The 71,596-nt window shown below is 47.0% G+C and overlaps 1 protein-coding gene across 1 annotated transcript; it reads right to left on the bottom strand.

Annotated features, from left to right (window-relative positions):
- Positions 1 to 21,963: 21,963 nt before the first annotated feature.
- Positions 21,964 to 69,434, bottom strand: GALNT15 (polypeptide N-acetylgalactosaminyltransferase 15). The gene is made up of 10 exons (XM_049629850.1): positions 67,051 to 69,434; positions 48,663 to 48,829; positions 45,853 to 46,057; positions 38,417 to 38,584; positions 36,530 to 36,647; positions 34,652 to 34,846; positions 32,016 to 32,147; positions 31,527 to 31,631; positions 26,473 to 26,616; positions 21,964 to 24,016 (listed from the first exon to the last, which is right to left on the bottom strand). Exons 1-10 carry the CDS (start codon positions 67,593 to 67,595, stop codon positions 23,870 to 23,872), a joined length of 1,926 nt encoding a protein of 641 aa, XP_049485807.1. The 5' UTR covers positions 67,596 to 69,434; the 3' UTR covers positions 21,964 to 23,869.
- Positions 69,435 to 71,596: the final 2,162 nt, after the last annotated feature.

Raw genomic sequence — 71,596 nt, 5'->3', positions numbered from 1 at the left:
CAGAAGTGCACGTTTTTAAGTCTGGATCTATGGATGGAGGACCCGAGGAGGAGATGGAGGTGGGAGACTTTGCTTCCTCCTTCTCTAGGTCCTGCTTTGGGCACAGCCAAAGGGCCCTTGATTGTCTCCCCTCCTGATTGCTGGAGCTTGGAAAGGGCTGCCAATAAGCCAGGGTCGACCTTGCGTTGCATACACATGTCCTGATTTTCTCTTAAAGCCCAAAAACATTGAACAGGGGGACTTCTCCCCATTTCCCCTCACATTTACAAAACAAGTCCTATTGTAGGATAGTATTATAATTGATACTTCCCTCTGGCGGCCAGGTTACCTCCTCCAATTTGTATTGAGGCCAAGCCTCGGTGCAAAAGAAAATGAGTTGCTTTTTCTTCAGGGTTTGTGGATCAAAATCATCCCAGTTTTTCAGAATGTATCCCAAAGGAGTATTGGCCTTGGTTGGGAAATTGCCCATCTATAGGAAAAAGGAGGAAAAGGCGTCCCTTATCTCAATTTCCTATAGCTGGCCAGGAGATACCTTACCTCTTGATCCTGATTGTTGGCCAGGAGAAGCCTCATCTCCTGGCCCCGAGTTTTGACTGGCTATGCGACTGGCAGCCAAAAGCCCTGCCAGTCTCATGAGGTGTTGGGAGTAGTTCTCTTACTCAGGCTTGACCCTACCTCTGAGAGCTGATCTTGTCTTCCCCGATTTCTCCTACCCCTCCATTTCCCCTCCGTGGGATTTTGGGGGGATGGACTGTGACCAAGCAAGACTGCCCTGGTTGTAGAAAGATGCACTAATTTTATTTTGGCCCAACAGTAATTTATATATCGATCGTTGGCCATTGAGGGGGGTGCTAAAAGGGCCAAAGTCAAGGTCTATTCCCCTGCCTTGTTCAGCAATGCCCACATAAATATCTTCCAGCCATGTGGACGTCCATTTTAGAGTATCTAGTTTGTTCCAAATCAGCATACACTGGGCTAAGTGTAGCAAAATGGCTCCCATGTAAAAGCCCTTCCAATATTATCCATCCTTTACATGGTACAGGCATCTATTCCTAAAGAGAAACAACACAAGTGTGGAACATTTGGAGGCTACTAGCAAGGTCATCGCCATCGTTTTCTCAGCCTTTGGATCAAAGGAGGGGCAATTTTAACCAGGCCTCGAGCAAAACAACTCAAAAGGTCATGCTGTCCTGATCTTTTGGGTAAAAATCACAGTTCTTTCCATCTTTCTTTCCAAACACCATTAAGTACAAGGAGTACTGTATGTTCTCTCCTGTATATATCTCTCAGACATATAGTAAATCTAGCATCCTGCAGTTGAAGTTAAAACACAAATTAGAGACAGAAAGAGGAGAATTCGCCAGACACCCAAACAGGCAGTCAGCGATCAGGTTCTACCGACAGCCTTCAGGCATTCACCAAAGAGTAGCCTTTGTCAGGACCCTTCACAATTGCTGTTCGGCCTCCCCTGAATCCAGCGCCATCTGGGGGTTCTTCTCGAAAGGCAGTTGGGGCTCCGTCACACCGACAGTGCCCACTATGTTGGGGGATCAGATGGGAGGAGACCCAGCTCTGCTATTTATTCTTAACTGGCTAACGGGTGCCCATTATTTGGGTTTGAGAGTTTTATTTAGGATAGAAAGGAAAGGCTGGGTGCCGGCTGCTCTTTACTTACAGTTAGAGGACATTGATATCCCGGGATGAGCCCCTAAAGAAAAGTTGCAGGATTTTTTTTTACCTCAATACCCGGCGAGTTCGTTGTCTCGCCGCTTTGAAGAACGAAGAGGTGGACACGGAACGAGCAGCAGGCAGAAGTTTGTCAGAGTATAAGCTCAGAAAGGAAGAATGGTAGGAAAGCTCTCTTTACAGAGAGGGGGCATTCGAAGGTGAATACCCCTGACTGTAGGCAAGGAACTTTGTTTTACTGGCTTTTGGTCAGCCCTCCTCCCTTCCCCCTCGTTCCTTCTCAGGTTCTGCCCTTACTGGCCGGCCAACTCTAGGCGCTGCGTTGTCCACTCCTCATTGGCCCAACTCCATCGTGTGAGGAGTCAGACTGGTCGTACTGTCCCTCCGTTAACATAAGATTTATGGTTTAGTTATTTTAGTCAGGTATTTTGATTGTCAAATTCCTGAGGGGAAGCCAAGGGGGAGCAGGTGCTGTCTTACATTCTTAAGAGGGACCTTACACCTGAGGGACCTTACACCAGAGGGGGTCAGAGGCTCTGGCATTGTTCCAAAATACGTGTTTTTTCCCCCGCGCAGGGACCTCTCTGCCTATTTTAGCCTATCTTTCCCTATTATACTAGAGCTTACGCTGGGGTCCAAAAGGAAGGCAGCTGGAAATTTCAAAGAAGAATTTGGTCAAAACCATTATATACATACATTCCAGTCAAAATTCTTTCAAGGATTCCTAACTTTGTGACAGTATAGAATATTTGGCAACTGCTTTGCACATGTACACACTTTTGGAGAACTTTCCCCTCACTCTGTCTCGTCACATAAGCATTTTGTCATCTCACGTTATCACAAAAAGGAGAGTGAGTACAATACAGTAAAATATTTTGAATGAGAGAGACTACATTCACATAACCTTTATTACAGTGTATTGTTGTAATTGCCCTATTTTATTACTAGTTATTGTTGTTAATCTCTTACTGCGCTTAATTTATAAATGAAAGTTGATCACAGGTGATGAGGGAGTTTAAGGCAAGCTGACATCCCACAAACCGCCCCCTCTTCTAAGTGGGATATATATGACATCCCTCAGGCACTCCTGGCTGCCCAGGAACAAAGGAAAGGGGAAAACTGTGATAAAGATCACAGTCCTGCAGGACGTGAGTCTCCATCAGTTTACAAATGTTTTAGTAAATTACAAGAAAAAGGCAATCTTATCAATAGCCTAATCTCCAGAAACCTATAGACTCAGTTTCCTGGAGAACTAACGTCACCCTCCCCTCCATAGTGACCTGGAGAACAAAGGCAAGAAGGATACGGTAGGTAAAATTTAAAAAAAAAATTTTTTTTTTGAGAGGGAGAGAGAGACAGAGCACAAGCAAGGGAGAGCAGAGAGAGAGAGAGAGAGAGAGAGAGAGGGAGACACAGAATCCAAAGCACGCTCCAGGCTCTGAGCTGCCAGTAGAGAGCCTGACGCAGGTCTTGAACTCACAAACGATGAGCTCATGACCTGGGCTGAAACCAAGAGTTGTTGCCTAACTGACTAAGCCACCCAGGCACCCCTCTTCTGAGTCCTGTTTAGAATATGAAAGTCCTTTTGGAAACCTCCCTTTTGCCTTTACCTTCCCCAGCTCCACAGTATATAACCTTTCACTCATCACGACCCCAGTGCAGCTCTTTCTGCCCATGGGTCCTGTCCCTTGGCACTGTAATAAAAATCACCTTTTTTTTTTTTAACCAAAAGCATCCCAAGAATTCTTTCTTGGCTGTCAGCTCCGGACCCCCTCCATTCCAAAACCTCATCAATAGCTGTGTATGCATGGAGAAAAACAATATATGTAGGGTTCAGTACTATTCGCAGGGTCAGGCATCCACTGGGGGTGTTGGAATGTATCCCCCATGGTTAAGGGGGTCTATTGTCATGAAAACAGGAAAGATAGTGATGTGACATTGGCCAGGAGTAAACAGTCAAGAAAGAATACTTGAGACATTTTTGGTGCAAAAAAGTTTTTTTATTGAAGCAGGGAGACAGGACCTGTGGGCAATGTGATTGTGGGGAGCGATTGACTGTATACTTTTCTTTAGGGTGAGGGGCTGGGTAGAAATAAAGGAAGTTTCCAAAAGGATTTGCATATGTTAAAGAAGACATACAGGATCCTGGAGGTCTGGCTATTGTCAAACTAAGGTTGTTTTTTGCCTCTAGCGAAACATTAACCTGAAGATAGTAGTGGGTTCTTTGACGAACCTCACACTAGTCCTGTCTCAGGTATTTCTCAATGGGCTGCAAAATAAGGACGTTTAATTTTATCTACATTTCTTTTGCCTTTGTTCTCCTCATCAATAGGACTACAGCAGGGTGGGGAATGGAGCAGTGGGTGGGCAGATAGTTAATGACTGGGTTGGAGAGTTATAATTACCCAAATAACCCCCCACCCCTATCCCCCGCTGCTCACAGATGAGCTGGAGGCCTCACTGCTACACACACAGGCCACATGGTTCCCAGGAGCACCCCCCCGTACTGTGGGAGGTGTCCCCCCTCTAGCTGGATCTTGCAGGCACAAGGTACATCTTCAGTATTAAAACAGTGCTTGTTCAGGATGGGGACGGGGGCAGCAGATTCGGGTCAAGGGAAGCCTTGGAAATTTGGAGGGGCCAGGGAGATGGTTAGGGGCTTCTATATTCCTGGTGTAGAGAAAACATTTTATTTCAATAGAAAACTGCTTTGTCTAGAGGCCACCCTTACAGGTCTCCTGAGTCTAGCCTCTCATTGTCTTTGAGCTATTTTGCAACTCTGAACTACAGCCACCAGATCGCTCTTGCCTGCAGGCATGCAGGTTCTGTGCTGCCCAGTAAAGTTTCAATTGTCTGACCTCCCACCATATAAAAAAACAGGTTTTCCCCTCATTTACATACTCATTGAAATACTCCTCATCTATAAACATGCCTCTTCCTTGGATTCTCTTCTGAACTGGCTATAACGTCTCCTAGTCTCCCATTAGTTAAATAAAATAGTTCCCTATTAGTTAAATAAAATCTTTAACATATTCATTTTTTACATCTGTATGAGGGTCATGATTTTACCCTTTTGTCTTTTGACAGTTTCGGCAGGACTGAGGAGAGGGCAGCTGGAAGGTGAAAGAGGCTATGAGCTACCTGGACACCCCTGGGGGTATAGGGAAGTCGGCGATGGGACCAGAGTGATGCAGTTTTGGAGTGATGGTGGGATTCTGAGCTGACGGCCAAAAAGAATGCTTGAAGACGTCTTTGGTGCAAAAAGGTGATTTTATTAAAGCACGGGGACAGAACCCGTGGGCAGAAAGAGCTGCACTGGGGTTGTGCAGAGTGAATGCTTACATTCGGTGGGGTGGGGGGGGGGGGTAAAGTCAAGAGGAAGTTTCTTAAAGGGATTTCCATATGCTAAAGAGAATTTACAGCTTACTGGAGGCATAACTGTTGTCAAGCTGAGGTTGTTTCGCCTTCTAGCAAAGCATTAATCCTTAAGAGAGTAAAGAGTTCTGGAGATGAGTCTATTGAGGAGATATTTGTAAACTGATGGAGACTATCGTTTACCCATTTGTTTTCTGTCCTTTCCTTTGTTCTTGGGCAGCCTGGAGTGCCTGAGGAATATCACACAGATCCTCCCCCTCCCCTGGTGGAGGGAGGGGTGTCCTCATTTGTGCTTGACCCTCAGCTTGCCTTATGGCCCCTTATCAGAGGCACCAGGTGTGTGTGGAGGGGCAGAGAATGAGGGAGGGCAGGTTAGGGTTGTCAAATGACATTGAGGGGACATTTCTGGAAGTCTGCAAGGGTTGGATATCTGGGAGCCCCAGGGAACCCACAGCCCTGTGTGAGGAAGATGGGCTCTAGACTGGACTCCCCTAGCACGGCACCAGTTCTCTGGCGACAAATCTTCTTATCCTCAAATTCCTCATCTACAAAATTGAAGGTGTTAGGTGCTTTCTGAGAATCCCTGCAGCATGAGGATTCCACATTGTTCTGGAAACATCTCAGGACTAGTCCAACAGTTCTGCTGAGAGATCATCTAAAACCTGTAAATAAGGCAAAAGGATGGCTGTATGTCCTTCCAGTATCACCCTGGGGCATTATCCAACAAGACCTACTCAAGAATAATCTAAATATCTATAGAAACGTGCCTCTGGCTTACTATTTATTATTGATTAGGGCTCAGAGTCCATGAGATTGGATGTTAATTTGTGAAAGAGTGGTCACTTCTAAATGGTTTTTTTTTCCTCGTACAGATGCAAAATAAATTCTATCCACCAGAAAATAGAACTCCCAAAGGTTTCATTGTCCTGTAAGACTTAATCTAATTTAGCGTTTCGTTTCGATATCCTTTCTTCCTCTGATTATGCCAGCCTCTGCTATTCTTTGACCCAAGTTTATCATTCTGCTGATTCCCTTATTAATGAGTTAAATAAACCTTTGGCACATGCTTACTCTAATTTGAATGAGGGTCATATTTTTTTTTTTTTAACTTTTTGAAACTTACACATTGACAGTATGGTTGCCAGCCTGTGGTAGAGTCTGCATGATCCTGCCCCAAGGTCTCCTCACAGAATAGTGTGATCTGCACTTTCTCATTATTCAACATGCTAGGCGCTGAAGTTGGTTGTGACGGGAGAGGGGGGGAGCTTGGGGGTGGACAGGGGTGGGGATAGAATTCACACTTGTGGCCAAAGAAAAGTTGTTTATTTGTTTCTCAAATCTGCAATTACAATGAAATGTGCTAAGTCCCATAATAGAGGTTTCCAAATTAAAGATTAGATACTTACAGCAACCCTTGGCTGATGCTTGTGTTCATGTCATCTTTCCCATAATGTACACTTAAAAATGGATGTTTAAAATGGTAGCTGGATGTAAAAGAAGAATGAAATCTATGGAGCACCCGGGTGGCTCCGTCGGTTAAGTGTCCAACTCTTGATTTCGACCCACGTCATGATCTCACAGTTCATGGGTTCGAGCACTGTGTTGGGCTCTGTGTTGACAGCGTGGAACCTGCTTGGGATTCTCTCTCTCCCTCTCTCTCTCTGCCCCTCCCCTGCTCATGTTCTCTCTCTCAAAATAATTAAACTTTTTTTTTTTAAAGAGAATGAAATCTTACCATTTGCAACAACATGGATAGATCTAAAGGGTATAATGGTAAGTGAAATTGGTCAGAGAAAGACAAATACCGTATGATTCCACTCATATGTGGAATTTAAGAAACAAATGAACAAAGAAAAAGAGAGACAAATCAAGAAACAGATTCTTAACTAAAGAGAACAAACATGGTTACTAGAGGGGAGGTGGGTGGGGAAATGGGTGAAATAGATGATGAAGAATAAGAGTATCCCAAAAAAAGAAAAGGAAAATAAATAAAATGGTAGCTGGAATCTTCAGTGGGTGAACGACTTTTGAGCTACTCAAAAGTGTGGTGATGCTTAAAAGGAAATAGGAGTTTCCTCTCTCTGAATCACTTCACCCCATCAGGGCACGCTCAGCAGCCCAGGGGTTTTTAACTTTCCTGAAATCTCCTGGCACTATTTGTTCTTTTTTGGTATTAAGCTGGATTGGATTTTGCTGACTTTTTTTTTTGGCCATGAGGTTGGGGTGAGGGTGGGACACAGATGAACCTGTTTGCTTCACCAGGTTTCACAAACTGTTTTAGGGACAGGTAGCTTGCAGCTTCAATAGCTTGATGTCCACTGACCTGGTGCCTATTCTAATCCTGCCACCAGATGGCGCAAGTTCCCTTGTCAGGACTGCCACAGCCCAACCCAGAAGAAAGCGAGGGCATTGAGATCTGGTGTTTCTGGATTTGAATCCTTTGTTAGTTTTGTGATCTTGGGCAAGCCAGTTTCTCCCTCTGTAAACTTGGAATGATGAAAATCACCAGCCAGTGCTGCTGGCTCAGGACAACTCCCTCAGGATGGGGTTTGTAGGCCAGTGTGCCCTGAGTGGAGGGTGTGTGAGAGAGAGGTGGTTAGGGCTGGGCTGTGGGCAAATAGCATGGAATATTAAGCAGGTCAGTTTTTTGTCATAGGCAATGGGGAGCCAGAGCAGCCTTCTGAGCGGAGTTCCGCTGGGACAATATCACTAGTCATGACCCCTGGAAAGAGCAGGGACTGTCCAAAGCTGGGAACTAGGTAATTTCATCCTCATTTCTTCCCAAACCTCCTTCCTTCATCTCTACCTCCTCTCTTTCCCACCTTCTCTTCATTCATTCATTCATTCACTCACTCATCCATTCAATAAATACCTAGTAACCACATACCATATTGAAGATATGTTTTGGTACTTGAATTAATCAGTGAACAACTTTTTCCTGAAGCTTACAGGAACCCATTCACATTATGATATTTGTATATGCGTTTGTCTTCTTTAATATGGGCCTTCTGAGTTTTGGGGGGCCATCTTCTCCAGCCAGGTAAAGAAGCCAGGGTCATGGGGAGCCTGAGTGCCTCAGTCAGTTAAGCATTCGACTCCTGATTTTGGCTCAGGTCATGATCTCACAGTTTGTGAGCTCGGGCCCCGTGCCGGGCTCTGTGCTGACAGTGCGGAGGCTGCTTGGGATTCTGCCACTCTCCTGTGCTCACCCTCCACCTTGCTCACCGTCTGGGCATGCTCTCTCTCTCCCTCCCTTTCTCTCTCCCTCTCTCTCTCTCTCTCAAAATAAATAAACAAACAAACAAAAAAAGAAGCCAGTGTCATGCTCCCCTGTGTTATCCAGCCCTTCCTTCAATTACATGAGATACTTCAATATTCTCCTACTAATCTCCCTGCCTCTGTAGGACTAAGCTCATTTAAGTGCATTTATGTCACTTGCCATTAAAGGTTCCTGCTAGAAAGGCTGACCCATCCAAAAAAAAAAAAAAAAAAAGGAAAAGAATTTCTTGATTACGTTAGGATGTAGGACCAGCCCTATAGTGGGGCCTAGGGCCCTGAGGTAGGATTCTCAGAGGCATCTGGATGTCTGGGCTCTGTTCTAATTCTGCAGCCCTGAGTTGGAGAACAAATGTACTTGGCACCAGCTGTGTTTGTCTGGAAAACCCCTGTAATAAAGGAAGACTGTGTTTGTGCATGGTTTTGTGAGGATTCTTCTGAAAGCAGAGCCTGGCACAAGGATTGGGTGCAGTTGGTTGATGTGGGAGATGAAACTGGGAAGTAGGCCTGGGGAAATGAGGAAGTGAGACGGGAAAGAAGGAAAAGCCAATATAAGGGCATGTTCTCAAAGTTGCAGGTTGATTCTGCTAGGCCCTTCTGAGAAGTATACAGAATGCCTCCTAGAATTATCTGCTGAAAAAGTAGAGACTGGAGCTTCTACCCACTGGTTCCTATCCCTGCAATGACTAAGCATTGCCTTGGGAGTGTTAACTTTCCCAGCAAGTCAAGGGGCTTGCTCCCTGGCTCTGTGAACAACTCTGTTTTCATAGAAGATCCGGTGGGGGCGGGGGGGCGGTGCAGAAGACCCTTAGCATGGGGTTAAGGGAATCAGAGCTGCATAGAGCTGTCCAGCAGCCGTGGCTGAAAGCAGAAGTGGTCTGACGGCATGTGAAGCTGGCACCAGAGGTGTCTCCAACAGCACCTTACTGAACTTTGTAGTCAGAAGTTGCATAACCCCAAGTTGGGTGAGGTGCTGCTGGCCAGATGAGGTTGTCTCTGGCTCATGCTAGCCTCTGTGCAGAACCCCAGTTTTAAGCATGGGAAGAAAAATGTTGAGCTTCCAGAAATTCTGATGAGGTCCTTCTTTGACTTCGCATAGTTTAAGTGGCAATGGTGAGGCTGATTTGGGGATCAAGGAGTCTGATCCTCTTTTGGAACGTGTAATTTTCCCTACCGGGTACCCCAACTGTGCTGACTTCCTTAAACCTTTGATTTGCCCAAAGGCATTAAAATGCCTGGCTGTCCTCCAGCCTGGGCCACTATTGTCATTGGTCAAAATAGTGGTCATGCACAAACCTTGCTTCAGAAACTGCCCTACAGGCTCCAAGTCCCATTTAAAGCACTCCTGTGATGGTTTCAGCCAACAGCAGCCTGCAACATGCAATGCCTGTCACTCTCCTCCGTGACAGCCTGGCTCCATTTACATTAAGTATTGTGTGGCCGGGAAGGTTATCTGAGCTGTCACCATCATGTTTTGTCACCTGCAAACAAATGGCAGGAAATGGATCGGTGGGCCCTCCCTACTTCTGAGGTTCAACCATGGACATCACGGTTGTGAGTCACTGAAGAGGTAGAGAAAATCTACTCATACATCTCCAGGCACCCTTAGAGCTTTTCAAGAGACAGAAGAGCCCTCCTGATCTGTGCCTACTCTTCTGAACCATGTACTTCATGAGCTGATTCTGCTTACAGCCTCGTTGCACTGGGCTAACGAGGGCACCTGTCACTCTCATGAGGGCAACACAGCCTGTATCATATGAGACCCAAGAAAGAAAAAGGCACCAGCCACTTGGCCTGGTACCCATACCTGGGCTGCAGAGTTCCCTCCCTACTTAACACAGCATTTCACAGAACACCAGCATTAGACAAAGTTACTTGTGACCACAATGGAGTGAGACAGAACAAAGCCACGCTGTCATCATGTGAAAAGACAAAAGCAAAAACATTGGGCAAACTACAAAAATGACCAAATAGCTTCCTCTCCCTGGAAAGCATGAATGGTTGTTGATCAACTACAGCTTTAGCTCCACTCTGTGCCTCCCATCTCCTTCTATATAAAAGATGCTCAACCATAAAATTGCCCCATTTGCTGACAGCATCCAGTCTAGAGCAAGACATACATCCTGGAACTTCCTCGAACCACCTAATCCAAGATCTGCTCTCATAAGCCTCTTTGGACAACCTCCTACACGGTTCATTATGGTGGGTGGTCTCCCTTGTTGCAACGAGTGCCAGGGAACCCACCTTCGATTGGCCACAGGTGTGTTCTGGTGGTGTTGGCTGGTGCCACTGACAGGCCTAAAGGGAAGATGTCCTGCACTGATCTGCTATACAGGAGGGGCTCCCTGGATGCCCAGCACATCAGCTGCAGAAGTGCTCCTTGGAGCCATTTGGCAAAGTGACTTTGGCTCTGACCCTGCGGGAGCCATTTGTTGGTTGGCTCCTGTGACAGATATTTTTGGTACCTAGAGTCACATCCCTGGCCCTCTGGATTTCAGCATCAGCTCTGGGAACACGTTTCCATACAGGCTAGACTCATCTTGCACCGTGAGAAGGTCAAGCTCACATCCTTTTCTGCCTTGGGACCTTCTCTGAAGCCTTGGGAGCCTGCTCTGCTCCTGCAAGTTCAGTCTGCAAGGTGCATTTGGAGATGCCCCCAGGAGCAGCCTTTAACCAGTAAAGAAAGGGAACTGGTGGAACAATGTCCCAGCCTGCTGTCCTTCAGGTGGTCAGGTTTGGAACATGTTCTGTGGGCATCTCAGAGTAGGAAGAATCAAGCCTCATTGCTCACAACGCTCTTACATTGGCTTTTCCTCCCTCTTGTCTCCTTCCCACTACTTCCTCACTCTTGCTCCCTGGGGTTACTTCCCAAATAAAGCACCTGCATCCAAGACCTTGTTCAGGTCCGCTCCTTAGGTTACTCCAAACTAACATCCCTGCCCAGGACCCATGCACCACCATTCCCTCCCTATAGGATTTCTTAGCCATAATATTGACTAAAATTATTTCTGCACCCAGCTCCAATCAAAATTTCCCACGCTCCTTGTCAGAGAGATTGGTTCAGGCACGGGTGCGTTCCCCAAGCCAGTTTGACCACAGATTAATCTCAGGGCTTTTGCTAGGGGTTCTGGAACGTAGATTCAGTCTTTGCCACTGGGCCTGTAGGGGTGGTGGTTTAAAGACACCCCATACAGTTTTTGTTATTCCTTCCTTTGTTAGGTAGGATTCGTTTCCCCTCTTCTTGAATCTGAGATGACGTGTGATTGTTTTGCAATGGAGAACGGTGCAAGGGGTGCTATATCCATTCCAAGTCTGGCCTTGAAGAGGACTACCAGCTTCTGTGTTGCTCTCTGGGTGTGCGGAGCTACTTTACGAGACACCTGACAGTCCTGCTGGAGAGACCGTGAAAGGGGCCCTGAGGCTACCAGAGAGGGGAGGGCCCAGGTGAGCCCAGCCTGCCACATGCTCCTGCTCAAGGGCCCAGCATGTGAGTGCAATTCTAGAGTAGATGAGCCACCAGTTGAATGCCACCAAGTGACACCCGTTGGAGTCCCATGAAGAGAGGAACTGCCTAGCCGAGCTATTCCTAAACACCTAACCTACAAAATTGTGAGCTATAATAGACTAGCTGGTTTAAGCCATTAAGTTTAGGGATAATTTGTTATGTGGCAGTTGAGCACTAGAACGGTGTAGTGGGAGGACATGTGGTCTGGAATTATTGTGGCCCGAAGAGAAGTCTAAATCCCTCAGGTGGCCATTTTGGGCAGCCAGGTAATGGAGCTAAACCAGAGGAAGTGATGGATCCCTGTGATCTCTTTCGAGTCCTGGATCAAGCCAGATCTGAAGGCAAACCATCCCAGATTTGCCAATTACATGAGTTTATTATTTCCCCTTTTTGCTTAAATCAGTTTGGGTCAGGTTTTCTTTTGCTTATAAACCAAAATATCCCAAATGAGCCAACCCTGAGTTTTCCTTTATGTTGTAAAGAATATAAAGTTTAGTTTTGTTCTGGCCTCTGCAATTGTTGAAGGGCAGTTACCTGATAAGGGTACATTTCAAGGACATCAGAAACCCCTGAACCTAGCGACATGTCAGAATCATCTAGACACCGTTTAGAAATATGGATGTTCAGGCCTCACCAGGTGTGTAGCATTTACTGCCTCGGGGGAAATATTAAAATTCAGAGAAAAGATGTGTGAGTGTGAAAGTCTAGGTTCTGAGGGGAAGTGGGGTATATCCACATAGCCTGAAGCTCTCCTGAGGAACCAAAGTGAAACTTCCATATAAGCCCCCACTCTGTTGTCTGGGATATTGGATATGCCCGGATGGCGCCCCGGCCGACTTGGGAGAAGAGTAGGGGGTTAGCTGCTGATATGTGCCTTGGGAAGGGTGCTGGGCGAGTCCCCACTCCAGACTGCCATCAGGGGTTGTCAAGTGCAGGGCAAACCTATGACTCCACAGGAGGACCCCACCTCCCTGGCTTGCTCTGGGACCCACAGGCTCCAGGTAGAATGCCAAGCCTTCTGTAGGGGAGGTGGGTGCTCACTTCCTGCCCTCAGCATGGCTATCTTTCATGTCTACCACTTCCAGCCCCTTTCAAGTTGTTCTCCTTAGTCTCCTTAGTTAGAACAATGAGTTGTGCTCAGTCCATTTCCAGTCAGCACACTTGGCTTTTCTGATTTGTGTCCCTGGGTGCACTATTTGGAAAAAAAAAAAAAAAAGATGCTTCTGCTTTTTCAAAAAGGTTCCTTTTTCGTTTGTTTGTTTTTTTTTAAATATATGAAATTTATTGTCAAATTGGTTTCCATACAACACCCAGTGCTCATCCCAAAAGGTGCCCTCCTCAATACCCATCACCCAACCTCCCCTCCCTCCCACCCCCCATCAACCCTCCGTTTGTTCTCAGTTTTTAACAGTCTCTTATGCTTTGGCTCTCTCCCACTCTAACCTCTTTTTTTTTTTCCTTCGCCTCCCCCATGGGTTTCTGTTAAGTTTCTCAGGATCCACATAAGAGTGAAACCATATGGTATCTGTCTTTCTCTGTATGGCTTATTTCACTTAGCATCACACTCTCCAGTTCCATCCACGTTGCTACGAAAGGCCATATTTCATTCTTTCTCATTGCCACGTAGTATTCCATTGTGTATATAAACCACAATTTCTTTATCCATTCATCAGTTGATGGACATTTAGGCTCTTTCCATAATTTGGCTATTGTTGAGAGTGCTGCTATAAACATTGGAGTACAAGTACCCCTATGCATCAGTACTCCTGTATCCCTTGGATAAATTCCTAGCAGTGCTATTGCTGGGTCATAGGATAGGTCTATTTTTAATTTTCTGAGGAACCTCCACACTGCTTTCCAGAGCGGCTGCACCAATTTGCATTCCCACCAACAGTGCAAGAGGCTTCCCGTTTCTCCACATCCTCTCCAGCATCTATAGTCTCCTGATTTGTTCATTTTGGCCACTCTGACTGGCGTGAGGTGATATCTGAGTGTGGTTTTGATTTGTGTTTCCCTGATAAGGAGCGACGTTGAACATCTTTTCATGTGCCTGTTGGCCATCCGGATGTCTTCTTTAGAGAAGTGTCTATTCATGTTTTCTTCCCATTTCTTCACTGGGTTATTTGTTTTTCGGGTGTGGAGTTTGGTGAGCTCTTTATAGATTTTGGATACTAGCCCTTTGTCCGATATGTCTTTGCAAATATCTTTTCCCATTCCGTTGGTTGCCTTTTAGTTTTGTTGGTTGTTTCCTTTGCTGTGCGGAAGCTTTTTATCTTCATAAGGTCCCAGTAATTCACTTTTGCTTTTAATTCCCTTGCCTTTGGGGATGTGTCGAGTAAGAGATTGCTACGGCTGAGGTCAGAGAGGTCTTTTCCTGCTTTCTCCTCTAAGGTTTTGATGGTTTCCTGTCTCACATTCAGGTCCTTTATCCATTTTGAGTTTATTTTTGTGAATGGTGTGAGAAAGTGGTCTAGTTTCAACCTTCTGCATGTTGCTGTCCAGTTCTCCCAGCACCATTTGTTAAAGAGACTGTCTTTTTTCCATTGGATGTTCTTTCCTGCTTTGTCAAAGATGAGTTGGCCATACGTTTGTGGGTCTAGTTCTGGGGTTTCTATTCTATTCCATTGGTCTATGTGTCTGTTTTTGTGCCAATACCATGCTGTCTTGATGATGACAGCTTTGTAGTAGAGGCTAAAGTCTGGGATTGTGATGCCTCCTGCTTTGGTCTTCTTCTTCAAAATTACTTTGGCTATTCGGGGCCCAGAAAGGTTCCTTTTGATCTCAATGAACTAGATTTACGCATTCTTTAAAATTTTAAATTTTTTTTTTTTTTTTTTTTCTTTTTTTAGCTTATTGAGGATCTTTGTCTCCTAGTCCATAGACTCTGGAAGACTGAAAAGTGATCAAGACTAAAATTCTCTTAATAGCACATAAGAGTTCTTGGGAGTCTGAATTTGGGTTCTATAGCTTTTCTTCTCTTGCTTTCACTCTACCTGACTCAGGGTACACATACATGCACAAAAGGTGCTGTTACCACTTGAGTTCAAGTTCAACAGGCATGTATTATGTGTCTAACGAAAGTCAGAAAGTGTGTGAAGAACTTGGGGCAAAAATATGTGCAAAATTTGATTAGTCTAGTGGAGGAATGTGTGTGCTCATTGTAATACTGAGTGGTTGTGTTCAGACAGAGCCACATATATAGTGCCCCTGAAGACGGGCACTTAGCCCAGCCTGGGAGCATGGAGAGATGGTGCATGAACAGATCCTGCATGATGGACAAGAACAAGCTGGTGAAAGGACAGAAGGGCGCTCTGGGCAGAGAGAACAGTGTGGCAGAGGCAGAGAAGAGAAAGTGTTGTACTGGAGACTCCATGTTAAGAGATGGTGTGGTAAGTCCAGAAAGTCAAGGCCAGGCTAGGAATGACCTTGTAGCCAGGTTGCATTGGGGAGGCAGAGCATTGTTTTGAAGGTGGTGGGGAGCCATGGGAGGATTTCCAGCAGGGGAGAACTTAAGGTTCATCACTTGGGTTCTAGTGTCAATTGAAGTTGCCTGAATGAGTGGATCTGAGGTTCCAGGATGAGTCAAGGCTGGAGAAATACCTGGAAATTATCTGAACATAGGTGGATTATGTTTTAAGGGTCACTGAATGCTAGGATGTCCCTACAGCGATTTTGGGAAAATAATTGTTATTTACAAATTTAGGTCTGTTTTGTGTCCCACTTGGCTAGCGTATCAAAGGACACATTTGCTTCCTTTCCTGGAATTGTTTTTGAAATCTCTCTGCCTTCCCAGAAACTGAAGAGTACATATCCAACTCTGCCTGAGCCTGTGCTGACATAATATGCAGTGAAGATGATATTTTGCAATTTTCTGATTCACGGGTGATTCATCAAGGTCATCAGAGCTAACAGTTCAGAAAACACATGGGTCAAGGACCTGGAAACGTTCTTGGCACATAGTAGGTATTCAAGAAATATGTATAGTTTTTTAATTTGGAAAGTGACCCTAAGAGTCTAGAATTCACTCTGGAAAGAGCATTATAATTTGGGTTTATAACAGTAAACATACCACCCAGACACTTAACTTTGTCTGGGTGCAAATCTAAAGCCCAGGCATTGAAATTCCTGGATTTTTCATTGCATTGCATTGCTTTCAGAGCACAGAAAGATTTAAACTTTTCCAACTCAGCACTCATGGGTATCGGCCAGATCCTCTTACCTTCTGTGGTTACTGACTGGCCTAAGAGGGAGCAGATTAGAACCAAGGGGTTGGAGGATTTTGTCGTAAGCCCCCCGCCTTATGGAAAAGCCTTGAGAAAATCCAGAGCCCCCTTGACATGATCACATAATAGCTTTCCTGCTCATGGGAAGCAGATGGGGTTAATAGGCTGTAACTTGTTTTCAGCAAAATTCCCAGGCATCTTCCTGTATCATATACTCCCATATGATCTACAACAAAGGAAGGAAATCATTATGAATCCCATGGGAAGATGCCCCCTCTCATTTTTATAAGCCATGCTTACTTGCTTTTTATGTCTCTTTTTAAAAAGCAAATAGAAACCTGCCTCTCAGAGACAGAAATAAAGGAAAAGAGCTTTGTTAGATGGTACTTTGGGGCCACATTTTCCCCTAAAATGTGTGTAATAAGAGAGATCAGAACACTTTTGCTTCATAGAATATCTGACCAATTGTGGTAGTAGAGGGTAAGATCCAGATGGCAGGTACCCTTATGCCTTCCTTTTAGCCAAAAATGAGTAAACTGAGCTGGGTCTGGGGCAATTAAAGACTACCACTTTGGACAGGAAGCAAAGAGACCTGACCAGCTGGGAGGGCCGTTGCTCAAACAAATATGTGAAGGGATGTTGTTGCTGGGCAAAGAGCTGGAACCTCAAGGAGACAGTAGTGGCTCTGTGCAAACCAGCCCACCACCTAGAGCTATGTGCAAGGCCCTCCCATGGAGAGTGGTCAAGGATATTCTCAGGGGCGCCTGGGTGGTTCAGTCGGTTGAGCATCCAGCTCTTGATTTCAGCACAGGTGATGATCCCAGGGTTGTGGGATCGAGCTCTGCATGGGCTCTGTGCTGAGTGTGGAACCTGCTTAAGATTCCCTCTCTCTCTCTGTCTCTCTGTCTCTGTCTCTGTCTCTCTCTGTCTACCCCTCTCCCCTTCTTGTGCTCTTGTGCTCTCTCTCAAAAAGAAAAAAAAAAGGTATTCTCCAAGAGTTGACTAAAGAAATAATGACATTCCCAATGAATAGTAAGAACGGGGGCTTCTCATCCTTCTATTACTTTAAGCATCTGAGCAACAGGGGGGAAGAAACAGGATCTCTCCAAAATAGAAGTCAACAGGCCTCAACTGTGGCTTCCATCTGGGTACCCAGCTCTATGGAGCTATGTGTCCCTTGTGCGTTGGTGAAGGCTCACTGGACAATGACACGTAGGCTCAGCAGTGTGGAGAGCAGAACACTAGGTTATAAGGTAGAGATGGGGTTGGACAGCTCTAGCCCTGTCCTTGAGGGTGGGGAGGAGGAGGCACCCCAGGATCTTTGTTTTATCTGGAGTCAGCCTTGGATATGCCAACACTGACACTTGAAGGGGCATGATGGGCTGGCAGCCCCAAACATAGGTTATAACAGGCAGGAGGCATCACTGGGCCTGGCCTTTAAACCTGCATTATGGACCTGTGCTGGCCTCGGAGCATAAGGAGTGAGGTTTGCTGGCCTGGTGCACCCCCGGGGCTCAGGCCAAGCTTTTGGAAATCACTTTACTCTGCTTGCCTTTTGCTGTTTGTGTTTTGAAGTCTGGTGAACTTGGATGTCAGGGAAGAGAGTTTATAGAAATACCCAAAGGTTATTGCTCTTGCCCATGTAAGAGCTTGTATCTGATTGTCTCCAAATCCCAGCTGCAAGAGAATTGTGTCAGGGAAGGGAGGGAGTGTGTGCATTGCCCTTTGTGAGTGTCTTCATCACAATAATGAAAACTACAGTAACAAATTTCATCTGTTAGCACAATTTAATCCTGTTTGCTCAGCTAAAATGCGGAGAGTTGCTCTTTGCTTCTTAGCAGCCTCCCACATTGCTGTTCTTGCAGCCTGTGTGCTCGTTAAGAAAGCTTGTTCTGCCTAACCTCTGGGGACAACGAAGGCCCCTGGAATCTGTAGGTCCCCGGAAGAAAGAAGGCTATGGGCTGAATGTCAATGTTTTATGTTTTTATTAAGAAAAAAAAAAAAGATTTATTTGTTCCTATTTCTTTCTAAAAAGGATTGAGGTCTGCTTACAGTGAGAACACATGCTGTATATTGTTTTCCCCTTTTGTTTTTCTTTGCTCTTTTGTTATTTATAGTACAGAAATATTGTACTTTTACATTTTTCAAGCATACTCACAATTTCTTTGGTAATATTTTTCTGTTTTTTGAAATCTATAATTTATCTCCTTCTGCAGCTGGGTCAAAAACTCTATTCCAGGGGGGGTGGCAGAGTATGGTTATGCACCAAGTCTGGTTTTCTTTTTTTTTTATATATTTATTTATTTATTTTTGACAGAGAGTGAGGGAGAGAATGAGTGGGGGAGGGGCAGAAAGAGAGGGAGACACAGAATCCGAAGCAGGCTCCAGGCTCTGAGCTGTCAGCACAGAGCCCGATGCTGAGCTCAAACTCATGAACCTCGAGATCATGACCTGAGCTGAAGTCAGACGCTCAACCAACTGAAGCACCCAGGCGCCCTGAGCCAAGTCTGTGTTTGTAAGTAAAATTTGATTGGGACACAGCCATACTCACGTGTTTATTGTTGTCCGTGGCTGCTTTTGTGCTACAGTGGCGGGTGTGAGTAGTTGTGATAGACCATAGGCCCCGCAACGCCAAAAATATACTGTCTAGCCCTGTAGAGGCAAAGTTTGCTGACCCCTACTCTAGTTCATAATCTAATATAATTTTAACACGTTATCTTGTCTCATTGAATTTATCCTTATTGACACGGTGTGGTGGCCAGACTTATATTGGTTCTTCTCTATACTGATGTTTCCCCACTTCCCTTGAGCGTCCAGTCTCACTGGTATCTATCCAACCTGCAAAGGCCGCTCTCTTTCCTCTCTGTCCCAGACGGGTTTCTCAGCCCTGTTCCTTCCCATCCTCCAACACGGCACACATGTCAGTATGTAAGTCTTGGCTAAAAGTTTCAGGTGAAAATAAGGAAACATGTTTATATTGAGGACTAATCACCTAACTCCAAAAATCCCTCTGGCAACCCCTCCTGCCCCCACTGGAAATCCCTCCTGGATCATCTTGCTCTTCAGGACTTTACCATATCATTTGGCCCATCTCTTCCATAATACCCCCTCGTATCCGGATCCCCCTCATTTTATCATGGAGAACAATCACGATCTCCACTCCTATCTTACTAGTATGCCTGCACATCCTCTAACGCTGGTATGCACCAGTTATTGGAAAATAACTAGAATATGAAAGAGAGCATTTTGTGTGTATGTGTGAGATTCAGGAGGAACCTGGGCCTCCCTAGGCTTTAGGCTCCTACAAGGAGGAATACCAGTTAGTGGAATACTTGTGGCCTCTCTCTATGCCTCAGTCATTTTCCCCTAGGGATGAAGGATGTCTACCATTATTGATATGTTTGGGATAAGGACTGAGGATGTTGCCCCTTCCTCAGTCCCTCCCTCCTGAGACACAGCTGCCTAGAGGTCCATACCCCGGTCTTGCAGCTCAGTGGGATAAGCTCAGCTCAAGGGAGTGGGGCATCGGGTACAGGGGGTAGGATTACTGAAAAAGAGTGGAATTGATGAAGGGCACCTGGGTTGCTCAGCTGGTTAAGCATCCGACTCTTGGTTTTCGCTCAGGTCATGATCTCACAGTTCTTGAGATCGAGCCCCATGTCGGGCCCTGTGCTGGCAAAGCAGAGCCTGCTTGGCATTCTCTCTCCCTCTCTGGGCCTCTCCCCACTTGTGCTCTCTCTCTCTCTCTCTGTCTCTCAAAATAAATTAATTAACTTTTTAAAAAAGAGTGGAATTGATAAACAGAGTAACTCCTGCAGATGGAAGCTTTTGGAGGGTCAGGCCGTGTATCTTAAGGTGGGTTTTCCCATTAAGAGACACTGAAATAAGGATTTGAGTGTAAGCAGTTTACCTGCACCAGTAGGGAGTGGGAAGGAGATGTGGCCCATTAAAGATGTATTATAAAGCCAGCTACCACTGTGGGTGATTAGAGTAATCCCACAGTAAGCTCTAGGAAATGGTATGGAATTTACACCTCAGAGTTATCCTATTGTAGAGGATGAGGGAGCTGAGGCATCTATACTCCCAGCAGTCATTGATTGAGGACCGGTCCCTGGGGATGACTTTCTGGCCTGCCCCACATCATAAAGCAGCCTTCTTCAGCTTTTAGGAAAAACCCTCAGGCAAAGAAATGCAGATACTGACAGTTGGAAGTTCTTCAGGGGCTCCCTGAAGCTGTAAGGCCAGAGGGAGGTGGGAGGGACCAGAATACTCTATGTCACTACCAGAGACTCTGATGTTGAAGGGTGGATTTGGCATCTCATCTCCTTAGTTGTGCTTTATCTTTATTGTGCAACTCAAGGATTGAGGGAATCAAATTTCGGGCTTTGGCAGAATTTGTTTACTGATCATCTAATCTTATGACTATTAGATGTGGCTAGTTTTCAGAGGTCACAGGCCCCGGCCCATCTCCCAAGGGTCCCCTACAGCTGCCTGTCTGTAGGTCCTCTGTAGATAGGGCTACCTGCCTGCCAGACCGCAGCTGTCTCCTCAAGACAAGGGCTGTATTCCCATGACTAGCAGCCACACTTCCAGCAGCACCAATCATCCCATGTCCACGTGAAATGGCATTTCTACTCCTTCCTATCCTGGAGTCTTCCAGGAGAGAAGCGAGGGCTAAGAAGAGCTGAAAAACGGAGCAACTAATTGATGTGATCCATGCTCCAAAAATCCTTTGGAGAAACCGATAGTGTTCATTCAATCAAGATTAGTCAGTTGTACTTGGTAATGGAAGGGCATAGAGGGCCAGATGGAGGAAAGGGAGAGTCAGAGAAAAGCTGCCACAGGAGCATGGATGCTGTAAAAACAGCTTTGATCAGAGATGAGAAAAAGAGAAGCTGAAGGCAAGATAAGGAAAGCAAGGAAATCACAATACAACCATGGACCAAACAGCAAGAACAACAAAAAAAGTAAAGAACTCTCCTGGTCAAAAGAGCAGAACTAGTAGACAGAATGAGAAGGAGGAAAAGTATCGAGGGGAGAAAGGAAAAGGAATTACTTTGAACAAGGTGTAAAGTAATGTATTGTCCTACATCATATAGGATCAAACCATCCTGCCATGTGGATTCAAAAAAAGATCTGTGAGAAGCAAAGAATAGTTCAAGAACTGGTCCAATGAGGACTCTCCTAGTTCCAAGTAACAACAGAAGACTACTGGAAATGTTTCAATGTTTGCTACTCAGAGAGTGGTCCACAGATCAGCATCAGCATCCCCTGGGAGCTCATTAGGAATATAGAATCTCAGGCCCCACCCTAGACCTACCAAATCAGAATCTGCATACAATCCCTAGCTGATTTGTGAGCACAGTGAAATTTGAGGCCTGCTGGATTAAATCAAAATATTAAGAGATGTCTCATGGACTCTGAGGACAAGGATCTAGCAAGACCTTGAGAACAAACTGGAACCAGCAACTTGAATACTATCAAGATATTCCATCTATCTCTTGCTTCTCCTTCTGAACAATAAAGTCCAATCATAAAAGTGAAGATCAAACTCTTGGGAATCTAATCTTCCAATTGTCAGTTTTCTCTACTTTTAAAATGATCATTGTGGATAAAATCAAAGCAGAATCCACAGAGAACAGAATTTGAACACTTGGTTACACTGTGAGGAGAAGGTTGAATTTCTATTAGAACTAAATGGAGACATCTGTTTTGTTTAAATTAAGGATCTGTAAGTATCAGCCAGGGACCAAGTTGACAGCCATTTCTATAATAAAGCAATAAATCATGGGGATGGTTAAGGAAGCAAGGAACCCCACATTCTCACTTTGTTCAACCAATTAAGCAATAAGCCATCTGGGTCCTTTTGTTAATTACTGTCAAACACAACTCACACAATTGAATTCTGCCTTTTATTTAATTATATTAATTTATTCCAGCAACTTCAAACACAATGCCAATAATTAAGTTCATTTAAAAAAATAGAGGTCTTGTTTAATTTTTATTTTGCAACTATTAATACCATTTACAAGGTTGACATCTGAGAATGTTTAGCTCCATCTCAGTCTCAGGATGTTAGGGGAATTTGCTTTAAATATAATCATGTCCGAAGGAAGAAGACAGTGTCCAAAATCTCTTCTCTCAATGGGATGATGAATCTATCCAGATCAGCACTATCCAAATAAAACTGTTTGCAGTGATAGAATGTTCTATATCTGTGCTCTCCAAGACAGTAGCCACTAGGCACAGGAAGCTATTGAGCACTAGAGATGTGACCAATACAACTGAGGAACTGAGTTTTAATTTTTTTTTTTTAATTCTAATGAACTTACATTTAAACAGCCACGTGCAGCTAATGGCTACTGTAGACAGCACAGGTCTGGAGCGTATTCTAAGGAGGGAGAAGTGCAGCAGGCCATTGACTTAAGCTGGTAGAAAAAAATATGTTAATTATGATAGGCCTTGTTTAGAAACCCTCACTTCCTACCTACTTTTTCTTATTTGAAGTGCACTGAGTTCTGAGACAGCCCAGAGGAGATCAGTATCTTCAAAGGGAGGTTTCCTAGCTGACCATGTGAAGAGTAAACTCCACCTGGAGGAGAAATGGGCATAAATGGTGTCTTCTTAACAGCAGAACCAACCCCACTCCACAGCTCTTTATGGACAAACTAGGTAGGCCAGGTCACAGCCAGGAGAGCCTTTCAGCTCTTGCTAGCACTGGCTCTGCTCTAGCAGAGGCACGCTCTTCCCACAGTTGTGGACATTCAACCTGCAGGCCCATTTGGGGGACTGAGGCTCAGAGATGGCCACATCAGCCCTAACGAACATTAACTCCCAACTCTGGTTCCTCTCATGTGAATTTGGGCTCAGATGCTGGCATTCCCCTACTGTGGAGGTTTGCCTCTTTGCAGAGGTTGCTATTTCTGATCCAGTCCATGCAAACCCTGTAACAGGGCATCAGGAGAGCTTCTCCACTGTATACACCTTGTTATTGGGAATGCTTAGTCTGAGCTGACCCAACGCCAATGACTAATGAGAAATACATTGCATGAGATTCTGGTTGGGGTTAACCAAGCTAGAGAAGGGCTAGGGCAGGGTGAATGGAGGTAGAAAGTCAGGAGGAAATTCTCATTTACATGAAAACATCCTATTCCAGGTGTGCTGACTCTTTCCAGCTGCCAGGCTGAGCTGGAGAATTGGGTCAAAGCTTTTCCATCTTCTCTTCAACCCCGTTCTTTGCTCAGTGGCTTCCCTTCCTTCTTCTGAGCTATGGCTCAACCAGTGAACATGGAATTTGTCCTAATGAACTTAATCCAAAGTTTTGGGGATGTCAGGCCTTTACACCCTTCTCACACTTTAACTTTCATGGTTGGCTACACAGATAGTTCAAGGTAAGGCCATTTGCAAAAATATTATCAACCGGATGTATGTATCCTGGAGGTGTTGCCCAAGACGGTCCATGCCTCTCCTTTGTCAGAGATGAAAACAATTCTCAAGTGCACGATGGAAAACAAAATAAAACAAACAACAATCTTCTGTACTACGTAATGACCATCATCCAGTGATAAAGACAATGAGACAATGAATCCTTTTTTTTTTTTTTTTTTTCTAAAACAGCCAACAGTCAATGCAATAAGGGGCGAGAAGGAAAGACTTTCTATACTCATTCATGGAGTTTTCTTCTCTACTATCACCAGGAGCGCAAACACAAAAGGGTCAGCTTCATGAAATATATATGCTCTTTTAGTTCCCTTGGGGATGAACTGTAATGGCTAAACTTCTCTTTTCCCTTTGACACAGGCATTCATCGTTCATCCACAGTGTAGACGTTGTCAAATCGCCACAGCTGGCTGGCTTTTCCATCACACTGGCGCAGGTACAAATCTTTGCTGTTTTCCTGCACCACAGCTTCCATGCATTTCCCAGAAAGAATGTGAACAATCATTCCATTCTGAAAAAACAGAAAAGACGAGGGAAAAAAGTCATTTCCCTGTAATCAGTAGGCAAAGAAGGATATTTCTAAGATTTGTGTTAATCATTACGAGAATTACAGAGGTGGTGTGAACTCGCCTAGTAAAGAACTGCATTATGTTGGTTAGTGTAAAAATAATTTAGGTAAATATATATAATATAAATATATTATGAATATAAATATCATTTGAAACCTTGAGATCATTAATTCAATTACTTTATTGAGATTGTATAATTGTGCCATTTCTTAGTTCTGTTTAGTAACATGCCAGTGTATAGAGCATGTTCAGTGTTTATACCATATTGGTGAAATTCATTGTTATCACTGTGCTTGTACATTTCTGCTTTCAAAATGATTTAGTTTGATCTCTGCCCACTGTGACTCCTGCAATTTAGTACTGTTGCCACCACATCGCAGTAGAGAGTAAAAGCTCAAGGATACACTGAGGGCCCAAGGCAGCCATGTTTCAAAGACTATAGCTGCCTCCTGCTCAAAGTCCACCAGACTTAATACTGAATCTAGCCATCCCTTCTTCAACAAAAAATTGATTTCTTTATGAAAAGTTAAACATTTTAACCAACAATGCCGATAATGTCCATTTGTTTATGTACTTTTGAGATAGAATTCACATACCATAATATTTACTCCTTTAAAGTATACAACTTGATGGTTTTTAGTATATTCACAGAGTATATGCAACCATCACTGTAAAAAGAAACCCACTATCATTAGCAATCACTTCCTGTCCCTCCCTTCCAGCCACTGGAAATCACTAATTTGCTTTCTATATTTATGAATTTGTTTATTCTGGACATTTCCTAGAAAGGTAGTCATATAATAGACAGCCTTTTGTGATTGACTTCTTTCACTTTGTATGATATCTTCAAGGGTCATCCATGTTGTAGCATACATGTTACCTAATTTTTTTTCTTTGTATTGTAGTAAAAATAGATAAGATAAAACTTACCATTGTAACTGGTTTTTTTTTAATTTTTTTTTAACATTTATTTATTTTTGAGACAGAGAGAGACAGAGCATGAATGGGGGAGGGGCAGAGAGAGAGGGAGACACAGAATCCAAAACAGGCTCCAGGCTCTGAGCTGTCAGCACAGAGCCCGATGCGGGGCTTGAACTCACAGACTGTGAGATCATGACCTGAGCTGAAGTCGGACGCTTAACCGACTGAGCCACCCAGGCACCCCCATTGTAACCATTTTAAAGGATAAAGTTCAGTAGTATTAAGTATATTCACATTGTTGTGAAACATATATTCAGGACTTTTTCATCTTTCAAAACTGAAAGTCTATTATTTATTAACCAACTCTCCTCTCCCCCCATTCCCTGGTCAACACTATTTACTTTCTGTTTCTATGAATTTGACTATTTTAGATTCCTTATTTATGTGGAATCTTACAGAATTTGTCCTTTTGTGACACATTTATTTCACTTAGTGTGATGTCCTCAAGGTTCATCCATGTTGTAGCATGTGATCCTTTTAAGGCTGAATAGTATTCCATTATACACACACACACACACACACACATACATACATACACATACATATACATACATACATACCACATTTTGTTTATCTATTCACCCATCGCTGAATGTTTGGGTTGCTTCTACCTCTTGGCTATTGTAAATAGTGCTACTATGAACAGTAGCTGAATGATAATACTTTTTTAATGTTTATTTATTCTTAGAGAGAGAGAGAGCACGAGCGGGGTAGGGGCAGAGAGAGAAGGAGACAGAGGACCCAAAGCAGACTCTGCACTGACAGCACAGACCCTGATGTGGGGCTTTAACTCATGAGCCATGAGATCATGACCTGAGCAGAAATCGGATGCTTAGCCGACTGAGCCACCCATGTGCCCCATAATACTTTTTTAAAGTCTTAGGTTTTAATGCCTGAAATATATTGGGTATATCTTACTCACTAATCTTGTACTTATTATTTTAACATGCTGTTTCTAAGATGTATCTTATCCACAGGACTTGGTTAGAATGATCCAAGACGTCTTTGAGCATGTATGGGCCCTAAGTCTTAGGTTCACTTGTCACCAAGTAGAGAAGGAAGGGCCTTTCTGTTGCTCTTAAACCACACCACTGAGGTAGTTGGCTGCTTCTGTAATATGCTCCCTGGTCTTACTGGTGACCTGAGCTAATAAACTTCAAAAAGGGACCGTCTCTTCTCTCTGCCACGATCATGGTCAGAGCTTTACAGAGACATGGCAAATGAGTACACTTTAAGATGCTTGTGGTCCAACTTTGCTACAATGTTGGCTTTACTTCCTCCTGAGGCCTTAATGCCAGGTCACTAAGTTCAACAATAGGGGCTCTGGCCTGTATGGTACTATCTGACCCCTTAGAAGACCCTGGGCCACAGCCCCAGCTAGAGGCACTGCTGAGCCCTTCCTGGACAGATTACTTACCTCTTGGAAGTCCCAGTGCTGTTGATGGATAGCAGGCCCTTCCTCGGTGCAGTTCTGAAGAGTCACCTGCTCTTGCCTGATGTCAAGACACAGGTGCTGTGGGCTGCCAAAGTGTATCTCCTTCCTGCCGGTGTGCTTCAGGTGCTGGGACAGAGGGGATGTTTGTTAGCACAGCTAGGAGACCTTCTCCAAAGCTGGAGATGAAAGAAGGGGAGTTCACAATGGGGCTGACGTCAAGTGGCAATCTTTAGATTCTCTTAGGGTCAGCCAACACCGTATCTCATAGCCGAATCCACACGTGCAATGCCAGACTGGACCAAGCCTCTGAAATCTGCACGTGCCAGCTGCTGTCGCATTCATATTTCTACACTGTGGCATGTTTCTCCATTAGTCTCTCTTACTGCATCATGGTGAGGCCATAAAAGAGTGCCGTGTGTTGTGTGAGTGCACTACCGCAAGAGCACATGAGGAGCACTTCTGAGGCCCAAGGGATCTCTTTCTGGAGAGAGCTGACCTGGCCTGTCACCTGGCCCAAAACAAATTGTCTGTTGCATCTGATGACTCTCACTCATGGTCATTTTTTTCCTCCAGTGTTTTATACGATTCGATTGTGCATATCTTTGCAGAGGGGCTCTCACTGTAGGAAGCCTGTGTGCCCTGGCAGGAGAGCACGCTCTGACAAAACCAATTTCTGTTTATTCCTGCCAAGTGCAACCTGAGTGGATCTTATATTAATTTTGCGGTTGGGAGGCAGTGTTGCCCTCAGTGATCTGCGCATTCACATGGGGCCTCGCGCTTAGAAGGGGTTAGTGTTCTTGGTTTAATGTATTTGGTTTAATGCTCTCCTGTTACTATCTTGAAATCCTTTTTGTTTTTGTTTTTGGTTTTGTTTTGTTTTGTTTTGTTTTTTGAGATAAGGCACAAGTGAAAGAAGGGCAGAGAGAGAGGAAAAAGAGAGAGAGAGAAAGGCAGGGCTCACCTGATGTGGGGCTCAAACCCACGAACTGTGAAATCATAACCTGAGCCAAAGTTAGATGCTTAACCAATTGAGCCACCCAGGCGCCCTATCTTGAAATTCTTTTTTTTTTTTTTTTTTTTTTAACATTTACTATATTTGAGAGAGAGTGTGAGCAAGGGAGGGGCAGAGAGAGAGACGACACAGAATCCGAGGCAGGCTCCAGGCTCTGAGCTGTCAGCACAGAGCCCCACGTGGGCCTCCGACTCATGAACTGTGAGATCATGACCTGAGCCAAAGTCAGATGCTTAACCGACTGAGCCACCCAGGTGCCCCAAGATGTTACACAGTTTTGAAATTCTTAATAATTGTTGAACTGTGGGCTCCACATTTTCACTTTGCGCTGGGCCCCAAAATTAGATAGCCATTCCCGCTTGAGGATTCTAACACCACACAATTCATATAAATTTGAATCCTACACCCATATTAGATGCAGACTTGTGGTTAAAAAAATTTTTAAGAGTGATTTTATCCTATACAAAGACCCTGTGGAGACAGACAAGCTTCCTTGTCATCTTCCTGTGGCAGTGGGTGGATTTTTCTAGTCAAACTTTTCACAGGTAAGTTACTCTTTGAAGGTCAAAGCTGGCTTTCTATGGCATCTCATTTCCAACTTCTCATCTGTCAAAGGCTGCAAGTAGGCTCTCACTGACTACTGCATGTAGCTAATGGCTCATGTATCCTGAGGCAGGATAGCTTGGCCAATGCCCTGTGGCTCTATTTTCAGATGCCTCTTGATTTGTGGCCCCTGGAGATTTCCCTTTGTTACAAATTCACTTACTTATGTGTTTCTTCTTAATTTTTTATCTGGCATATCTAGGTGCTTTTAGGAAAAGGGCTTTCAGCTTATCCAGCTCACAATTTTGCTAGATATAGAGGTCCTTGCTAGTCCCCTCCTCCCCACCAAGAATCAGAAAACCCACAAAAGCCAACATTCTGTTCGCATGCCTGAGACTGCATTATTCCCGGTTGCAGAGGAGGAAACCAAGACTTGGAGGGTTTAAGAAGCCTCTGATGTCACACAGCTAGAAAGTGGTGAGCTCTTGCCACCATATTACACTGCTTCCTCACTTAGCACTTTATATCTGTATCCTTCTCCCCTGTGCCAGGTGTGAATGCCTTTTGCTGTGTTCCGGAACACTGGTAAAGGGCAAAGCGGAAAGAGGCCACATGGGTCCTAAGAACCTGCTTCCCCATGTGCCCTCCAGATGCAGGCCTCCCTGCCCCCAGCCCAGCCCCCTCCCCACCCCCCACCTCCAGGATCCCAGAACCTGCTTTGCCAAGCCTGGCCTCACCGGTCCTCCCTCCGAGACATGTTCTGGCATTTGCCCCCAGGCTCTCGGGGCCTCATCTGACTCATTTGATCAATATCTCTAGCAACTCGTACTTTGTTGCTTATTTTTAACACAGGCCTTTGGGATATGACACCTTAATGCAAAGGCCCCTGTCACAGGCTAAAAGAGATTTGGGGGCGGGCTAGGCCTTTCTAGGTTCACCCAAGTTGTGAAAAGAAGTGGACCCACCGACCCTCAGCCAGCATCTCTGAGCCTTCCCACCACCTCGGGGAGTTATTCTGTGATGGCAAATTTGAAGAGAAGCTTAGCCTAAGATACAAAGAGATCTTCCTGATAAACAAGGGGTCTTCATGGATGCTGGAATGACCCTGCTGCATCGAGAGCCTTTCTCTGACTCAATTACCTTCTTCTCTTCTCAGACACTTGAGGGCGTAAAATATACCAACCCCTGGGGTGCTGCAGGAGGAAATATGGTTCTATCCTTTCACTCATTCCTTTAGCTTCTGGGAATTATGAACTAGGGATTTTAGAGCGCCAGAGACCATAGGGGGCTTCATGGGAATCTATTCACCCTGGAAATTGTTAAAATTTTGTGCAGCTGTGCTTATATGTGGTTTTTTTTTTTTTCTGGGAAAGGGTCCTTAGAATTTATTACCTTCTTAAATGAACGATGTGACCTGTAATAAAGAGTCTAACTCCTTGTCTAATGTCTGGTCTCTTAGCATTCAAGCTCCACTCCTTCACCTTATATCCTTGCTCTACTTCTGGGCAAGCTCTTAAGAGAGCCCCGTGCTTTCTTCTTTGGTGCTGGTGGGAAGTTCAATCCAGGTAAGCCCAGCCAGAGCTTGGGAACCCTCACCTGACCAACCGCCCCCCAACCACATAAGAGCCAAAGTCAGCCGCCCCTTCTTGCTGTCTTGCTGTCTTGCTTGTCTTGCTCACTTGGGAGCCTGTCCTGCTCCACTAGGAACTCTCATTAGGTGAATAATGATGCTTTCCATTCTCTGTTGTTGCATGTGGGGAGTCATCAGTTTCAATATCTGAACCAAATTTGGGGTCAGGGGTTGATCTTGCCCCCACAAGGCAACCACTAGATACAACCTAAAAAGATGAGGAAGCACAGGGAGGGATGGAGGGCCCTACTAGGCCTTCCTAGGCCTACACTTTAACCAGGTGCCACCTGGATTTCTTGATGTCAGTTTCAAATAGTCTGTCCTGTGGTGAACCATCTATATCCAAGAACAGGAACCTTGGCTCAAGGAAGGGCCTCCCCCTGTGGGCAGGGTGCCTGTCAGGCATGTTCAGCATCTCTCTTCGGCTGCCCTTTGGGCCATTAGCTTTTTCTGTCACCAGGGCAGCCCCATCCATCTTGGGTACTGACAGGTCTGGCCACACTGCAGAGTGGGGCCTCGGGGAAAGTCGTGCAGTTTGTCTTCATTGCTGCATCTCGGTCCTTCCCCAGCAGTCATCAGAGCCCTTTCTCCTGGGGAGAGGCCCCATCAGCCCTGGCATCCCAGTACAGCTTATGTGCTGTTCCCCAGGGGTATTTGTACTCTCCGCTTTCCATCTGACTGTGGAATGAAAGACTTTCTCCTTGTGGAAGGAATCCCATGGACCAAATTGCTCTGTGCCTGGGAAATCTTCTGAATGACGCCAGTGCTCTGCAGCTTGGAGCCAGGGACCCCATCTGTGTGGAAGCCCTACTCTAGCAAGTGCAGCAGATGGTTGGCCAAGGCCACGAGGCCTATCTGCTCCAAATCCAGCCCTCCTTCTCTGCTTCACACACACACACACACACACACACACACACATGCGTGCATATGCAGAGACACCCACACAGACAGACAGATATATGCACAGAGACACAGACAGCAGACATGCACACACCAGGCCTCTGTTGTGCAGTAAAGATCCCCCTCTGTGAACTCTGGCTCCCATAGAGCCCCGTTAAATCCTGGAAAGCCACAACACATCTGTGTGGGAGGACTCGGAATCAGAGGACTGAGACAAGACTGTAACCACAAGTTGTGGGTTGGAGGCACCACTGTAAGTGGGGAACACACTCTGGGGTCCCCTTCCCTCCTCAGTGCTTCTGTGCCTACAGCGCCCACTTGGATGACCCATATTACCCCATCTCTGGTTCTAGCTGGCTGAGGATCTCTGGCTGGTCCAGATGTTTCAAGTGGTGCCCTGATAGAAATGTGTGTCAATTTCTTTGACCTCTGATTAGAGATTTTTAATTTAAATAGGGAGGTTTTCCACAAACTCCGGATTTCCAATGTCTTTTAAATTTGGGGGCTAATCTCATAATACTGGACCCACTTACAAAAGAGAAAACATGTGTTGAGGCTGGGGGACGGGCATAGCTGTCCTTTCTGATGGGCACGTGCTCCTCAGGCATAGCAGCCTCCACCCAGCTCACTGTGCTCATCCCTGCCTGACCCTGGGGATATATGAGTTTGCAACCCCTGGGTCAGTCACTCTCTGAGCCTCAGTTTCCTCATCTGTTAGATGAAAGCTAGATAGTCTCTATTTGCTTCAGGCTCAGATGCTTGTATTCTCTGATGATGGCCCATGTCTGTGATTGTGCCTGGGGGCGGCATGGGCAGAGCTGGGATGCGTCATTGTGGTGGGGGACATGGCACCACTGAAAGGAGGTGCCCCAAAGGGAAGTGAGGAGCATCCCAGGAAAAACCATTCTTAGGTCTTGCCCGGATGTTACCCTGAGAACTCTGACTACCCACCTGTTGCTGCCGGCTGTCACTGCAAGGAGCTAGCATCATGGTGCAGCCCAGGATGTCCCCTTCTTCCTGGCAGTCAACACAGAAGCCAAGTCCGGTGTTGTGGAGCTGAAAGTGGACATCCATACGGAAGTGAACCCCGCCCTCCACTGTTAAGACACCCTCCATCAGGCGCTAGTCCTCCTCTCCTCCTTCCCTGCAGTGTAGCTCACGGTTCCAGGTTCAGGCCACAGAAATAAGCAAGGTCAAGCTAAAGCCTCTAATCCCAATGGACAGGAGGCAGGCCACATCTGTCATGATGAAAGGACCTGAAACAGGTTTTGGGGCAACCCAGTCACCTCCCTCAGGGTAGGCATGGAAGCCTCCGAGGCTCCCCTGACCTCGGGACTGTGTGGCCAGGGTCATGGACAAACATCTGAGTATCCAGTTTCTGTATTGGGAGGCTGCCCATCCCCTCCCCTTCCTCCTCATCTTCCCGGGGGCATGCCTTGCCTTTCCAGAGAACCTGGGCCTGCACTCAGATGGGTAAAGCTCAGGGTAGATGTTGGCCAGAAACCAGTGGAACGTCCGACAACCCAGTCTCCTTTGCAGCTGCAGGCGTTCTGTGCAGTCTGGCTTCTCAGCCTGATGGAGGAGAAAGACACGGGCACTGAGATGGGGGAAGGCCGACTGTTCACCACAATTCACACGTGGGGGAGGGACAGAGGTAGCTGGGAAGAAGCTGAAGGATTGGGACAGAGTGAGGGGACCAAGGCCACGGTTCCCTAGGGCCGTAGCCAGGCAGGGAAAGTCATGTGTTAGGGGAAGAAGTTTAGAAGGGACAGAGTAGGATGGTTCTCCCTACAGAGAGCTGTGGAACCAGCAGTGTGGTTGTGAGAGCACTCCCTCCCCAATCCTTCACATCTTCAGTCTACAAAGACGATTATACCTGTGCTTTAAGGACTTTTTGTGGAAGCTGGCAAAATGGCGGGGCTTTGCACCTAGGCTGGTGTGCTGCAGCACCATAATGAGCCATATGGAGGCAGGAACTGACCCAAAGGCAACTGAGATGAAATAAGCTAGGAAATTGTGGGGTGGGATGGGGGCAAGACAAGTTTACTTTTCTTCCCCTCCTAGTGCCCAATTTCCTCCATTACCATTAATAAATCATTCCTTTGGGCTACTCTATCCCCTTTCCTTGAGATTCTCCTTTATAATACAATTGTCCTGGGATGGATATCGGGTAAGTCCTTAACACTCGAGTATAAATTTATACATTTGGCTATATTGATAAGATACAAGGAAACCTACCTATACATTTAGTATTAAATCCTGGATATCTTGAGGGAAGACAGGGGTGCTAAGGAGGGGTAGGAAGGACCAAAAATAAAAACAAAAAAGAGAGATCATATTTCCTGGGGTAAGGAGAGGAAGGAAGAGGGGGCTGGAACAAGAAGTCCATGTCAGAGTTCCAGTTTGATGGCCTTTAGTCTGGCAATTAAACACTGGGCTAACAGGCTGAATGAAGTGATTCCGCTTTTTTCCATCTTTTACTCCTCAGATATAAATGGTGTGGATCTGCCATACTGACATGCTCTCGGTATGCTTCCCAGACTATGATCCCCTGAGCACCTGGCTCAGAAATGCCCACGGAACTTGTTAAAAATGCAGGTTCCTAGGCCCTATACCAGAGACTATGATTCAGTAGGTTGGGCCAGCAACCCTGGAATCTGCATTTTGACCGTTTCTCCTGCTGAGTTTTATCCACAGAAAGTTTGGGATCAACTTCTCTAAAGCAGGGATGTCTTGTTTATTCAGCACACCTGCCTACCATTAAACCAAAGAGATCTATTACTCTTTAAGGAAATTAGTGTAAGTTTTTTATGGTTTCTTGGCTTTCTTAGTGTTCGTTTGAGACCTCACCAGTCATTCTGCAGGGCTGGACTTTGCTACCAAAGCAGGAACATTCCCTCATGAATTTTCCATCACCTTCACCTTTCTCAGTGGTCAAAGTGGCAAATCTCTCCAGCCTTTTGTTTGATCTCAAATGAGGGCCATATGCTGACAATGAACTTTCCCTTCTGTACAACCAAACTTGACAGGGGAAAAACAAGAGAATGTTAACTCCTCCAACAGTGAAACCCTGACCTTGTCTTTTGGGTGCCTATAATTTCTGTATCTCAAAATCCATGTGAGGGTTTGGATAGAAAGATAGAAATTGTAGAGCAAAATTAATTTTTAGCTACTTAAATTTAAACTAAGAGCATAAAGTTAACGTCTCCAACCTTCAGGGAAGCAGTGATATTATTAAAATCTTAACATCGATGTCAGCCATAGGACATTTCCAAAACATGAATTAAGAGGAATGTACCAAAAAAAAAAAAAAAAAAAAAGCCAGAAAAACAAATGTCTCCTCATTTACCAGTAGGAGGTGCCATTGTCCTTGTGAAAGTCATCAGATGACCAGATGACGGGGAGATTTGTGGATCAGAGAATGGAGCACACCCAGCAGTGTGGGCAGGCTGGTGAGGGGCTTATGGGAGTTGTCCCAAGACCTTTGCGGGTCACGGAAATCTTATCTTCGGAGCCCCCACTCCCAGCCTAGGAAACAGTAATGGGAACCCACGTCTCATGCTGAATAGTATTTATGTGCCAGTTCCACGAGAATTGGGCTACGTGGCAGTTGAAGATGTGCTGTTTGTGGACATTAATGAAATGTTGAAAATTTTAAATTTTTTGTGGCTTGTTTTGGATCTTTTATGTTTATATTTATATTTATATTTGTTTCATGTCTTGGATGATTCCACAGTTTGAGTGCTTTACTCAGGAGGAAAGGGCGCTCTGAGACCCGTCACTGCTTATTCCCTGCCCAGTCTGCCCTCTGGCCCCACGATAAAGGATCGCAGCCCATAGATGTCCCACAGACCTCAGGGGGCTCCAGGCCAAGACTAGCCGTGATGCTGTGTGGAGATGCTTGGGACAGACAGGCAGCTCTGCCAGGGGGCCACTTGAGAGGGGCAACTTAAGGGAAGCATAAGCCAGAAGCTTTTGTTTTCCCCTCCAGGTTGGACAGAGAGGCACTCCTTGGCCCAGCCTCCTGCTGGCGGCCCGTGCCGGGCCCAGAGGCCCCTGCCAGGATCTCTCCTTACCTGGCTCAAGGAGAAGGCCTCTGGGCTGTGCCTGTAGAAGGTTTCTTTGAATGAGCCCAGCCAGGTCTCGGCGATGCGAACCTTGTTCCGCAGAGTGGCCTCCTGATCACGGGGGGACTGGGCTTCCTGATTTTGATAGATGTGCCCCACCCGAGAACAGGGAAGGATTTCAACAGAGCCACCACAGAGCCAGGCCTGCCATAAAAGGAGAAAATAAATATCTGAACACAACTCCAAGGACATGGAGTTAGGGATCCTGACTGGGGCTGGAAAAATGCACAGGAAATCACGAACACAAAATGGTGAAGAGAACAATAGTCCGCGGGGTGCCTCAGAGTTTCCAGATCTGGTAGTTCCGGGCAGGCGAGTGACAGTGCGGGAAGATTGGGTGCGGTTGTCCCGGGACAGAGCCAGTAGAGTAAGGGAGCCACATCCATGCAATACCGGAACGGGCCCTTTCCCAAAAGCACATGGACACGTTTGGCACCTTTAGAGATATAGCTGTGTGGATTAGCACCCCTGTTCCCCAAAGCTGCTTCCTCAGGGAAAAAGGGGTCCCTGGTGGTCAGAGAGTTCTCCAGTAAAATTCATTTGAAAGGAAGCCTTTCGTTTCATCCTGGGGATCAAGAGGAAAGTGAAAACATTTCTAGCAAAAGGCAGCATGTGGACTGAAACACACCAAAAACAGAGTTCCCAAACTCTGGGCCATGGTACCCCTGGGGGTGCCCCATCAACCTCAAAGGGCCGTGCGGGATATTTTAAATGTTTGAGAAAAACACGGTGACATCTATTGGGTGTTCTGCAAACTACAAGCTTGAGATAATTCATGATTTCCACATTAGATGGCTGTATTTTCGATAATGTACACCTTTATGGGGTTGGGTTTTCAGTGGTTGCTATGATGAAAAAGCCAGTCTCGTGTTCAAATCGACATGGAACGGGAAATGAAGGTGATGGTGTCTGGTCTGATTCCAAGGCTTGAGAAGTTGTGCAGTGCCCAACACTAAATTTAGGCACTAAATTTTTAGCACAAATACTTATTTTTTGGAACTATAGTAGTTCCCCCTTATCCATGGGGGACATGTTTCAAGACCCCCGGCAGATGCCTGAAATCACGGATAGTTCTGGACCCTATATACACTATGTTTTTTCTTATACCATACATACATACATACCCGTGATAAAGTTTAATAAATAAATGAAGCACAGTAAGAGATTAACAATAACTAATAATACAATAGAACAATATCATGATATACTGTAATAAAAGTTATGTGAATGTGGTTTCTCTCTCTCTCAAAATATCATCTTATATTGTACCCACTCTTCTTCATGTGGTGATGGGAGATAATAAAATGCCTACGTGATGAGATGGAGTAAGGGAATGACAAGGCATTGTGACCTAGGGTCAGGCTACTACCCGTCTGATGATACCTCAGAAGGAGGATCATCTGCTTCTGGACCAAGGTGGACCATGGGCAACTGAATCCGTGGACGAGGCAGGACCAGTGAGCTCAATGCACAGAACTGTTTGGCATTTGTTTTGGCCTATGGGTGCCATGAATAACGCCTGAGATGCCAAGGGTGCTGTGAACACAGAATGTACGGGAACCCCTGTGCTACAGTGTAGACAGCTGATATGATGCCCTTTCCTATGCACAGGTTGGATAGCTGGTTTCAAGAGGGAGGCTGGGGGCACAATCAGAATAGGGCATGAGAGACGTGGGAAGGGAAAGAAACACACTACATTTCATGACTCGATACATTGCCTGCAGCTTTATCCCTGACCAGGGGCATTTCTAATGGCTGCGTCTCAGCTGGGACCTCACATACTACTCCACAGAACCCATCTGGCTCCTCCCTTGGTCCAGGACATACCTTGAGAGACAGTTCGAGGTTTTCACCACCCCGCAGTGACATGAGAGGGTCATATGCACCAGTGTTTTGGAAGTAATGTCTGTCCATGGCCACAACACCACTGGGCACCACAGGGCTCCTAGGCAGAGAGAAGACAGGAACAGACTGCAGTTCAGAACTTCAAGTATATCAGGAAGTCTTACCATGTGGGAGCTCCAGGGGCCGAGAGAGTGGACTCTGGGCCCAGATAGACCTCAGTGCTTTTAATTGCAAGACTGGAGCCAAGCAACCAGGTCAAAAATCCCAGTATTCTTTTTTTTTTTTTTTTTAAGATTCATTTGTTCTTGAGAGAGAGTGTGTGAGCAGGGGAGGTGCAGAGAGAGAGGCGGGGAGAGAAGATCTGAAGCAGGTTCTGTGCTGACAGCAGCAAGCCCAATGCGGGGCTCAAACTGCAGATGGAGGGCGACTGCCCGGGGGTAAACACCACATGATCCCTTGTCCCACGGGCCCTTCTTACAATGTGACATTGATATTGCTTCCCCCTGAGAGGTGGGGTCTAGTCTTCTTCCTTCCCATGAACCTGGATGGGCCTGCGATTATGTTGGAAGTGACCCTGGGTGACTTCTGAGGTTTGGTTATAGAACAGGATACATACTCTGAAACATTATATTGACTGAAAGAAGCCAGACACAAAAGGTCACATATCCTATGATTCCATTTATATGAAACATCCAGAACAGATCAATCCATAGAGACAGACAGTGGCTTGATGGTTGCCAGGCACTGGGGGGAGGAGAGGGTGGGAAACACCACTTAATAGGTATGGGATTTTACTGTAAAGTGATGGAGATGTTTTGGAACTAGATAGAGGTGGTGGTCGCACAACATTGTGAACGTGCTACCTGCTGCTGAATTGTTCATTTTCAAACGGCTCATTTGTGTTACGTGAAATTCACGGCAATAAATTGTTCTTTTAAAGGGGGAGAGGGATACAGCTTGTTTCACCTGGGCCTCTTGAGTGGGATACTTAGTCTTAGAACCCAGTGCCATGGTGTGGCCAGCCCCACGTGCAGTGACCTCAGGGAGAGAGCGGGTGAAGTTCCCACTGAGGTCCCCCTGATAGCCAGCATGAACCTTCAGACATTCAAGGAGCCTCACGGGGATTCCAGCCCCACCCCCACGGCCCCTTGAGCCCATTTCCTGCCATTCTAGTCTAGTGCATGGTCCTGCTGAGGCCCCAGATACCACGGAGCAGAGACACCCAACCCTGATGCTTCCTTTCATAATTCATGACACACAGAATCTGTGCGCTTAAAAAAACGGTTGTTGTTTTACAGTGAAGTTTGGGTGGTTTGTTACAGAACAGAAGATATCTAGAACATCTTCTTAAATAGAATAATTGTCCCAAACCCAAACACACCCAAAAACCAAAGCAAGCAAGCAACCATAAAATTTGATATATTTTGAGAGTTACGGTGTCTTAGCATTCACCTGGCTGAATTCTTCCTTTTTAGCAAGAAAGTACTTGAGGCCAGGGAAATTCCAGTGTTACCTGGAGAAGTAGAGTTAGCTCAAGATCCCAGCTCGGGTTCTCTCACTGCCCCACACAGAGGCATCCACTGACGCTCCCTGGAGGAACTTAAGCTGGACCCCATTCCCATAAGAATATAACACTAATAACACCAAGTGTTGCGCTCGGCACTCTCTCCATGGTTTTCACGCAGGAACTCTTTTATTTAGCCTTCCCAACAACCCTTTTGCCCTCAATTCACTGATAAGGAAACTGAGGCACAGAGTAAGCAACTTGCTAGGAAACTGGTGGGGCTGGGATTAGATCCCAGGCAGTTTGGCTGCTGAGTCCACCCTGAGGAAGCAGAGGTATAAAGCACCTATGTGACAGAACCTCACCTGATGGGGCTGATGGGGGACCGGAGGGCCTTCCTGTCTCGCTCTGGCAAAGGCTCCCAGTGGAAATCCAGCTTCCAGTCCAACACCCCACGCTGCAGGTCCTTGGAAGGGTAATACTGCAAAGTCTTCCAGTCAATCACGTCTATGACTGGAGACACCACCCGGCTCCTGGAAAGCATTGTGGGATCAAATAAGGGATACAAACCATTCACTTACTGGAGGTTAGAAAGATGATCTACACTTGCACTGCCCAGTATGGGAGCCAGTGGCCACAATATGGTCTGGGTTGAGGTGTGGTGTAAGGGTCAAATACACACTGGATTTAGAAGACTTAGTATGAAAAAAAGATGTAAAAATCTCAGTAATTTTTCCATTCATCGCATGTTGAAATAATAACATTTTGGATATATTGGGTTTGTTAAAATGTATTATTAAAATTAACTTCATCTGTTTCTTTTTGTTTTGAAATGTGACTATTAGAAATGTTTAAATTATATACATGGCTCATTATATTTTTGTTAGTACTGTTCTAGAAAATATGTTTTTGCATGAGGAGCTGGGAGCTCATTTCATTAAATAGCATGCCTGCCTCTTTTTTTTTATTTAAAAACATTTTTTTAAATGTTTATTTATTTTTGAAGGAGAGAGAGACAGAGTGTGAGTAGGGGAGGGGCAGAGAGAGAGAGAGAGACAGACAGAATCTAAAGCAGGCTCCAGGCCCTGAGCTGTCAGCACAGAGCCTGAAGCGGGGCTCGAATTCACAAACCGCGAGATCGTGACCTGAGCCGAAGTTGGATGCTCAACCGACAAAGCCACCCAGGCGCCCCCTTACCTCTTTCTTTGTTCACAAACCTCTGTTGATAACACTGAAAGACAAGAGAATGGGGTTCTAGGCTCAGCTCTGCCACTAATGGGCTGTGTGGTCTTGAGACAGCTGCCATACCTCTCCGGGCCTTGGTTTCTTCCTTTGTAAAGCGGGAGGTTGAACCACGTCCCACAAATACCTTTCTCAGCAGTAACACTCTAGGACTATGGCTATTGACTTCTTTTGGGGTCTTTTTCCCTTTGAAAAGTGTAGACTCCTCTTCAGAAAAATAATCATAGGCACATATCCAAAGTATTATGCATAATTTCAGAAGGTTCATGGGCCCCTGCTCTAGGGTCTGTTTCTTGTTCCTGTATTATACAACTTGATTGGCTTGAAGAATCAGGTTTGCCAAGCCCCAGACGTGTCCCTGATGTTAATGCAAGTGTATGTGGGCACATGGTGTCTACAAGCAAATGGCGGTCCTGTGTCTAGACTTATTTGCTTGTTCATTTACTGATGGCTGTTGGTGACGGTATTTTATCCTTTTGTGTGATTGTTGTTTGTTTTGTTCTGCTTGCAACAGCCTGGGATATGACCTCAGGGAGGGTAATGTGGGAAACTGGTACAGGTCAGAAGCTTTTTTTTTATCTCAAATATAATTTATTGCCAAGTTGGCTAACATACAGTGTATACAGAGTGCTGTTGCTTTTAGGGGTAGGTTCTGTGGTTCATCGCTTACATACAACTTCACATTGTAACTAGACAGGTGATCACTCAGGTGGTGTGCCAGGAGCTGATCTCCACCTAGCCAATATCTCAGTCGCATTGTTTTCTGTTTTGTCACAGGTTTTCTCTCATGGCTGTTACTTTTTTTTTTTTTAATTTGAGACAAAGAGAGAGAGCATGAGTGGGGAGAGGGCCAGAGGGAGAAAGAGAAAACCTTAAGCAGGCTCCACGTTCAGCGTGGAACCTGATGTGGGGCTTGATCTCATAACCTTGGGATCATACAAAATCAAGAGTCGCGTTCAACTGACTAAGTCACCCAGGTGCCCCCAATGACTATCAGTTCTAAAATCTATGCCAGGAAATAGATCAGTCCTGAACTCGGGGGTGGCTGGGAGGTGCCACTCTAAGAGAAGAGAGATTCCTGGCAGGAGAGATGCCAGCCACGCTGTGTTTTACACTTCTATTGATGTCCATCTCTGTTCCTTCCATCTTGGAGATGGCCAGGACTAGGGTAGCCCAGGCTACATGGAGAGGGCCAGGCTGGTCTTGGGACTCAATTATCTGTCCTCAAGTGACTGACGTTGGCATAAGAAGTCATGGGGTTTATATTTAGAGCAAGGACTCTGATATGGTTTTCCTGCCCTTTTCACATTGTTGCCTCTGGAAGGGAAGGGAAACTTAATCCCTCTGGGTCTCCACTATTTCTGGCATCCTGAATTGACCAAAGAAAACTGAGAGGCAAGATCAAGGAAGAAAGGAGGACACCCAACCCCCCCACCCCACCCCAAGTCCCCACTTACGGCAGAGTGAACTGAGCAGATGGAATGGATTTGGCTCCGGGCAAAGCATTTTGTGGAATTTCAGAATCGAGAGCCAGGGAAGCCGTGTGGCTGAATCCTGAAGAATACCCTCAAATTTGTGCCATCTTAGTAATCATAACAGGACAAGAAAGGAAATTGCATCCGAGCATCCATACAGCTTGCTGGTCCTAGATCTTCGAGCTGTGTTCTTCCTGACAAAGGTGTACATTACTTTTGACCAGAAAATGGGAACTCTGGAATTTATCGAATTTCTCTTTTTGCTCTGTCTTGCTGGAACCTCAGAGTCTATGCGAAGCTCGCTGTTAACAACTGTATCACCCCTCATATCCAACGCTACCTTTTCCTGTCTGAAATCTCCTTTTGCTTCTATCTTGACCAGACACTTAGGTGATTATTCACGAACCTCTCTAAGTGCCTTTTGGGTAGAGATTAAGAGGATAGCAGCTGCTTGACCACGGCTGAATTAGGGAGTGACTGTAGTCTAGTGACTCAAAACTGGTGATTTAAAAAACCCAAACAGTCTTATATTTAGCTTTGGGTTTTGCACCTACAGATGTGTCTGGTGTTCTTGGAATACGCTTAACGCAACATGGCAAAGCTGCCTTGTTTGACTTGGAAGGAGCTCAAAGTGTATGCTTATTCCATCATTCTCTCTTTAAAATTGAGCTTTAACTCTCAGGCAAGTGCAAGGCTGATTCTCTCGTAAGCCTCTCTAAGTTCCAGGTCAGGCGATTGGGTTTCACAAGACACACAGAAGTAGGAGAGCTATCAGCCAACACTGGTTGATGACTGTAATACATGAGGTCGGCTTAACTGGGGTTTCAACCTTACCAACCAAACCTAGTTTATTTGTAAGCCCTAGTTTATCTCATCCTGCATTATTCCTGTGCTTCAGTGTCCCTCTGGGTCTATGATGACTACAGTCATTTTGGAAGTTCACCCAGATTCTCGGTGTTGGGGAAATTATCAAGGCTCTAAATTCTCTCGCCCCAGAGCTCTTGCTTCTCAAGGGTGACCCCAGGACTGCCGCGGCTGGCTCTTTCAGACTCTGTCATGCTGAGGGGTGTGGAGCAAGATGAGGGCTGGAGAATTTCCCAGGGACGTGAGACCAAAAGGAGGCTGCTCCCTTTGTGGGCTGGAGGCATCTTGGGCCCCTGCTGCTCCTCAGCGTGCACGTGCGCGCGTGCGCGCACACACACACACACACACACACACACACACCACTTTTACACAGGATTCCTCAGACTGCTTTCCATCATTTAACCTCTTGCAGGGCAGAGTGGTTCTTGCTTCTCCCCACTGAGCAGGCCCAGCCCTGGCTAAGCACTGGGTGACCTTAAGAACTAGGTATCTCGGGGCGCCTGAGTGGCTCAGTTAGTTAAGCGTCTGACTTCAGCTCAGGTCATGATCTCACAGTCCATGAGTTCGAGCCCCACATCAGGCTCTGTGCTGACAGCTCGGAGCCTGGTGTCTGCTTCAGATTCTCTGTCTCCCTCTCTCTGACCCTCCTCCGTTCATGTTCTGTCTCTGCCTCGAAAATGAAAAAATATCAAAAAATATATATATTTTTTTAAATAATACAAAAAAAAAGAACTAGGTGTCTCTAAGATAGAGGACCAGACCCAATTTAAGTGGAAAACAACTTAAACAACCTCTGGAGCCAGCATCGCCCCTCAGGGGGTGTTGTCTTTGAGCACTTCACTAAGGACTGCCCCCTTCCCACTGGAAACCTTCATTTGTCTAGGGCCATGACTCTCACTCCATGGCTTGGGTACTAGAGCTGGCAGTTAGCACATGGCAGTTGACCGCTACCCTTGATCTTCACCTTTGTTGCTTTACATGGAAACCAACCACCAATCAGCACCTTTAATTCTGCTCTACAAAAACTGCTCTTTGAGTAACTCCGTCTGGGGCTGCTATGTACAGTTATGTGGGCTGTGCACTGCCCAAACTTAGAGAATGCCTCAAATACTGACGTTGGAAATTTGCATACCTATTTCTAAAATTTCTGGCAGTTATCATTAAGGTATGTTGTTCTACAAAACGAATGTATTATGACACATGTTCTGAGGAATGGGAGTAAAGGGTAATGAAGAAAGGAATCCTTTTACCAGTTCATACAAAGTTGCCATATGGCTCTCCATAGACCTGTTCTGTGGGCAAGGACAGAGAACCAGGGCTAGGAACCAGGCCTTGAACCCTCTGACCAGGTTGATGAGGAAGTTATGGCTCTTTGAAATAGTTGATTTATGGCTTGTTACACTGTTACTCATCATCCCACTCCACCTTTTTAATGAAAGTTCTTAAAGACCTTTTCTTACCTTCTGCACAGTGGGTCCTCACCTGGTGACAGAATGCCTCTTGCCATGAACCTCAGCTGGGGACCCTTTCCTCTCTCAAAGAGCAGCAGCTATTAGGAACTGTGCCCACTGGCTTCTATGGCTTTGCTTTACACGAGGTGAGTGGCCACAGGAGGCCAGAGGAACACTTGAGCAAAGTTGCCATGGGAGTAAAACAAACCTTAAAAGGGGACCCAGCTGCAGGTTTCAGAGTATCATTGTGTGCAGTGGAGAGAGATGAGAAATCAGACCCAAGAGAGGTAGCTTTTCTTTCAGACCCTCACCTGCAAAGGCCTTCAAGGTGAACACTAGGTCCCAGAGCAAATAGGGTGCACAGGAAGCTGTGAATGAGGTGGGGGGTCGCAAAAAGATGGTCAAACCACAGAAGGGAGGGGACATGATGAGGAAGCCAAGCCAGAATGGGTCTGGGACCAGAGGCTGTGTATGTGTGTGTGTGTGTGTGTGTGTGTGTGTATACACACGTGTGCAAGAGAGAGAGAGAGAGAAACAGACAGAGAGAAGGAGGGAGAATGAGAGAGAGAAGGAGAGGGGGAGAAGTTTGATAAAGAGAAGAAGGGAAGAGCCCAGGAAATTAAAATTTCATGGACCCACCTCTTCACTGTGGAAGGTTTCTCAGGGAGACCCATTTTATTTCAAGCTGAGGACACTGAGGTATTGCCAAGTCTTCCTCACTCAGCCTAGAGTGAGAAATCTCCAGATCTGTGAAAATGGCACCAATGTGAGAAGCAGACATGAGGGGCTTGTTCTAATCAATGTTTTAACACGTGTCTCACAACCAGGGTGGGGGTGGGTATGACCAAATTTTACTCCCTGATCAGCTTCTCCAATTCTTTTTTTTTTTTTTAAATAGAGTTTATTTATTTATTTATTTTGAGAGAGAGAGCAAGAAAAGGAGGGGGAGAGAGAGAGGGAGAGAGAGAGAATCCCAAGCAGACTCTGCACTGTCAGCACAGAGCCCGATATGGGGCTCAAACTCACACACCATGAGATCACAAACCAGAGTCAGACGCTTAACTGACTGAGTCATACAGGTACCGCTCTCCAATTCTTAAAAAAATTCCTAGACAACAAAAAGAGCAGTGGACCCAGAGTTGGAACACCTGGCTCACCTGCAGAGTCTCTGTGTGCCCTTGCAGATCATTTCACCCCAGGGAGCCCCAACATCCCTCTCTGTGAAACGGGAGCAGAATTAGCCGCCTGAGACATCTCACGAGGAGGGCAGGTCAATGAAGAATTATACGAAAGCGATCTGTTAGGGTTATGCATACATATGGCTTAATAATATATGACCAGGCTCCTAAATGTCTGCATAAAAGAAAACAGCCCAGCTATTGAGTGCCTGTATGACCCTGAGGGGTCTCCTTGCCCTCCTAGGAACTCGGTTTTTTTCAGCAGTGCAATCCTGAGGTAGGACTAGATGGTTTTACAGGTCCCTCTGAAAGCCATCTGTCTATGCAGGGAATAGGCAGGACCAACTTTAGGTCCTGCTCCAAAGATACACGGTCCTTGTGATTTTGAGAGGAGAATCCAAGATGGCAGAGTTGCAGGCTTCGCGTGTTTGCTTGCCTTGGTCTTGGTGCTGGACTTATGCACGTTTCCTTTTCTTCTGAGATAATAGCCAAGGATGGGCAGTAATCTGCGTCATGGTCCTGCATAATTAATCCTTCTTGATTTCGCTTGAGCTCTGATGGTTCTTTATTAAAAAGGAATTGCTGGACTATTAACAATTTGCATTGTGCTGCTTGAAAGCTCCTCCGTCTAGTGGAATATGCTAATTCTTCTACCTCCTCGTCCAGTAATGACTTTTTTTTATATGTGGTCATCCCCAACTTCAAAGGAGACAGCGAACATTTACCAGGGGAAGGAATGCAAGAATAGAAGTCATAAGGCTTGGTTCTAGCATCAGCCCTGTCTGGCGGGGCATCGTCAGAAGCAATCATTTGTTGAACCCCTACTGTGTAATAGGCCTCTGCAAACCCCACGGGCTGGTCCAAGGTGGGCTAGCCACCAGGTTTTGCTTTTCCTTAGTGGGATATTCAGGTTGAAGAAAATGGTCGATAAGACATGTTTAGAAACTGTATAAGGAGAGCAGGAAGTGGGGGAGTAAATGACAGTAAGATGGGGAAAGAAGAATGGAAAATAGTCAAGGAAGAAATTTTAAATGTTTGGCTAATGCAATTGTCTCTGACTGCACATTCCTGAGGCCTTGGTTAGAACATTAGAGACCCCTCATCCAGAAAAGCAATGCTGATTCTCGATAGAAGTTTAGCAATCACCGGGTCTAATGCTTTCTTTTTAGGGATAAGGACCTATGAGCAAAGTATAAAGACTTTTTCTCAGGTTATATTACAATCTTGATTAAAATTGCTCACTTTTCATCAAAGAGAGTGATAACCATGGTAAGATGTTACCCTATCCAGGAGTATTTGCAACTTAATAGAAGCTGTTCTCCAGGCCTCAGTCTTTGTGTCTAGAAGGCAGCAAACAAGGCAGATGGACTGGAGAACCTCTAACTTCCCTTCCAACGTTACCTCCTTGTGCTTTTGAAAAGGCTCAAACTCAAACATCAGAAAAAAAAACAATGACACATGCTGCTCTCTAATGGCGGAGGAGACTTGGGGACTCTTTCAGTGGTGGATAGATGCTCTGTGAGTGGCTGAGGCTGCCGATAATGTCTCCCAATCCCACCTCTTCCTCCCCAGACCTCAGGGGTGAAGTTACCTGTCACCAGCTATTCTGCTGAGGAGGGGCTCCAGCCAGCCCGGGTGGCACTCACAGTGGGAATCCATGAAGACCAGCACGTCCCCGGTGGCCCTGGTGGCCCCCAGCATCCGAGCCCCGATGGCCCCCAGCCTCTTGTTGCTCCTGAGCAACTTCACCCCCTCCAGCCTGGCCACGTATTCGCTGAGAGAAGACTTGAGTTGTCCTGGAATTGACAGAGTCATGGTCAGTGGGGTCACAGACACCACAGCCGGTGAAATTGTGACGACTGTCACTAGGATCACTATCAGCAATTCTCTTGGGAGCTGGGGTGAGCATAACGTCCTGAGACTCAGATACGTTCCACTGTGGCTGTTGCTAGGATGTAAGTTGCTTAGTTAGTTTGGGGTGGGTCAGTATTCTCTCTGGTAAAAACCAGCAGAGATGGTCATAAAACCAGGAGAGGAGAGAAGTGGCTAACCTTCTCTAACTGCAGCAGCGAGGGTATGCAGATACTGTTGGTGCCCTACGCAGATGCCCTAGGGTCCCTTTTACTGGTTTGGTTTTGGTTTTCATGTAGCTGTGGGTTTACTACTAATTGTAGTCTGCATCCTTCTCTGGAGACAGACCCTTGGATATGGACCTGCCTCTCCTGTGAGTGCCAGAGAGTCATGCAGAACACCACCCTTGGCCCCACATGCCCAGGGCCAATGACCAAACAGTGCAGGGTTACCAAAACCCGCTTTCTTGCCCCAAGGCAGGACAGATCCTGAGGTGCAGCTTGCACTGCAGAGCTGTCTGTGGGATTGGGCTGTGGCTGGACTTCATCTGAAACCTCATCTTGGTTTAGCTCCTTCCTCTCCTTCTCCTACTTCCCCCACTCTTCTATGGGGTTCCCCTGAGAGTGCAGTGCCCCCCAAATCACGAGCACATGAATCTCATCTCAGGCTCCACTTCTAAGAAATCTGACCTAAGACAGTGGTTCAAGACAGAGGGTCCGTGAAATGTGGCTGCTGGTGGGCCATTGGTGGTGCTGGCCAAAGTGGTCTCCTTGTAGTGGTAGGGGTGGGTGGGCAGCACAGTGGGTCGAAGAGAATGAGCCAAGAATCTAGACTTTCTTTAGGAACAATGATTCCATAGGGGATAAAGAATGAGAGAGGCTTCTTAGGTTTTTCATGTAAGATAAGAAAAGCTGTGTGTGTGTGTGTGTGTGTGTGTGTGTGCATGCACACATACGCCAAGATGAACAAGCCAGTGGAGACCAAAGGAATAATGTATTCAGAAAGAAGTAGCGTCCTCCATGAAGTCGTGGAAATGGGGCGCCCCTAATCACTGAACTAAGACGTTCTCAAGGGCAGGGATCGTACCTCACCCATTTCCACTGCTCTGAGCCCTAGCACAGGGCTGGCCTATGGTAGGCATTCAGTGCGTGTGTATTCAACAGAACTAAGCCAAAGAGCAAGGATTTCCTCAGTTCCTCAGCCCAGAGACAGTCTTGACAGGGATACACCCAGCCCTGCTGCTTTGGCGACAGGGTCTCTGGCGAGGGGAGGCTCAGGCAGTCTTTTTAAAGCTCCACCTTTTAAACAGCATGTGGCTCCCCAAGGAGACTTTTCTGCAGGGGAAACTGTCGAGCAGTGGATGGATTTCCAGTCACTTGGCTGTTGAATTTCTTGGTGGTAAAATTTTTTGCCTATTTATTACTTTATAATTATTTTTCTGGTAAGCTTATTAGCCCCAGGTCCATTCCCTCGAGAAGGACATCTATTAGCAAAGCTATTAAAATTTCTGAACTTGGATATGTGAAAAACAGCCCGATGGTGACTCCACTGTATTGAACACTGCTGGTTGTCTTATCCAACATTCATTCCCCCCCTCCATCCTACTAGAAGAAGCTTGACTTTGTTCAGTGCAGCTAAAATCACTCACTTACCCCAAGACTCCCTTGCTACTAGTAATAGACTTTTGATCCAACACTGGTAGAAATATACAGACATATGGGCCTGAAGCCCCCCAAAGAAAAGCAGTGTTTCTCAAAGTGCAATACATAAACCAGCAGCATTCCCATCACCTGAAATATCGTTAGAAATGCATATTCTTGGGCCCAATACCAGAATTGGGGGCTCTCTGGGGGAAAAGCTAGTAATCAGTGTTTTAGCAAGCCCGGTGATTCTGATGTACATTCAAGCTTGAGAACCGCTGAACCTTCTTCTGTCTCCATCATCTTTTAGTGACTCAGTCATGCAACGGGCTGGTCCCTAGTAGTGAGTTTCCCGTCAGTGTAAACATCTGAGCAGATTCTGCGAGTCTAGGCTCTGGGCCCGACTCTGCTGCGCTTGGCCTGACTCAGTCCTGGTCAAGTCTCATCTCTAGGCCTCAGCTTCCTCATCTGAAAAATGAATGGATTAGGCTAACCAAGAGTGATTTAATGACTAATCCGCTCAAGTGCATCACCCAGTGTCTAGGAGGCAGTGAGCACGTATGAATGGCCACCCTGCTGTGATTCTAGAGTGTCTTGGGAAGAAGCGTATTAGAATTTGTGGAGGTTGGGACTGGGAGATACCTCCCTGGGATCAGGCTGGAGTTACTTCCCGGGACTCTGGCTCAGACCTCTTTGCCTTGCTTGGTGGCTGTGCTCTCTATGCCTTCTCCCCCTATTTCCTTACTGGTTGCCCCTGGGGCTCTTCACTCATGAGTTACCTGCACCTGAATCCTCATATGGAGGTACGCTTCTGGGAACCTGGCCTCCAGGGGCTCCAAACCCCAGTCTTTGCATGGGAACCCCCCAGGGTCCAGGCCCACCCGAAGAGCTGGGAGGAGCCCATAGCCACCTTGCTGGCTGAGGTCGTCCACCAGGATGATCTCCTTCAGGAAGGCCCTGGGCACTGTGTCAAGGATACTGTGCACGGTTCTCAGGAGGGTGGACCAGGCCTCGTCGTGGAAACAGAGGATGATGCTGGCTGTGGGCAGGCTCTCCTCGGGGTGCTGTTGCAGACACCTGAAGGGCAGAGAACCAGAAGAACAAAATAAACACTGGACGGCCTCTAACTCCCTCCCTAGGGCCTGACTGGAGCTGCTTTAACCAGACGGCTCACCCCATCCCCCAACTTAGTAGCTGTCTCTCTGGGTTTGCTTGAAACTTGCGTGTAAAGAGAACCCATCACACCCTCGCAGTGGTGCTATGATCTCCCAGTCCTCATATCCCAGGAGCATCTTGACAGTGTTTAATCCACGTCTCTCTCATAGCAGTTGAGGGGTGTTTCCACCACTCCCAGGAGACGGCTGTCCTAATCTGTAAAATGGGAATGAAGGACATCACCCACCTCACGGAGCTGTTGTTAGGCTTGAATAGGACGAGGTACACAGTGCGTGTCTTATGAACACAAATTATCATTCATTGAAGGGCAGAAACACTATTCTCTTTGTGTCTGCTTCCATACAGTCTAGCATAGCACCTGGCACATAATAAATGTTAAGTATTATTCTTATTCTTGCGGAAGGACAAGGATTGAACATGTGCGAGGGCCAACAAAATGCCAGACCCTTTACACATATTACTGCTTGTTTACACTAAAATACGCCTTTGGTTTGGGCTTTTACCCCCATTTGGGGGATAAGGAAACCGAGGCTCAGAGAATGGGCAAGACTTATCAAATGTCACAGTACCAGTAAGTGGCAGAGAGGTTCAAAGCTGTCGTGCCCTTTCCCCTCTGTTGGTTCATGGCTGGACAGATGGGAGTATGAGGAGCTCCCTCCTCCAGGCCATTCGCAGGCCTGTCTGGTTCCTTCCTTCCTCTGCAGATGAGCACGATGCTTTGGATTTGCTTTGCTCTGCCTCTGCTGAGGGTTCCGACTGAGACCACAGTGGAATGAATTATAACAACAACGGGATGCGTAGAGCAGTGCGTGACTCACAACTGTTCATGGAGGCACTTGTTTTCCTAGGTCGCTTCTAAATGTCCCTCCGTGGAGGAGTATTTGCTTTTGAGTAGGGCTTATCTCAGGGACCTCAAACTTCTAACACCTAAAGGCAATTGTGATGGTCAAAGTGCATGCGGTTCTTAGTCTGACAGCCGGACTAAGGCTGGCCCCGCCTGAGAGAAATACCAGGCTGCCCCATTGGCTCACCATCCCTCTGCCTGGCACCATGCTAACCAAGGCTGAAACCCTCCGTGTGCAGGACACCTGCATGTGACTCGGGAAAAATCCTATCGCAGGCGGTGAAGGGAATTGATAGTCAGGAAGAGCTTTAAGGTAACAGTAAAACAGAAATCCTAGATTTCAAAAAAAAAAAAATGAACATCTCATAAACTAGCTGTGCCAGTTACTTTATTAGTTTCTGTATGTATGCACTCTTTCTTTCCATAAAGGATTTGAAGTCACTCAAAAGGAATACGTACAATCAAATAATGGTAATATAAAAGTAAGGATGAAAATCAGGAGTAGGGAAATACAAGCAAGAGTAGAAAGTCAACATTTGGAGAAAGAACATAAATATATAGGCCATAAGGGCCTGGGTGTTTCCAGAAAGAATTTTAAATGTGAGCTTCCTAGTAGCCAAAGGAAAACAGGAGGTTTATTCTGCAACGGAATTGACACTATCGGAGAGGTTACATCCCAGATTTTTTAAGGGAAAGTGATGTTCTTTCTAATACTTTTTTTAAAAATAACTTTTATTTTGAAATAGTTTAAGACTCAAGAAGTTGCAAAAATAGTGCAGAGAGTTCCTGTGTTATCATCACCCAGCTTCCCCCAGTGATGATATGTTACGTAACCATCCACCACGAGCAAAATCAGGAATTTCACACGGTTCAGATACTATTAGCTCAAATACAGACCTTATCTGAACTTCACCAGTTGTTACATCCAGCACTAGTTTTTAAGAGAAATTCCTATGGACTTTAGAGAGAAGTCCCTAAATGGGTGACAGCGTGCTTAGCAGCATGCCTGTGACAAATGAAATAATGAATTTTATATGCACTTTTACAGTCTGCTTTCAGGGCTGTTCAGATAACAGGTCCAAAGGGGAACCCATTCCCGTAAGGTTTTTGGAAGATAAAGGGGTCCCCAGCGCATATTGTGGGCTATGCGGAGGTATTTTACCCCTTCATCTCCTCCCCCCATTCCCCCCTCCTTTCTCCCCAAACCCCAGTGGAACTTTTCTCCCCCACCCCACTGACTTTGAGAATTTCCACTCTGCCCTCAGAATTGCTCTAGACCTGTTCACAAACAGATTCAAAATTTCCTTTGTGTCCTCTCTATTTCCTTTGTGGTTGAGAGTGTAGGCAAATCCCGGAGTCCTAGGACGGGGGCATCTGGTGGCTGTGAAAAGAAATCATGCCTCCTTCGTGAATCCAGTAGGTACTGAAAACATCACTAGGGCAATGGCTTGGGGTCATGCTTGGGGACAGAGAGGCCTGCATATGGCATTCTTGAGGCTGCAGTTTTGTCATTTGTTTGTTTTTAATGTTTATTTATTTTTGAGAGAGAGGCAGACAGAGTGAGAGCAGAGGAGGGGCAGAGAGAGAGGGAGACCCAGAATCCGAAGCAGGCTCCAGGCTCCGAGCTGTCAGCACAGAGCCCGACGCGGGGCTCGAACTCACAAACCATAGGATCATGACCTGAGCTGAAGTCAGACACTTAACAGGACTGAGCCACCCAGGTGCCCCAGGGGCTGCAGTTTTACTGGGACTGAAGTCTGTCACCTTGGTGCAGAACATGGCCTTGTCTTTTCTGTCCCCAGTCCATAGAATGTGAGCACTGGAAACAGCAGTGTGTGGTGCGTGTGTCCTTGAAGAAAGGTGCTTAAAGAGCTTATACTTTAGGATCATATTTAGATTTGAATCTTCACCTTGCTGCTTCCTAACCCCTTAGGTAATATACCCGATATTTATAAGCCTTCATTTCCTCATCTGAACACTGGATGATATTTACCCCTTGGGTCTGTTGTGAGAACGTAAGCCTTTTTTTGAGCATGTCATAGGCTTAACCTCAGTTTTCTCATCTGTAAAATGGGATTGTTGGGAGGGCCAAATGAGTTAATACATATAAAGTACTCATAGTAAGAGTTCAATAAATGTTCATTTTTATTATTTCTTACAAGCCTTCTGTGTGCCAGGATACTTCACTACCTGAATTTGTTTGTCTATAAAATGAGGATAACACGTAGATTTACTTTACGGGGCTATGTAAAGATTATATAAACAAAGATGTGTGTTGTGTGCTTTGTCCATACAAGCTTTCAATAAATGGAAGCTGTTGCCATTACTCAGGTTAGTGTTGTGTGCGGGCTGGTTTCCGGTGTTGCTTTCTATCGTGGTAGAAGACTGGTCAGGTGTTCTAAAAATAAGGACTGCTGGTACTTGTAGGATTTTCCCACGTGCTATGTCATTTAATGCTCACTCCCATCGCGGGGCTTTTGCATTGCCCAACTCCAGTGGGTGCCACGCTCATAGAATGCCACGTGATGGTGCCCCTCGGAGTTGTACAGCATGACGGTAGCATCCACCACAGAGGATTCCAGGCAAAGAAAGCCATATGAGTGATTGGAGTTCATCCAGATCCCCTGCCGGACCCACTCTCTGTAGAACACCAGCCTACAATCGCCCAGGCAGCCATTGGGAACAAGGGCCTCCCAGCCCCTTTGTTCATCCAAGTGGCTTAGGTGGCTTCCATTTTGTTTTGTAAAAATACAGGATGAACTCTCCTCAAGAGAGTAAGGCTTGTGATAGCAAGCATCCACTCACTCCTTAACTGACGTGAGTGTGTGAGGCTTGGGAGATTCTGATGGAACAGTAAGGAATGGTCCGGATCATGGGGCCCTGATCACCTGTGTCTGGGAACCCTGGGCCCCTGATGTCACCACGGGGATACTAGGTCCCTAAGGAGAGAGAGGGCACAAGGAAGGAGGTGGGAAATGGGAAAAGGAAGGCAGTTGGCACTAAAAGCCTGCCGTCTGCTTCACAATATACCCATGCTTCCTCCCCACCTCCCACCAATCTTACAGAGCTTTGGAGGGTGGAGAGCGAGGGGTGTGGTAGGCCAGAACTAGGGAGAGAGCTTGAGCAGTGATTCAGAGAAGTTGCTGGAAGCCTCTAAAAAAACAAGCAAGCAAACAAAACAAACCCTCTAAAATCCAGCCAGCAAAGATTGTTAAAGGGGGGCCTTAAAGTTTATCTAGGCCACCACCTCCTTGCAAGTGCTCCTTGGTTGGGTACAGAGTGAGCACACACTCAAACGTCCGCAGAGACTGGAATACATCCAGAGGACAGCAACCTGGCCCCGTGGGGGCTGCAGTGAGCTGAAGATCACATGCCTCACCCGCCACCCCCCACCCGCCGCCCTCCCCAAGAGCAGCCAATGTTACTAGGAGGAAATTCAGTCCAGTGTTGCCGGATCTTTCTGATTTTCAGAAAGAGCCATAAACCTGAATTATTTATGGGAAATCTCTTGGTTTGATTAAAAAAAAATTTTTTTTGAGGGATACCTGCGTGGCTCAGTCAGTTGAGTGTCCGACTTCGGCTCAGGTCATGATCTTGCAGTCATGAGTTTGAGCCCCGCGTCTGGCTCTGTGCTGACAGTTCAGAGCCTGGAGCCTGTTTTGGATTCTGTGTCTCCCTCTCTCTCTGTCCCTCCCCTGCTTGTGCTGTCTCTGTCTCAAGTAAATAAATGTTAAAAAATTTTTTTTTAATTTTTGAGAGAAGGAGAGAGAGAGCAAGAGGAGGAGAGGGGAAGAGGGAGAGAGAAAGAACCCCAAGCAGGCTCCATGATCAGCATGGAGCCCGACACAGAGCTCAATCCCATGACACTGGGATCATGACCTGAGCTGAAATCAAGAGTTAGACACTCAACCGACTAAGCCACCCAGGTGCCCCAAATCTGTCAATTTTTAAATATTGGTCACTCTTCCAATATTAAAAAAAAAAAAGACTATGGCCTAGCTGGCTCAGTCAGTAGAGTATATGACTCTTGATCTCAGAGCTGTGGGTTCAAGCCCCATGTTGGGTATAGAGATTACTTACAAATAAAATCTTAAACAAAAACAACTGTGGCCAAACCACATGTCTGTGACAGGATACAACTTGTGAACTGTCATTTGGTGACATCTGAGTTACCCCTGACTCCTGTGACTCCTGTCCTTCATCCCAGGCAACAATTTGCCTTCGGTGCTTCTTTTCCCTCTAAGACCCTCGTGCTTGGAGTCAGCAAGCGCTATGATTAGAGCCCGAGCCGGGGTACTGGTCTGGAGGGAAGAGTGTGAGACGAGGTGTCAGAGAGCATGTGCCGTGTGCACTGAAGAAGACCTATGTCGTGCTCAGACTTCCGAATCCCCTGTGAGGAAGGGAAATAAGGGACTTTGAGCAGGTCTGTCTCTTCTCTGGGGCCCAGTTTCCATATCTGATGAGGGAGGAGTTCACTCACTGCACAGTGTCTAAAGACATTTCCAGCTTTGTCGTCTACACTCTGTTCTCTCATTGTCTACAATGGGGGACTGGGGAAATTAGGGTGGACCATGTGATATTGCAGTGTCTTATTAATATTCCTTATAGCCACCACTTAATGAGTCTTCTCTTCCTGTGTACCAGGTGCTGTGCTAAATACATGCGTTATCACATCTAATCCTCCCAAGTGCATTTTGAAATAGGTCTTTTCACGTGTGCAGAGATGGTCACCATAATTCTGTCCACCCTCACATGCATGTTCCTTTGAGACGTGACTGTGCCGCTTTTCTCACTGAGAAGTGCAACCTATTTCTCCACCCCCCGAACCTAGCTGGTCTTGTGATTTTTTCTGATGGATAGAATGTACTGGAAGTGATGTTCTCTCAAGATTAGGTTCCCAGGGGCCTTGCCGCTTCTGCTGGCTGCCATAAACTGCAATGCCAGGAAGGCTATCTACTCTAACAGAGGGTGAGAGGCCACTTGGAGAAAAGCTGAGTTTCCCCAGAAGACAACCAGCATCGGCTGCCAGGTACGTGAGTGAGGCCATCTTGGATCGCTCAGTCCCAGTTAGCCTCCAGAGGACAGCAACCACAGGAAGGACCCCAGGTGGGGCTGGCAGAAGAAATGCCCAGCTCAGTCCAGCCTAATTATAGAATCATGGGTAAATGGTTATCGTTTTAAGCTACTAGTGTTTTGAAGTAATGATTGCATTGAGACGTAATTCACACCTCATAAAATCCACCCTTAAAAAAGTATACAATTCAGTGGTTTCTAGTATCTTCACAAACCTGTTCATCTACTACTGCTATCTAATTTCAGAATATTTTATTTTTAGATTTTTAAAAATATTTCTTTCTTATTTTTGAGAGAGAGAGAGGAAAAAAACATGAGCGGGGAGGGGCAGAAGGACAGGGGGGTGCAGAGGGTCTGAAACAGGCTCAGTGTTGACAGCAGAGAGCCAGATGCAGGGCTCAAACTCATGAACCGCGAGATCATGGCCCGAACCGAAGTTGGACGCTTAACCAACTGATCCACCCAGGTGCCCCCCCAGAATATTTTCATCACCCCAAAAGAAACCCATTACCCATTAGCAGTTACTCCCCATCCCTCTGTCATCCATGCCAGCCCCAGGCAAACACTAATGTACTTTCTGTCTCTATAGACTTCCCTACTCTGGACACTTTATACGTATGAATGGAATCACACAGTACGTGGCCTTTTGTGACTGGCTTCTTTCACTTAGCATAATGTTCTCAAGGTTCATCATGTTGTAGCGTGTATTAGTATGTCACTCTTTTTTACTGCCAAATAATATTCGTTGTTTGAATACACCTCGTTTTATTTATCTGTTTGTCAGCTGATGGGCATTTGTTTCCATTTTCGGTTGTTTTGAATAACGCTGCAATGAAAATTCATGCACAAGTTGTTATGAACTCATCAAACAAGTTTTTGGGAACATATGAACTATGTTTTCAGTTCTCTTGGTTGTATACCCAGGATTGGCATTTCCGAGTCATGTGGTAACCGTTAAGCGTTTTGAGGAGCTGCCAGACTATTTTCCAAAGCAGCTGCACCACTTTGCAACCCCAGCAGCAATGTGTGAGGATTTCAACCTCTTCACATCCTTGTCAGCACTTGTCATTGTCTGTCTTTTTTATTTTAGCCATTCCAGTGGGGGGTGAAGTGGTATCTACTGTGGTTTTCATTTGTGTTTCCCTGCTAACTAATGGCTTGAACATCTTTTCATGTGTTTTTTGGCCATTTCCATGTATTCCTTGGAGTAATACCTGTTCAAATCTTTTCCTATTTTTTAAATATAAATTTTTATTTATATTTGAGAGAGAGAGAGAGAGAGATAATTGACAGTGTGTGAGTGGGGAAGAGGCAGATATAGACGGAGACAGAATCTGAAGCAGGCTCCAAGCTCCCAGCTGTCAACACAGAGCCCGATGTGGGTTCAAACTCACAAGTCGTGAGATCATGACCTGAGCCAAAGTCAGATGCTTAACTGACTGAGCCACCCAGGCTTCTGGAAATCTTTGCCTATTTCTAAATTAGGTGTCATTTTGCTGAGTTGTAAGGGTTCTTTATGTATTCTGAAACAAACCCCTTATTAGATTTGTAAATATTTTCTCCCATTCTTGGGTTGTATTTTCGCTGTCTTGAAGCACAACACTTTTAATTTTCATGAAGTTCAGTTTATCTGTTTTTTTAAGCCATGGAATTTTGAGGTGGTGTGTGTGCAGCACTAGATAATGGGTTCATATTCCCATTTTAAAGATGAGGAAACTAGAGCCCAGAGAGCCTAAGTTACACAGCAGATAGCAGATGGCCAGTCTGACTCTACACCTAATGCTCTTAACCAGTATAGATATCGCTATTTTTGACGAAAGTGCTGACAGAATGTTCTGGATTCAGAGTCATGAGGCTTGGGTCCCACTGTCCGGATCAAAGTGACAATGATGGAGGGTTATCTGAAGAATACGCAATCCATTGATTCCTTCACATGTTCTGGGCTGTCTACACTGATTCGTTAAGGTCCTCAGAAAGCACTGTCTTGGCTGCCTTAGAAATGTGCTTATGTGGAGTCATGCTTGGCATCATTCTCTCAGCTTTCATCAGGTTTATGAAACCTGCTTTGCATTACAGAGGGAAACTGTTGAGGCTGTCGTGTCCTCTATCACTGACTATTCCCTCTACGCAGCTTTGAAGGCAAATTCCTTTCAGGCAGAAGTGTCGGGAAAAGGCACTTTTCTTCCTCTGAGGACTTGGTATGTTTTCTCCTCATGAGCAATAAGGATCATGATATATCTAAGGTGTTTCCTTTCTCAGTTTGGCTGCCAGGAAGCTCAGAGTAAGGAAATAGGATATTTAGTCACCGAGACGGTTCTACGGATTGTCTGTCTTCATTTTAATTTTCTCTTTGATCCTGACCTTCCATCGTCCAACTGGTGGTTTAACAGATATTTACTGACAAGCTTATATGCATGAGGACTAAAATAGATAAGATCGTTGAAGCAGAATTGTGATGGCCCAGCCATATCCCCTTCGGCCCTATCAATATAGTACAGAACAGCCTGCCTTCCAATCGTGTGAGGGCTTTCTCTGACTGCTGGAGATGCTCTCCTCAAGCAGGGCTGAAGAGCTGGAGAATTAACCTCCCACCCGTCCCTGACAGCTGTCCTCAGCCAGCGATGAGAAAGAGTTGGCATATTAATACCCAGCAACCCCTGACCCTAAGGAGGTCTAACACATGGAGCTGCGTGTGCCACAGCCTCTCCCAGATTCCCCCGCAGGCCGAGCTCTAGCTCTAGTTAACCACCGAGGTAACTGCCTTGAAAACACACCTTTCGTTGCTGTCCTATTTTCTGCTCCACGTTGCCAGTCCCCTACCGGTGCTCCCTGACATCATCTGCAAAACAAATGCTTGTCTCAGGGTTTGCTTTGGAGGAACCCAAGCTAAGATAGTCTCTGGTGTCATGGAGCTTACATCCTATTAAGCGGATGACCAAATAATTATTTAACCACTGTAGCAAGTGCTCCAAGGAGATCCTCAGGGAGTGGGGCAGCAGTGAGATGACAGGCAAGACCTGAAGGGTGGGTAGGAGGCAGTTGAAGGAAGGTGTGTGGGTGGGGAACAGTGTTCCTGACAGGTGTCATAGCGTCTGCTAAGGCCTAGAGGTAAAAAGGAGCTTGGTGTATACCAGTAACTGAAGGAAGGTGTTCCAAAGTATATTTCCCCTTATCTTGATTAACATCATATTAATAGCGATTTTCTATTTTATGATGTATTTTTAAATCCTTTGAGGGATGAAGGTAGGTAGGTAAACAAACAAGTGAGCAAAAGGTAAATGGTCCATGCAAGTGGCCCCGGGCAAGTCACTTCACCTGCCCACGTCTCGCATCCTTTCTGTCGAGTGGGGATGCACATTCTTCCTGCTCTATCTGTGCCATGGCTCTGTTGGGGGGAATCAGTGGGGCGGCGCATAGAAACAGCTTTCGGACATTGCAGAGCAGTATCCAAATGTGACAGGTAGTTGTGAAAAGGAAGAAATGCACATTCTTCTTATTAGCTAATAGGGTTACGTTCTTTGTTCTTCAACCATATATCTGGTGGATATTTTACTATCTCAGTTCGTATACATGAAAAGCTCACCTGACCTCATGTGTCCATCTTCTGAGTGGCAGCAGTGGGGAAGGAAAGACCAAGGGCTTTGGAATCCAATCAACTCGGCTTTGAATCCTGGTTCTGCTATTTACATCCCCTAATTAGTCAACACAAGGATGCTGTTACTTTTCAATAGCCCAGGGGAACTTCTTGGATTAAAGGGATCGTCCTGGCTCTAGAGAGCTGCTGAATACAAGTTAGTTTCATATCTTCACACTCCAAGATCAGGGGAGTCCGGGTCTGGCTTTATACACAGATGCATGCCCTCTCTGCATGCAGCTCCAGGGTCCCCTGTGAACTCAGAAAATGCATTTGGATGATGATTCTGGAGAGGATGAGTCACAGCTTTGCGCCAGATGGCCTGGCTGTGGCACAAACACCGCCCCCACCCTTTCCTCACCTGGCCAGGGTAGAAAGCTTTCTGCTGGGTTTTCTGTCTTGGGGTTACTGACCTCCAGCTTCTACCAAATCAGCAGAAGTCCCCCACGCAGACGAGTTTCCATATCGCTGCCCTGAGCCCAGCGATGTAACAACCTGGTTGCTTATCTGTATCCCTCAACTCACCCCAAGCTCCTTGGGTTTGGGGCGGGGTCCTGCTCACCTTCTCACCTTTGATAGTTGCTAAATAATCATTTGTTCAGTGAATGAAGGTAGACACTGTTCTTGCTCACAAGGAGTATATAGACTGGTTGTCTATATAAATGGGAGGGTAATAACCGTAGACTCAGTTCTCCACAATCTGTGAAAATCCTAATGTTTAGTACATTTTGTCTGTAGTTAATGGGGCTCATCTTGGGAACACCAGTTTCCAAGCCATGCCTGGAGACACAAGGGCTGGGACACGGCCTGGGGATGATCCTGTGAGGGATGGACAGTGTTCCTATGAATGAGAGGGAAGTATGTTCAGGCTGGAGCCTGTGGGTAAGGCTAATGCTGCCAGCCTATCATTCCCCAGAGTTAGAGAGAAGTCATACAAGGGGCACACAGTCTCTTTGTAGGGTCCTCAGAAGCCTCACAGCCTCCTTCTAGGGGCTCCAGGCATCCTTAGCTTTGCTCTGATTCTGGCTCCTCAGCCCTGGACTAAAAGTGGGCACTGACAGGTAGTTGCTGGTCTGAACACTGACCAGAGCCTATGAAGCATCCTGGCACAGTAGTTTCCCCCAACAGGCATAGCCTCCCCCAAATAATGGCCAAGTGAAACTTCCAGATCCTCTGTCTCAAGGAGTTTGATATTCAGACATACAGAGAGGATCAGCAGTTGGTAGCAGGTCATAGGACAGGCAGTAAGTCAAAGGTGAGGCAGCAGAAGCCAAGAGGTAGCCCAGTGCCTCTCACACGTTAACCTGCACCTGTACCACCAGGGCATCTCCATGAATGCAGATTTGGATCTAGGAGGTCTGGGTGGGGCCTGAGGTTCTGCATCTCAGGTGATCCCGATGCTGCTGGGCCTCCAGACCAGAGCTTGAGTAGAGGACAATGGTTGTTAGTGATGAGACACCAGCAAGTAAGTGGCCATGAGGGCGATATGAGCAGGCTCCAGGGACGCCAGCTGCTGGAGGACATCAGGAAGACTGAGCCCTAGAAGTACCATGGCTCGTGAGTGTCTTTCCTGTCCTCCTCCTATACCCCCTGCAGTCCTCCCTGGACTGTCCCTGTTCCTCACTTCCTGTGCAAACTGCAGGAACCCCACCACCTGCAGTAACACCAGTGTTTCTGCTCCTTTTCACCTAAAAGGGCCTTGGCAGGAGTTCTCAGCCTGGCTGCACATTAGAATCACTTAGGAGAGTCCCCGCGAATTGTATCTAATTGGTTGGTCTGGGGTGGAGCCTGGGTGTGATGATTTATAAAATTCTGCAGCTGATTCCAATGTGCAGGTAGGGCTGTGAACCATTGGCCTCATCAGCATTTCTCAAGCTCTGACATGAATATAAATCAGCTAGAGATCTTGTTAAAAATAGAGATTTTCATCTAGTAGGTCTGAGTGGGGCTTGAAAGTCTGCATTTTTGATGCTGCAGGTCTGAGGGCCATACTTTCAGCGGAAATAGCAGTTTCCTTAAGAATTAAACAAGATAAGATGCAGGTTGACCACCTCTGATCTAATCCCCAAGCCTAACCCGAAGCACAAAGCAAGACTCTACTGCATTGGCTACCACGGGCACATTTGATCTCAAGGGGTTACATTTTTTTTTTATGTTTATTTATTTTTGAGAGAGAGGGAGACAGAGTGTGAGCATGGGAGGGGCAGAGAGAGAGGGAGACACAGAATTCGAAGCAGGCTCCAGGCTCCCAAGCTGTCGGCACAGAGCCCGACCGGGGCTTGAACTCATGAATCTCAAACCGCGAGGCCATGACCTAAGCCGAAGTCGGACGCTCAACTGACTGAGCCACCCAGGCGCCCCGTGATCTCAAAGGGTTATACTCAGCCTTGTCTACACCACAGGCACTGAGGATGGGTGGAGATCTGGGGACGCACGGCTCCCAGCCCTGGCTACACTGGGCTTGAGGGCTGAAAGCTTGGTACTTGTGAGTTCCCCTTGTGACCTGGCTGGCCGGGCGCCAGAACAAGCACGCCTACTCACCACACTGGGTTGTCTTCCCTCCTTTCCTGAGTGGGGGGGTAGATAAGCTGAGTTCCAGCACCAGGTGTTTGCCCCAGGCTGCTCCTTCCTGCTCTCCCCTGCAAGCCCCCACTGCAGGGCCGCACCTACTCACTCCGATTTATTGGTGCCCTGCCAGCCGTCTTCTCTCACTTTTGTAGCCCAGGTGTCAGGGCCAACATAGGGGTGGGGAGACATGCTGGAGTGGCTCCCTGCCTGCCTGGAACTCGACTGACCTGACCGGAAGGTAGACTGCACCACCACCTTCTCCTTGACAAAATAGAGCTGCTGCCAAAGCGGCCTCTGGGCGGGAGGGAGGGAACGAAGCGGAGGATACCCCTTCCTATGTCTTCCCACTGCCTGTGAAATGCCATTGCCCACCTGGTGCCCCACAGCGTTGCTTCTCAGCCCCGGCTGCGCATCAGAACTACCTGGGGAGGCCCAGGCCCCTCCCCAGACCAACTAAATAAGAATCCCTGGTAGTGGGACCCCAGTATGGGTCGTTTGTAACACTTACCAGGGGCTTCCAGTGTGCCACCAAGTGAGTGATGATTTAGCAGCCCACGGGGTAGAAAATAACTCTTTGATCAGAGAAAGGACAATGACGTGATGTCCACAGCTGCCTGCTCTGGCTTTTCTCCATCTTTCAATTCACTCCTAGACCCTATACTCCAGAATATGATAAGGACAACTTCTGTTTGGACTTGAATTCCGGGGCGCGGGCGGCGGGTGAGATCATCAACATTTTATCTCATTTAACCTACAACCCCATGCAAGGGTGTTATTTTATCTACATTTTACAGTTGAGGAAACTGAGGCTTAGAGAGGCTGAGTGATTATACAAGGTCACACAGTAAGAGATGGGGCCGGGTTTCGGCCCCAGGTTTCCTGTTCTTTGGGCATGTGAGTTAGTCACAGTTGCGGGTATATAAACCAGGCTAACACGGGCCAAAATATGAACCCAAGTTATAAACTGATGCGAGTAGGTAGGTAGCACAGAGCCAGCAATAGCCGAGCTGACATTTATATTTAAGTACAAAACTCCAGGTCATGAAGGGGACTGTGTGGCTCACTACTTCTCTTTTCTATTTTCCAATCCCGCGACTCCCTTCTCTGTGGAATCTTCCAGAGCTCTACTACCTCTCTGCTCATTGTCTGCATCAGTGGTTCCCCAAACTAACATCAGCTTTTTAAAATTCAGATCACTGCATTCCAAATCAGAACTATGGGGAGTCTCTAGAAAAGTGGTCTGAAAATCTACATTTTTAACAAGCAATGTGGGGGAATCCACAAGTACATACTTGGCAAACCAGCGATAAAGCCCCTTGCTGCTCAAAAACGTGGCCTGTGGACCAACAACACCGGTACCAACTGGGAGCTTGATAGAAGTGTAGCATCTTGGGTGGAACCCCTAGCCTACTACATTAGACTGTGCATTTTAATGAGATTCCCCGGGGCAAGGGGTTTGCATACACTTGAAAGTCTGAGAAGCATGGCTCTGTCCAACCTGTTAGATACAAAGAGTGCCCACACATCAGCAGCATGAACGTCTCCCAGGAAACTTGTCGAAACCAAATTCTTGGGCCCCACCCTTGACCCTTGAGTCAGGTACTGTAGGAGAGGAGGCCAGGAAGCTGCATTATAGCAAGCCCTCTCAGTGGTCCCATGTGAACTCAGGTTTGAGAGCCACTGCCTAGACCAGATTACAGAGCGCTTTCTCCGTCAGGAGCCTCTTTGATGCGGGCAGTCGTTGCCCTACGCTAGGCCCCAGGATGATCAAGGAGAGCTGGGCTCGGAAGAGCCTTGAAAGCTGTTGTGCCACAGGAGGCTGAAGGGCAAGGCCTGCTCCTCCCCGACCCCCTCTGTGAGAGCAGCTTTGAGGCGCCGAGTCAGTCCTAGTCTTCAGTCTGGGGCTCCCATGTGGGCCCCTCTCTTTACTTCCTCTATATATTCATTCGCTATTCCCGCGCCTGCCCCAGGACCCAGCCCTCCACACAACACAGCCACTCCCCGGAGCTTCCTCTGTTCTTGTAAAGAATGCATTGGTCAGCACGCATGGAGTTCACATTTCCCCAGTGATGTCGTGCTATGGACCCCTTTTCTGCGCCTTACTTGTGTCACTCAGCATGGTACTTGAAGGTCTCCCTCCACCGGGTATTGTGCACCGAGTCTGTTGCTTCTACGTCCCGCCGTGTCTCTGGGCTGTGCCCAGCTTCCCTGGTGCCCACTCGTGACGTGTCCAGGTGGTTTCCAACTCTTCAGTGCCACCAAGGATGCTGTGACAGACATCCTCCTCCGTGTCTCCCTGAGGACCAGTGTGAGCTCTCCCTAATTTGTGGAAAACTTGAAATTCTTCTAGCCTAAGTGACTTGCCCAGAAAGTACAACGTGGTGGTTAAGAACATGGCTTTGCAGCCAGAGAAAGACAGATATCGTATGATTTCACTCAGATGTGGAATTTGAGAAACTTAGCAGATGATCATAGAGGAAGGAAAGGAAAAATAAGATAAAAACAGAGAAGGAGGCAAGCCATAAGAGACTCCGAAATACAGAGAACAGGGCACCTGTGTGGCTCAGTCAGTTAAGCGTCCGACTTTGGCTCAGGTCATGATCTCATGGCTTGTGGGTTTGAGCCCCGCATAGGGCTCTGTGCTGACAGCTCAGAGCCCGGAGCCTGTTTCAGATTCTGTCTCCCTCTCTCTCTGACCACCCGCCCCCATTCACACTTTGTCTCTCTCCCTCCCTCAAGTATAAATAAACATTAAAAAAATTTTAATACAAAGAACAGAGGGTTGACAGGGTGGGAGGGTGGGGAAAATGGGTGATGGGCATTAAGAAGGGCACTTGTAATGAGCACTGGGTGTTGTATGTAAATGATGAATCGTTGGATTCTACTCCTAAAGCCAAGGCCACACTGTATCACACTGTATGTTATCTAACTTGAGAATAACAAAACAAAACAAACAAACAGAAAGAACATGACTTTGGTGTCAGACACACCTGGTCAGATAACCTGGCCCCAGTCCCTTCACCTTTCTGTTTCTCAGTTTACACATCTGTAAAATGGAAATATTAATGGTATCCAGCTTATGGGTTCATTAGGAAAATTAAGTGAATGAAAACCACTTAGCAGGGTTCCTAGCACATAGTAAGTGCTCAGATAAAAGTTCACCGTAATTTTACCTTTCTTTCCAGAGTTTGCCTTTTGACCTTTTACACTGACTTTTTTCTCTGTCTTGGTCCTACATTATTACTAACTTCCTGGCATGCCCCTTTTCAAAATGACCTCCAGCAGTGACCCCGGGGGTACTCAGAAAAAAGCCTGTGGCCTGGATGGGGGTGATGAGCAAAGGCCAGGGCTGGTCTAGAGGTTTCGGTGCACGAAGGGCGCGCGGGACTAGCCCAAGTTGGGACAGGCTTGCGCAAAGCCCTGGGGTGGGTGGTGCTTGGCACACTCCAGCAGAAGGCAGAGGGACTGGGGTCTCCAGAGTTCTCCCAACCCTGGTGGGAAAGCAGAGCAGGACTTGCACAGAGTAGGTGCTTAATATATGGCCGTTCTTTTATAAGCTGAATTTTGGCCTGGTTTTAAAGCGCTGACAGTAGGAGAGTCCTGTCACCCTGGAGGGACAGTGGGGGCTTGTTGCCTCAGTTTGCAGAGGATCCCTTGTATGTCCTGAGAGGGGCCAGAAGAGACACCCAGCACCTGAACTGCAGAGGGTAGAGGAGAGGCTGGGGGCCAAGGCCCAGACCGCACAGGCTGCAGGGAGCAGCTGCGACCAGCAGAGGGCGCCACACACCTCTAGACAGAGCCGATGGCTGTCGTTAGAACCGGGGCAAGGGGAGGGAAGTATGGGGCGGGGAGACCAACCGTCCAGGTTTGCCAGGGACCGGGAGGCGTCCCAGTCCGGGGAGACCGAGACAAACTGAGCCGAGGTGGTCACCCTGGCTTGAAGCAGTGACCACTGAAGTGGTGCGCACGCGATGTCAGTGCACGTCGCACACGTGACACAAAATGTGCCCACACTCACGGCGCAGGCGCGCAACACCTACCAGGCTCTTCACACCAGAAGCATAACACACACAACACACTTGCACACACACACGTACAACTCGCCCAACGCCTTTCTAACCTACGTGCACCACACGCACACACAACGCCTGTGCGCTTCGCGCTGCACGAATAGCACACACAGCACACCTACCCGTGTACAACTCTAACAAGGCGTTTATACCACACATGCGAGTCGCACACTCACACAGGCACATCAAACACACGTAGCCCGGGCACAACACAACATACATGCACACACGTCCCGCAAAAACGCATACACAACAAAAGCCAAATCACAACACACGTGCGCGCGTCACACCAGGGCGAAACATACGCAATCACGCGTGTACCACACACGCCACTGCACCTATCAATGTGCACACGCGCATAAGGACACGGACACATCCACACACACGTGCACGTGTGATTACACGTGCACAACTCACACCGCAACGCACGCGGGTACTAGGCACGCGGGCACCACGTAATCCACTACGCGCACGTACTACACGCAGCACACGTACGTAGCATCCATTCGCCACACACGATACAGTGCGTGTACGACACACTCACGCACAACTATATGCAACGTACCCACAGAACTTCATAGTCACAACGCACTTGCATAATGCAGAGACACACATACACGCCTCTGGGTGGCCAGAGACCCTCTTGCTTGAGGCAATGCTTCTTATCAGCAAAATGAAGATACTCATTTTTGTCTTAGGCCAAAGAGAAAGATGTATCCAAAGACTTTGAGAACAGTACGTTCACTCATTCGGCAATCACTCGCTTCCTGTGTGCGTGGCAGGGACCCCGGCATCGATCAAACCAATACGTCAGCGACCGTTTGGCTTTGACCCCGAGGGTGACTGCCAAGCGGCCAGACCGACAGGAACCCCACCAGGGATCAGAGGAGTACACTGTCTTGCTCTTGACCGCGGCTCTAGATGGATCCACGCACTCGGAAGGTCTGAACGTGGGTTTGCTTCGTGAGAAGCACTCTGGGCTCTAGGAAGAGCAGTGGCTTACAGGGAAGGGTTTTCCCAGAGCTAACCAGTCGCACCGGCCACGGATGCCCGACTGGGGCCCTCCTCTGCAGCCAGCCACAGTAAGGGAGGGGGAGGACAGGGGATGCACAAGGGGAGCTCAGCATCTCCTGGGTATAGCCTGGATGCACTCTCCAGCTTGGCTTCCGGGGGTGGGGCTACCCCGCCAGGTCAGGCTGCAGCACCACCGCATTCTAGCTCCTGCGCACTGGTACTGTCCCCTTAAGTCTAATGGGGTGGCAGTTCAGGCACACTGGAGCTTCTTCCTTCCTGGATTCAAATCCCTGCCTTGGCACCTGCTAGCTGTGTGACGGTGGGCAAGTTACTCAGCCTCTCTGTGCCTTGTTTTCATACCTGTAAAATAAGCCTGATGGTAATAATAGCACTCATCTTGTAAGGACTGATAGACGAACAGCTCTTAGATTAAAATCAGGCACATGGAAGGAGTCACGTAAATGTTAGCTGCGATTGTTACTTTGACCCGAAACGAAAACAAACCCTAACAACAATCATAATATCAAAACGTCCTGGAGGCGGGGTGTTAGAACTGGAAGGTGGGTTGGAGAACATCTGCCCCAAGCTCCTGTGTGGTATATGGATAAAGCTGTTTGACCTGATAGTCCTGAGACAGAAGGACTAGAACCAGGATGGGGAAGGGAAGAACCAGTAAGAGCTCCCCTTTTCCTCACCTGCAGGGCTGGTTAAATCAGAGTTTCTCACTCAGTGGGTCTGGGATGCGGTCTGAGACTCTGCGTTTCTAACAAGTCCCCAGGTTATGCTGCTGCGGCTGGTCCAGGGACCACACCTTGGGAACTGCTGCCCTAAGGACAGCCGGTGGCAGAAAGTTGGCATTCCTGGGTCTGTTGATGATGCCTCAGTACCTGGGGGAAGGGGAAGCCAGGGCCTTACTTACAGTGGATGCCGTACCTCGGGCAGCGCCCTCTGCAGGGGGATGCGGGCACTGAGCGCCTCCTCCAGGCTGAGTGGGGTCAGCTCATCTTCAGATACCTCCCCATCTTCCTCCTCGGCCCCCCAGTCCCTCTCTGGGGCCTCCTCATCCTGCCTTCTGCTCGGCTGTCTGATGAGCCGGTAGCTGCCACCTTTCCTGCCCTGGGTCTTGTTCCTTCTGGCCCTGGGTGAGGCCACGGCCACCAGGAGCTGATCCTCCCGCAGTGAGATAAAGGGGGGCAGGCCCTCCAGGGGGCTGTACTCTTGGCCCTCATCCTCGGCCTCCAGCACCCATTCCTGGGATTCCCCGAAGTCCAGGCGATACCCAGCACCTGGGCTGTGTTGGGTGGCCAGGACTGTGACCGCGTGGTGCGGGGCGTGCGGGGGAGGGTGCAGCATGGCCACCATCAGCAGCACGCATCCCAGCATCAGTAAGAGCAGCAGGAATTGCAGTCTGCACGGCCCATGCCTGCATCGCTTCCTTAGGAGCATGTTGCTGGAACTTGCCATATGCAACAGGTCATATTCACGTTCGCGTCCTCCTCCTGCTCCAGGTTCCTTCGGGCTTGCAGGAGAACCTGGCTTCCTAGTTCCACCTGGAAGTTTTTTGCTGGTCACTTAACCTGCTCCTTTTTTTCCCATCTGACATTTGCCAACAGCATGTGTAAGACTGACTTCCACTTATAATCAGAAAGCCACGGGACCTCTCTGAGTGGATTTCTGTATTGCCTTCTGAGAGCCCATTCACAGGGACTTCAAATTGAATTGTTTGGCCCCTTTTACCCCCTTTTTCTCCTAAGGAAAAAAAAAATTATTCCATTCTGCTCAGGTGTTTAGTCCCACGTGTTTCGTCTCCCCCCTTGCATGAATGGTCAGGTTGCTAGGCGATGTCTGGAGAGGCAGCTGGTGGGTCCTCAGTCCAGCAGCGCTGACAGTGGTCCTCCTTTGGACGCTTCAAGTCAGGTCAGATCAACAGATGTGAAGCCGGCAGGCAGCGCCTGATTTCCTTTCACACATAGCTCTGCGCTCAGCTGAGAGCCCTCTGCCAGACGCAGCCCCAGCCAAGCCAAGCCTCGCTCCTGGTCCTAATGCCCTCACTGTTCCCGGGGCTTTGCACAATCCCGCAGCGCACAGCTCCAGGGCAAAATATAAACCGTCACTGCTAGGACCAAACCCAAACAGGAACATCCCAGAAGTTCAGATCTGAATCTCGTTCATAGTTCATAGTTCATACTTCTTTCCCCCACCCACAGGGGAAGGAAATAGTACTCCCTCCTGGTTTCAGAAAGCCTGTGCCTGTGGCATAGATGCAAACAGCTGTCTATTTGTACCCTCAGCCTCCCACAGGCGATGTGTGAAGTTAGGCTGGACTCTCCCTCCTTGCTGAGGACCACTGTCCTTGTCCCTCTGAAAATGACGGAAGCTGGGGGGGGGGGAGACGCTCCTGTATGCCCCTCCTGCCACCAAAGCATCTGAAGGCACTGGCCACTAAGCAGGGGCATCCGGTGAGGAGTGTTCCTTCAGTTGTAAAACCTCCTTCATCCAACCAACAGATGTTGACGCGCACCTACTATGTGCCAAAACTATTCCGGGACTGGGAGTCCAGCAATGAATAAAGCACCAAAATTTGTGCCTCATGGAGTTTACCTTCTAGTGGGAGAGGCAGACAGAGAATTAATTCAGAAAGGCAGTGGGTCAGGGGTGATACGGGTGAAGGAGAAAAGTAAAGCAGGGAAAGGGGCTGGAGAGCATGAGCTGGGGACTGACAGGGGACACTGAGTGGTGAGGGGAGGCTTCACAGAAGAGCTAGCATCTGTGTGAGAAGGAGGGGCAGGCAGTGATGTGAGGATGAGCATTTGGGGCAGGGGGCATAGCAAATGTGAAGGTCCTGTGGCAAGCACGTGCCAGGCCTTTGGAGGAGCAGAGAGAACCAGTGTGGCAGGAGCAGAATGAGGAGGGCAGAGTGGGATGGAAAACAGGACGAAAGAGGTAAGGTGGGGGCAGGAGGTGAGGGGGGATCCTACGGGACATCAGAGTGCATCGTAGGAATTTTGGCTTCTCTTCTTTCCTCTGAGTAAGATGTGAGCCCTTGGAGGGTTGTGAGCGGAGGACAGACACAATTGACTCAGATTTAAATGGGATCACTCTGGCTGCTGTGTTGGAATCAGACTGGGGGAGCAAAGGGCAGAAGCAGGGAGTCAAGTCAGGCTAACATTATTGCAGTGAGAAACGATGAGGGTGTGGACCAAAGTGGCATCAGTGGAGGGGGTGTGGAGTAGGCAACTACTGGACATATTTTTTAAATGTTTATTTATTTATTTTGAGAGAGAGAGAGGGAGGGAGAGTGGGAGAGGGGCAGAGAGAGGGGGAGAGAGAGGGGAGGGGCAGAGAGAGAGAGAGAGAGAGAGAGAGAGAGAGAATCCCAAGCAGGCTCTGAACCGTCAGCACAGAGCCTGACCCAGGGCTTGATCCTGCAAATCAAGAGATCATGACGTGATTTGAAATTGAGTCAGATGCTCAACCAACTGGGCCACCCAGGCGCCCCGGCTTCTGGGTATATTTTCAGGAAGAACCTACAGCAGGTGCTGATGAACTGATATCCAGTGTCAGAGAAAGAAAGGAGTCAAGGATGATTTTCAAGCTTTCAAGTCTGGTAGTTGGAAGAGTAGAGTTGCCATCGGCCGAGATGTGGGAGACCAGGAGTTGGTAGAAGGGGATGAATGGCAGTGGCTCCTTGGGCCATGTGAAGTTTGAGATGTCTTCTAGACAGTCAAGGGGACATGGAGAGTAGGCAGTGGGACATGCAATAGCTGGAGGTGAAGGGAGAGGTCTGGCTTGCAGGTGGTAAAACTTCACAGGGATGGTGTCTGAAGCCATGAGATCCAAGGTCACGGAGCGCGAGACGTAGATGGGAGACAGAGTGGACGCCAGCATGCTCAGAGTTCCTGAGCTTCTGGCCCGAATAGCTGATCAAGGGTGACTAACTCCGCATTTCTTCTGATGGCTGCAGAACGGCCCAGCCTTCCCAGTAATCAGGAGTGGAGTGGGGGGAGGAACGCCACTGGGGAATTCCTGAAATGAATTGCTTGTTGTTTCTGTTTTGATTTTGATCTTGGAATGTGAGCTTAAACATCTCATGGAAAAAAAATGCTTTTCCTTTTGATTCTGTTGCTTCTTCTAGAGCGTGTGTGAGTGTGCGTGAGTGTGTGTGTGTGTGTTTCCCCTGAAGCCTTTCAGAGTCAGAGGTGACATGGTGGGTTATATGTGATTGTTCCTAATAGGCTAGCATAGTGTCCCGATGGACAGCAGTTAGGGATTGCTGGATTGGACCGTGCTTTCCGAATCCCACATCAGGGTAGGCTGGGGTGAGAGTTGTATGGCTTTCAGGTTCAAGACACAGGCACTCTGGAAGATGTAATTTAGAATTTCTGGTACATTTTGAGGCTCACAAGGATGATTCCAGGGGACTTTCAGAGAACAAGGTAGGCACAGTCTCCAGCCTCAGGGCAGAACACCCTCCCCTACCCTCTGCGGCAACATTGGTTTCAAACTCGTCAGCCACATCATGCCTCCTCGGGGCCTTTACCTGGCCCGTCCTTTGCTTGACTGCTTTTTCCCCAGAAACCAGCCATAAGGCTCATTTACTCGCTTTTGTGTTTTTTCCCCACCGTTTCACAGCGGAAGCCCTCCATCTTACCCATGGTGTTCTCTGTCCTCTTGCCTCGCTTTCTTTGAGAGTCTCTGGAGCTCTTCCCAACAACTGATAAGTAAGACACTTGGCTCTTTGTTGTCTATGCCCCCATCCCACCTCCATAAGAGGTGGGCTCCACAAGGAGAGCTGTTCTATCAGTTTGTTCACTGCTGTTTCCCCAGAGACTGTATCTGGCAGAGCGTAAGCACTTAATAAATATTTGTCGAATGAATACAGGGACGATGCTGTAGCTATTCTGATTCAACTCAAGTGAGGTCTGTGTGTCCTCTGAGACTCTGGGATATGGATCAGCCCTAAAAGGTTCCACACAGCCCATAATCATGGGGTGATACTTTCAGTCTGCCCAGAAGGAAATAAAATTCCCATGTACATCCCCCCGTGGACAGAGCCACCCCAAGTAGAGGGAGCAGCAGGCCTTCCTGGCCCATCCCAGCCCCTGGCTCACAGGGGTGTTACTTTGCTGCTTGTACCAGCTAAAGGAGCCCCCCTTTAGCACCCAGATATCAGCCATGCATCTTCAGTCTACAACGCTGGCACTTAGCTTCTGTCTTCATGCAGCTGGAATTTTCTTCTCTGTGTCTTCCACTCAAAACAAAAGCAAGCAAGCCATGGATCTCCAAACACAACATAAAGTCCTTTTAGCCTCCACCTTATTCCTCTCAGCCTGGTTGGCTTGGTCGGAAAAGCATGTGACTCTTGATCTGGGGGTCATGTGTTCAAGCCCCCACTGGGTGTGGTGATTACTAAAATAATAAATAGGGATGCCTGGGTGGTTCTGTTGGTTGAGTGTCCGACTTCG

The sequence above is a fragment of the Panthera uncia genome, chromosome C2, assembly GCF_023721935.1.
Source record: "Panthera uncia isolate 11264 chromosome C2, Puncia_PCG_1.0, whole genome shotgun sequence".
Classification (NCBI taxonomy): Eukaryota; Metazoa; Chordata; class Mammalia; order Carnivora; family Felidae; genus Panthera; species Panthera uncia.
This window is presented reverse-complemented; position numbering and strand designations above follow the sequence as displayed.

Coding starts and splice junctions, on each gene's coding strand:
- GALNT15 (XM_049629850.1), bottom strand. CDS start 67,595: ATGGCAAGTTCCAGCAACATGCTCCTAAGGAAGCGATGCAGGCATGGG. Junction 36,648..38,416: donor TCCCCCATCAGCCCCATCAG/GTGAGGTTCTGT, acceptor CTCTCTGCCTAG/GAGCCCTGTGGTGCCCAGTG. Junction 34,847..36,529: donor ACCTCGAACTGTCTCTCAAG/GTATGTCCTGGA, acceptor CTTTTATGGCAG/GCCTGGCTCTGTGGTGGCTC.